Raw genomic sequence first — 70,111 nt, 5'->3', positions numbered from 1 at the left:
AAGAAGAAGACACAACATCTTAATAACGAGATTGAGACTACGGTGGAATGTCATACTGTGGGAAGAGAATGGAAATTAGTTATAAATAGAAAATAAGTACATGAGTCAATCTTTTAGAAATTAAACTTACATCGTCATCAGATGTCAATTCGAGAGGCGATATGTAGCAAGTTGTACAACTAATGTGCCATTACATATATGACATGATGTCATGCAAATGGCCATTACTCGTGAATAAAATACTTTGAATGAACCAAGTGTGTTGGTCATTCTAATCAACTATCCACCCCTAATGATACTCTATCCATAGGAGTCCATAGGAATTGTAATAAATTTCATAAATATTAAAGGAAAATATTCTTAAAAAATTACAAGAAAAATTTGATTGAGAATCTCTTTAGACTTTAAGTCGTCTAACAACTTTCTTATGACTAGAACTATGTTGGTAGGGTGATTTTTTTAGAGTGTATGTGCAAAACCCCACCTCTTAACAAGTGGAAAGTCAACTCTTATCGCAATATCTTCGGTTGTTAAAGGGTTAATTGATGGAGAAATTGTCTTAATGTATTCCTATGACCAACACTACAATAGAAGGATGCACCCTCCAATGTTTTTCTGGGCAGTTCTAACTCTAAGATCTAAAGCACAATATAATCATTCCAAGACCATTGAACCCCAACTTAAATTTCAAACAACCCACTTTACACATAAATTTGATGGCTATAAGACCAAAATTTTGCCAATCAATGTCTTGGATTGATCAAATCTCACTAGAAAAATGGACATAAGCATATGACAACGGTAAGAGGCATGATCACATGACAACAAAACTAGCGGAATGCATAAATTCAACATTAAATGTCCCACAATCTTTACCAATTTGTGCTTTAGTAAAGAAGACATTTGAAATAAGAATATCCTAGTTTGTTGAACGAGAAACAAAGATCGAATGCATGCTATGGGGAGGACATCAATATCCTAAAGATATTGTTGCTATTTTGAGAAAAAATGAAATGCAATCTGCAATGTGTCATATGCAAAGATTTGATCGCCAAAATTTAGAATTTAATATTTAAAAGATCATCACTCTGCAACTAGAACGTCACCCTATGTCATACACTATTAAATTAAAGGAAAGATGGTGTGATTGTGGTGAGTTTCAAGCTCTTTGATTGTTTTATCCCCATGTATTTGTAGTCTATTCTTTTTATCATTTACAAATATTGACATGTGTTGCCCATGTGTACTTTTACAATATCTTAAAGGCTTATGAGTTCTAATATCATCCAATTTAAATTGAAATTGGTCTACCTATAACAGACCACATTTCATACCTAACCCTACTATGAGACGTCATCAATCAATATGACCAACAATTAACCGTATTCATAATTAAATGGATGAGCAAACTCCTAACATACCTAAAAAATGTTCTTATTTTCGAGATGAAAGACACAATAGAAGCAATTGTCTATATAAATCCTAATAGTATATGTTTCACTTGAAATTTCAATCATTAATAAATGTTTTACTTTTCTATTCATCTTTTGTCTAAATTTTATTCTAAATTAACAAACCTAAAGTTATCCAAAACATACACCAAGATTTACAGATCTAAAATTATCCAAAAAGGTAAAAAATAACGAAGTCAATTTGCAAAAATAAATTATAAAACCAATAATAAAATTAAAACGGCGTAAACTGAAGTCATCACAAAATATACGATTTTAACTCTTTTACACAAGTTAAAGTCACCAACCTTAGACATAACTGGTGTAAAATGGATTTGTGCTGAAATCGTCATTCCTATACGTGACTTTAGTTAAAAATGGTTTGAGGTTGGAGCCATCAACCCTAAGCACCACTTCATTGAAATTAAAGTCGTCATATGTACAATTTTATTTAAGATTGAAGTTGTTAATCATGTATACAACTTTAGTTAATGATATTAGTTAATTAAATTTTAATTCACCAAAATCGTTAAATAGTAAGACGACTACAAAATCGCACATGCATCCATTTTACAACTTTTTCGCCACATATGTGAATTTTAAAATAAATCAATCCAAATATGTAAAATAAACCTATAACTAAAAGTAACACAATAACTGAAGGTAAAATATTTTAAGAAAATATTGTATTATTAAATGACTTAAAAGTTGTTGAAATTTAGTAATATTTCAAGAAGAAAAATGTGATTTTTTATTATAAAATAAAATAGATGTAGCACTTATCCGTGCTTAGTAGTTCTTTTTAAATATCATAAATTTGAAATATTTTTGTTTCTACTTAACTTTCATTTTCAAAGTTTAGAAAATAACATTCATTATTTTCATATATTTATAAGATTACCTTTCATCTAATTTTTAAGTAGTTTACGCATTTATTATGACAGAAAAAAAAAGATAAAATATAATACCTTATAAGTATTTTCTTAAAATAACCTTAAACGACACCTTAAAAAAATAATGAAGCACCAGTATTTAAAAGTATATGTAAACGAATAGATATAAGTAGAATAAACTAAAACATCTCATCTCTTTGAAAAGTCTGGTAATTAATTTGAACTAAAATGCAGCAATCCGTGAAATTGAGATAATAATTTGAACTAAAATGTCCTACAAAGCAAATTTAAAAAGGTGAAGTCAATGAAAAGCAATATAAACCTTTTTATAGTTAAATAGTTTTTTTATGCCCAAATTTATAGTTAAACAGGACATAAAAGTTTATCATAACTTAATCGATTTATGTATTTGTGTAGTTTTACGTCATTTAGATCCCAGAATTTTGAAATAGCTTAATTTAGATTCTTGAATTTTGAAGTAGCTTAATTTGATGTTTATTTATGAAAACTTGAAATAATTTAGTAGCGACAAAATTTAACGGCAGAGACAGTATTATTTCAATTTTTTATTAATAAGAATCAAATTGATCAACTTCAAAATACAAAATCCTAAGTAACGCAAAAGTGCAAAAATACAAACCTCCAAATAAATTAAACCTCAATTTATCATGGAAGAAAATTCAGAAACAGTGTACAGATAAAACTACATGATAATAAGTGTACAGATAAAACTACATGATAATAGTGTTATTAATCAAATCGCAGAATGCAACACAAACAAACATCACACTGTATCACATTCACAAAAGAATAAAAAAATTGCACCTAACAAACCAGTCCTCAATTGAATCTTGCCTTAACCTACATGAGTAACAACCTTGTCTCATATTCACTCTCTAACTTTCACATCAATTGTATTGTACCCTTCTTGAAGTCACTCGATTTGCTGAGCCAGAATCCTGAGCATAGCTCCCACAATTCCAGTAGCTACCAACACTGCCTATGATGGCAATCTCATCTCTTTGTGATTTTCTTGGTGAACAAGAAGCTGAAAACTGCTTAAGCTCTTCAACTGATAATGCACCTAAAATAGGCCTATCTTCATGGCTCACCACAGTATTGGAGCCATGTGAGCTATTTCTCTCTGCATACGAACTCTTGCTAACAGGTGTAGTTTCTGATGAACCTAACCAATTTGAAAGGCTAGCATCAACTGCGATTTCCCGGTTCAACTTCTTGGGTGATTCAGCACCAAATGCAGGTCGGGACTCTTGCTTCAAAACCAAATTCTCCTTCTGAGACACCAATGGTGGTCCTCTTTTAGCCTTAACTGCTTTCCATTGAGTGAGGTTCTCCACAGGGTTTAGCACAGAATGAACATACACACTCCTATCTCGAACATTGGGGTTCAACCCAATTGACTTCACATCCTTATCGTACACTGGAATTGGACTTTCCACCTCTGCAACAACCTCTTGATTATCACCATTTCTTGAACTTGAGTACACTATTCCATCTTCAAAGTCTTCCCCCATTTCATCATATTCTTCTCCCATGTCACTATCACCATCATCATCCTCATCCTCATCAGTCAAATCACTATCCCAATACTCCATTGCTGCATCTTCATCATCACTACATGTGCAATTGTGGTACCTATGATCTGTTGGGTAAGACCCAGTTGAAGTAACCGAACTTTCTTCAGACTTTGTTTGGCTTAACGTTTCAACCGAAGGTCTTTCCTCTTCACTCTTCTCTGTTTGGAAATCAAAAACTTCATCTGGCTCGTACGTTTTCACATTGACATCAAAAGTCACTTTCTTTTTGGGGCTTGCGTTTAGCTTCTCCAGAGGTTTAGCCCTGCATCCCATACCCATTTATCTAAATCACAAACTTCAATTCCAAAACCAAGCATGCTTTCTTGTGAACTAAAGTAGAACATTACAAACTCAGTTAGTCAATTACTTACTGTACTTCTTGTGATGCAGTGCTATGTACCACCATTTGAGAGTAGTCCGGCACAGAACACACATTTGGTCGCTCCAACCTGTCTTTGGCATTTCGCTGCAACAACATTGAAAAGACTCAATGAGGTTAGAGAAACCTTCATCTATTAAGCTAGTTAGACCGAAGAATAAAAAGACAAAACCCACATATAATAGGAGGTGCAAGTGTAAAACTTAAAAAATAAAGTCTTTTCCGGGCAGTTTATGAGAAACCAAAGAAAAGGGTAACTAAATTAGATGAAAAAGATAGAAGCTTGAAGAAGAGAAGGTGAAGGGTTGGTTACATGTTGACGATGAGCCTTGCGCCTGGGTTTGGTGCTTGTGGAGGAACCAAAGCAATGAAGAAAGCAACCCATTGTGACGACAGATCTGTGTTCTTACTTTCTGAGGTTCACAACAACAATGCTAAGGCAAAGGGTTTGGTCTTCATGCCATGCCACCTTCCACTGTCCACAGACAATAGCAGAGGGAGTGGACAGTGTAACGCTCTCTCCATAAATATGTAGTAATAATAATTTGTTTTATTTGTTTATTATCAAAAAGAAAAAGTAGGAAGTGACCGTTGTGATGACAGGCTGTAATGTCTTAAGTACCACATCGAATGCAGTTTTATTTTGTTGTTTTCTGTGAACTGCCTCAGAGACACAGAAGTTGATCGTTTGGCTCAAGAATGTTGGAAAGTTAAAAAAGTAGTGATATGGTATTTATGATTAATAATCGTTAGACGCAATCTTTTCATTTTCGGGAATTTATTAGGTGATTTTGTACTAGATTTGGATTCTACTTAATGTAACCGCTATTCTTACTAACTGCAACTGTACTAGTAATGTAGAAGACTAAAATATCCTTTTTCATTATTGTGACACATTACCATTGTTCTCACCTCTGCTGCCGCCATTACAGAGGAAGAAGAGAAGAGAAAAAAAATCATTTGTGAAGGAAAACCTTATTTCAAAATGTATTTTATGTGTTTCAGACTCATTTAAGAAAATTTATTTTAAAAAAATTATTCCAGAAACTTTATTCTATAAAATTTAATTTGTTCCAACAATTCATTTCAGAATGCACTGCTTTAGTTTCGGAAAGCTTGTTGAAAAAAATTCTTTTCTGAAAATCCTTATCAAAGTTATGTTATAGAAAATTTTAAAAGCTTGTTTTTCGTAACTGGTAATCCAAGTCACTTTTATAAAGGATAAAAGTATGAGATGTTTTTTTTTTTATATATATATATAATCATATTATTAATACATACATATTCATTATCGGAATCCGTGATTAATATTGTTATGAATCTATATATGTATATATTTAATTATTCTCTCTTAAAATGTATAGATTAATATTATTCTTAACTGACCAAGTCGTCTAAATATAACCATTTATAAAAAAAAATAATTAATCATAATCCTAATCAACTGCTTAATTGAAAATTATTATAAACATTAACCCATGTGAATAGTAATCATTATAGTCAAACTATAACAATTTATCATGGCATGTTTTATTTTTTTTTAAAGCTAGTTAAATAACGGAATATATATATATATATATATATATATATATATATATATATATATATATATATCCAAAATTGGTTGTATAACCGGGTATAATTAAAATTAGGTAAACAAATGATTAGTTAATCGATTTTAACTAAACGACATTAGTAGAAACAAAGGTGTGATAGTGGCGGTTATGTTTATTAAATTTAGCTTTATTAACTTATTAAGCATAATTTTATATAATTTATAATAATATTTATTATTATGCAGTAAAATATGTTAATTTGAAAAACAAAAAATAATAAAAGTAGTGTACAAATAAAGATTGATATAATCAATTTAAAAGTTGCAACCACTGTGCTGTTTCTCTCAAAAATATCTGAGTTTTTTTTTTTTTAACTTATGAATTTTACTAAAACCTAGATTATATAATAAACAGTTATAATCTGACATCTTTATTATATGATCCTAAACGTATAACGTAAGAATTGTTCCTTAAATAATTCTTTTTGTGATAATACTTCTAACAAGATGCAGCTGCAATATGACATCTTTAGCATTTTTTATTTCTATATATTTTTCCTTAATAAGAAAATATGAACAAGTAGTGTTGATCTTCAACTCCAAACTATTTATTATTCATCTTAATATTGGATATAATGAACCCTCTAATGATATTTTATTTTATTTTATTATTATTAACTATGCATGCTTTTAGCCTTTGACGCCATGTACGTGGATGTATCCACAAAGAATAAATGCTTTCGGAAATTTCAATTTTCTTATTTCCGTCTCTAACTCGTTATTTTTTTTTTTATAATACAACTCGTTAAATTAAATAAAAAAAACTAATTATTTTACAAACAGGAAGGACCTACCTAAATTAAGAAGGAAGCATATTATTAGTAGAATTAGTAACTAATGACGGAAAGAGGACAAAATTAACATATGAAATGAAGAAGTTTTTATGATAGTTGATTTGTTTGACTTTTTGTATGATTAATTGATATAATTCAAAGTGCATGACAAAAAGAAGGCAACAAATATATGTGTTTCATATTTTGGATTTTAGCTAAGCAATTTTATGGTATATGAGTTTAAAATTGTAATAAAATTTAAATATTCCATCTTAAGTATATAAAATGGTGTTGATGAAAAGCTAAAAAGTTAACATACAGCATGATGGGAGTGGAAGAAGAAGAAAAAGGGTTTGCAGGTAGTAGAAGAGAGAAGGATTACACCCAAGATGGCACAGTGGACCTCAATGGTAAACCAGTTTTAAGATCAAATACTGGAAGCTGGAGAGCTTCTTCCTTCATTGTAGGTAAATGCAACCAATTTTTATTTTTAGACCCTTTTTCTACTCATTCCTTTACTTTACCATATTGTTACATTAATTTTAAAAATAATTTTAAACAACTCTTTAAAACCATAAATTCTTTCATTAAAGTCTGTAAACCTATTGACTTATTGTTGTTTAGTGTTTTAAACAATAACAAGTCCTACGTTTTTTAAATTAATATAACTGTGACCTTTTTTAAGAAAATTAGTATCTTATATTAATTTTTTTAACATCCAAAAAAAACATGACAATGTTCATACACTTTCAAAAACAAAATGACTATTATATGTTTGAAACAAGATGTGTTAAAAAGAGAGATTTTTTTTAAGAGTTTGTTTGTACAAATTGTTTTAGGATGATGAAGAGAGAAGTGAATGAGTTGTTGTGACAATGTGCTTACACCATTATGTTTGATAATCAATTGTAGGGTATGAAATGATTGAAAGAATGGCATACTATGGGATAGCATCAAACCTAGTATTGTATCTAACAAAGAAGCTTCATGAGGGCACTGTCAAATCTTCAAATCACGTGACCAACTGGGCTGGTGCAGTTTGGATCATGCCAGCTGCCGGAGCTTACATAGCCGATGCCTATCTTGGCCGATATTGGACTTTCGTTATAGCATCAGCCATTTACCTTCTGGTATATTGTCTTAAGATCTTGGATTGAAACTAATATCAATCCCTTATATGGGACTCACGTTGTCTTGTTAGTGTTATGAGTGTTATGAGTTTTAGATTATAACATATGTTGCATTTTAACATTATAAAGGGAAATGGTCTTGTATTTTTGGTTGCAGGGGATGTGTTTGTTGACGCTAGCAGTGTCACTACCAGGATTGAGACCACCAGCATGTGCTCCAGGAGTTGCAGACCAAGATTGCCCACAAGCATCCTCATTGCAAGTGGGAATTTTCTTCTTTGCCTTGTACATCATTGCAGCAGGCACAGGGGGGACCAAGCCCAACATTTCTACAATGGGAGCAGACCAATTTGACGAGTTTGAACCAAAAGAGAGGTCCCAAAAGCTTTCCTTCTACAATTGGTGGGTGTTCTATATTCTAATTGGAACCATTTCAGCCCAAACTCTCTTGGTTTACATACAAGACAGAGTTGGTTTTGGCCTTGGTTATGGGATCCCAACCATTGCTCTAGCCGTTTCAATATTCATGTTTCTGCTAGGAACTCCTCTTTATAGGCATAGATTACCCTCTGGCAGCCCTTTAACCAGAATGGTCCAGGTACTTGTGTCTGCACTGAGGAAGTGGAAGGTTCATGTCCCGGATGATTTAAATCAGCTACATGAGCTCAGCATGGAAGAGTATTATGCAAGTAAAGGGAGAACAAGAATTTATCACAGTTCTTCATTAAGGCTAGTAATCAAATTCCTCTTCAAATTGTATATTTCTTTTGTTTATTGTAACTTTTTTGACAAATGTGTGCAGATTCCTAGACAAAGCTGCAGTGAAGACAGGAGAAACATCACCATGGATGCTTTGTACTGTGACTCAAATTGAGGAAACCAAGCAAATGATGAAAATGGTTCCTATTTTGATCACTACGTGCATTCCAAGCACCATAATAGCTCAAACCACCACACTCTTCATCAGACAAGGCACCACACTAGACAGGAGAATGGGACCCCATTTTGAAATCCCTCCAGCATGTCTTATAGCTTTTGTGAACATCTTCATGCTGATAAGCGTTGTGATCTATGACCGTCTTTTCGTTCCTGCAATCCGGCACTACACCAAGAACCCCAGAGGGATCTCCTTGCTGCAGAGACTTGGAATTGGACTTGTGCTACATGTTATCATTATGCTCACTGCATGCTTTGTTGAGAGGAAGAGACTCAGTGTGGCAAGAGAAAATAACCTTTTAGGCCAGCTTGATAAAATTCCTCTAACCATTTTCATCCTCCTCCCTCAGTTTGCTTTTACAGGAATTGCCGACACCTTTGTTGATGTTGCCAAGTTGGAGTTCTTCTATGATCAAGCACCAGAAGCCATGAAAAGTTTGGGAACCTCATATTTCACAACCACCTTGAGCATTGGAAATTTTCTTAATAGTTTTCTGCTTTCAACTGTCGCTGATCTCACCCGCAAACATGGTCACAAGAGTTGGATTTTGGATAATCTAAATGCTTCCCGCTTAGATTATTATTATGCATTCTTGGCTCTTCTCAGTGCTATCAATTTCTTTTGCTTTGTGGCTGTTGCCAAATTTTACGTCTATAATGTTGATCAAACACAAATCAACAAGGACTTGGATATGAACACTACTTCACCTGAAGACAATACTGAAATAAGCCAAAGTACCACAACCAGATAACTGAAGGAATAAGGTGAGGAAACAAAGTGCGTGGTAGACTTGTATTTGTTATCAGTTACTTTCATTAATGGAAGAAGGACAAAGACAAATTCTTGAATATTTTGATACAGATCATCAATGAGAGATGGAGGAGAGAGTTAACTATCTATCTAAAATGGAACCCTTAAGTTAATTACATTTACAAAAGAGTTGTTTCTAATTACCATAATTTGTATTGTCATTACAAATCCTAAATTATAATGAATAACTTCAACAAAATAACTATTATATTAAAGAATAATTATAAGAAAAATTACTCTTGTGGACATAATATTGGTCACTAAAATTTGTTCCAAAGTAACAGGTATTATAAGGTTCATATCCATCAGATGTGACTCCCTTTTATCTGTTTATCATATCCTAGCTTATTTAACATTTCTGTTAATCATTTTGTTAGTTCGCATGTAGAAAACTATATAGCCGACAAATTTTCCTTTCAATCATCGAAAAAAATTACTATTTTAAGAACTCTGCCGTCAAACTTGTCTCCTTTTTTGCTTGAACTTGTGCAGTCTAAAACCAATCACATTGTTTTCCTGTATGAGAACATAATATTTATACCCTCATACATATAGATATATTTTATTTGATTATTACTAATAAACCTATAATCTAACATCATTGTTTAAAGCCGTGTAAACATATATATCTGGATGTATTTGCACAAAGAAAATGCTTTCGGCACCTAAATTTTTCTCAGTGTAGTTTCAGAGTCAAGTTGATAATATGAATGGCTCTAAGGAAATAAGAAGCATAAGACAGAGACACATAGGACATAATAATGCAATTGATTGGTGACTGAAAAGGGAGGAAAGCATATAAATACATTCAGTGAGAGCCACTTTAATGAACAGAATTTTTTTATGACATATGTAGCTCGTGGCTTTTGTGGCATGTCAATCTCGCGTTTACTTCTAAGATCCAACTGTACTAGATCGATAATTCAAAGGTGAAAAAAAAAACCATTAGAAAAGAAAGATAAGGAAAGTGTGAAAACAAGCGACAGTGAGTACAAACCAAATACATGTCGATTCCTTATTTTGGACTAAAGATTTCATTGTTAGTTAGCTCATGCAATTGGACAGTGTATAAAAGTTTGTTGAGAAAGCTAGAATTCTAAGATCAGATTCCCCGCCTCTGCTATATAAAAGGCTCGCGAGAGAGGCTCAAAGCCTTCCACACAAAGAGACAGAGGTGTAGTCCAAACTCATGGCAGTGATAGAAGAAAAAGGCCCTGCAAATGGGAACGAAGATTACACTCAAGATGGCACAGTAGACCTAAAGGGTAGACCCGTTTTGAGAACAGAGACGGGAAAATGGAAAGCTTGTTCCTTTATAGTTGGTAAATGATCCCAGTAGTGGCCTTAACATATCCATTCCTCTCTTTTTTTCGTATGATGAATTTTTATCACTTGTGAGCATGGGATATACCTGTTTTTTAATTTACAGGGTATGAAGTGTTTGAGAGGATGGCTTTCTACGGGATACAATCAAACCTAGTGATATATCTAACAAGGAAGCTCCATGAAGGCACTGTGAAATCTTCGAACGATGTTAGCAACTGGGTGGGTTCAGTGTGGATGATGCCACTGGCAGGAGCTTACATAGCAGATGCTTATCTTGGCAGATATAAAACTTTTATAATTGCCTCGTGTATTTATGTTGTGGTATGATATCTGACATTTATCTTACCTGTTAATGTAACATAGTAAACAAGAGTAGGAGTTGATAAACAATATTGGATCAACTTTGTGGTTTTGCATACATTATTGTGATTATGTTTACCTGTTTTTCCATATTCTTTGGCCATAGGGAATGTGTCTGTTGACACTGGCAGTTTCAGTACCAGCACTGAGGCCACCACAATGTGATGAAGGCGAGAATTGCCCAGAGGCATCGTCATTGCAATATGGTGTTTTCTTCTTGGCCCTTTATATCATTGCAGTAGGCACAGGAGGGACGAAGCCTAACATTTCGACCATGGGAGCAGACCAATTTGACGAGTTTGAACCCAAAGAGAGAAGATATAAGCTCTCCTTCTTCAATTGGTGGTTTTTTAGCATTTTCTTTGGCACCCTTTTCGCCAACACTTTCTTGGTTTTCATACAAGAACGTGTGGGTTGGACCATTGGATATGGCCTTCCCACCCTTGGCCTTGCTGTTTCAGTATTGGTGTTTCTGGGAGGAACTCCATTTTACAGACACAAACTGCCTTCAGGTAGCCCAATAACAAGGATGCTTCAGGTCTATGTTGCTGCTGTGAAAAAGTGGAAGCTACGTGTCCCAGATGATCCAAAAGAGCTACATGAACTGAGCATTGAACAGTATGCAAGTAGTGGGAGAAACAGAATTGATCGGAGCTCTTCATTGAGGTTAAAAAACCCATCTTTTTATCCTTTCAAAATTCAGTGTATTTTTCCATGTCACGTGAATCATTTGCACAATTCTCCCCGTTCTCTGCTTGCAGTTTTCTTGACAAGGCCTCTATAAAGAATGGTCAAACATCATCATGGAGACTTTGTACTGTGACACAAGTAGAGGAAACCAAGCAAATGACAAAACTGATTCCTGTTTTGCTGACAACGATTATCCCAAGCACCTTGATAGTTCAAGCGAGCACTCTCTTTGTCAAACAAGGCACCACTCTAGACAGGAGAATGGGACCCCATTTTCATATTCCCCCGGCATGCCTAAATGCATTTGTAACTATCGCCATGCTGATAACCGTTGTTCTATATGACCGTGTTTTTGTTCCTGTAATTCGGCGCTACACAAAGAACCCAAGGGGGATCACAATGCTGCAGAGACTTGGTATTGGGCTTGTGCTACATTGCATCATAATGGTGATTGCATGCTTTATTGAAAGAAAGAGACTGAGGGTGGCAAGAGAAAACCACCTCTTTCACGCGAAAGATACGATTCCTCTCACTATTTTCATTCTACTCCCTCAGTATGCTTTGGGAGGGGTTGCTGATAACTTTGTGGAAGTAGCCAAGATGGAGTTATTCTATGATCAAGCACCAGATGGCATGAAAAGTCTCGCAACATCATATTTCACAACCACCATAGGTATCGGAAGCTTTCTCAGCAGTTTTCTTCTGTCAACTGTTGCTGATATCACAAAGAGAAATGGCCACAGAGGTTGGATTTTGGACAATCTAAACATCTCCCGTTTAGATTACTATTATGCATTCATGGCCGTACTCAGCTTCCTCAACTTGCTCTGCTTTTTGGTTGTTGCCAAGTTCTTTGTCTATAATGTCGATGTAACACAAACCAAACCGAGCTTCGAGATGAACTCTGCATCGCCGCAGCCACAGAACAGTACTGGAGTAAACCAAAGTACCCCACAAACAGATGGCAAATTCTAGGGTGCTTTAGATTTAATCATTCAGATCTATCTTCCCGTGCTCTTTCTTCACTTAGCTTGTTCTTTGATGGTTTAAGAACATTAAAAAATAATGGGCATTTACACATCCATTATCACCGCTTAGAAAACTTGAGCATAAAGTAATAGGTAGGTATCTTAAAACAAAGCTTATTTGCTTCCTAGATAGGAAATGCAAGATATTTTTTGAGTTATGAAAAAATCTTTATAAAACACCAGGATGTGAGTCAAAGTATTGATCTTGAAAAAGTCTAAATGGTACCCAAAGTCGTAAAGATAAATCTTGGTGTTGGAAAGATCTAAGAAAATGGCTTTACAGAAAAAGTTGGTTTGATAATAATGTGCAATGGAAAATTGGTTCAAGAACTAGGATAATATTTTGGAAAGATAAATGGCTTGGTGATATGTCACTCATGCATTCGTACCCTAGACACTTTGCTTGGAAAGTAATGCTAAATAGAAAAAGGGGTTGTAATTTGGGAAATGATTTGTGTTATGTATGGAGAAAGTGTGAAAATAACTAGTCACTTTATTTTTTGAGTGTAAAATAGCAAGCATAATATGGAATATGTGTGATGTTTGGGTAGGATTCAGTACTGTCTACCATCATCAAGTAAGGACATACTTCAAATAATTCTACCTAATGAAATGAAGTAAAAAAGGAAACATGATTTGGAGGAGGATGTGGATAGTCATTATATGGTGCAATGGAATAATAGAAATGACATTATATTTAGAAATAGGAGGACTGATGTAGAGGAAATATTCTGTATGACCCAAATCAAATTATGAGGATGGATAAGGAGTAAAAATTAAAAAATTATATTCTCATACTTCGATTAATACTTTGACCTTGTATAATACATCAAAACACTAGTGTGAATCCCAAGATTATAGTAGTCACAAAGAGAAAAACACTATACATATACATATACATAAATAGGGACATTTATATATGGTTTTCAGGTAGGTACTTTGTCTTTATTTTGGATACAATATAATGAACATCACATGTAAGACAAAGCCACTAAATAGAAGATAAAGTGATCAACAGTTAACCCCTGACTCGGGCTATTTAGTCTGGAGGTTTTTTCTTTTCTTTTCTTTTTTGCAGATGAAACTTGATTGTGAGGAAAAAGGGATGAAGAAAGGATCTTAAAAAAGCAAAGCTGCTGATCACTAACATAAAACAGAACTAAAGGAAATATAATGTTGCAATAAACTTTAGCTACAACTAACAATAGGATGTTGGAGTGTACAACTCAGTGGCCTTTAATGGAATTCACTTTCTCTAAAGTTGTCACCCATTTTTTTATGTTGGGTTAATTTTTAATATGTTCATATGCACAAAAAAAAGCTAATAAAATAAGGTTATCAAACTCGATTATTTACATAAACTCGTGAGAGTAGAGTAAATCTGACTCCTAAATTTATAGGAGTTTATTTCAGATAAAAAAAATTATATAAATAATATTTTAATTTAAATACGTCTATAAAATTATATAACTTTAAATAATTAAAATTTATAAATATATTGTTCATAAAAATAAATATTGTAAAACATAAATATTTGGATTATTGTCATTAATTTTGATATATTTCATTAAATATATAATAAAAAAAAATTGTAGCAATGCCAAGGACTTAGGATTTATTGTTTAGAAAAACATTAGGTTTTATTATTTAGAAAAACAATTTCTTTTACCTATTAAAAACCAAAAGAGTGTTCAGCTCACCACTTTGTTAGAAAAAATAACTTCACTCAACAGTGAGTGTCAAAGTTGGATGGAGGCGAGATTAGTATACACGGCGATGAAGGTGACGGTAGACTCAACGGCAAGCACAAAACAGATATAACGACAACAATGAACAAAGTACGGTTGAAGCATGAACGGAATGCGATCGAGCACACATGACATCAACTTAAACGAGGCGAGGAGATGGCAATGGCCATGGAGAGAGACAGAGGGGCATAAGAGATAGTGACAATCAGGTCAGAAAACCCTAAACCCCAAATGACCTCATTTTTCTTAATTTTTTATCCCTTTTAAACTCGCAGAATTGTTCCAAACTTGCGATTCTACAAAATTCTATTGATTTTACATTCTATTCTACCGGCTTTAGCAGAAAACGAGTTTACTTCCGAGTTAACTCGGAAGCCATGTATGGAAACTTAAATTCGTATGAATTTAGAGTTAATTCGAAAGTTTGATAATCATATCTACATTAATATTTTATCCCTTTTAAACTCGCAGAATTGTTCTAAACTTGCGATTCTACAAGATTCTATTGATTTTACATTCTATTCTACCAGCTTTAGCAGAAAACGAGTTTACTTCCGAGTTAACTCAGAAGCCATGTATGGAAACTTAAATTCGTATGAATTTAGAGTTAATTCGAAAGTTTAATAATCATATCTAATTAATCATTTGATTCAATATTTTGTATTCTCGTCTTTTATTTAATGTATGTATCAAAAATAGACTAAAAGAATATAAGAGAAAAGGATATTTTGATATTAAATATAGAAGTTTTAATCATACTTATAAATACTTAAAACCAAAACAATATAAATATGTATGAAGATTAGAGCATTCTGAACACTTCAAAATATGTGTGTATGCTATTAAGTCTAAAACAGAGAGTAGTATGTTAGAAAACCTCTTTCAACTGTACCTAGGTTTGTATCTAACAGCTCTCTTATGTAGAAAACCATAATAAAAAAATACTTTAAGCCCTTCAAATTATATTTTTTTTGTGTTAATCTTAAACATATATATAAAATATATAAGTAATTAAAATAAAAGTTGTTTCATATATCATACTTCTTATATATCTTTTATATTTCCAAAACCTCTAAAAATTCGACTATATATAAAATGTTTCCAAACCGAGTGATAAAACCATGTTAAACATGTTTATAAAGGCAGTTCGTTTTTGTCCTTATTCACTTCTACATTAGTTTGGGTCATTGCAGATGAAAAACACGTCAATTTAGATTGATTTGACACACGACTACTTAAAACACAATACATTATTATTCATCTAGACTGAGGTACCAATTAATTATAAAAATAATAATGCAAAAGCATAGGAAACCAAATTAGGAAATAACTAGTTGATGTTAAATATCCAAAACAATCTAACTACCTGACACCCAATACAAAAAATTCAAACTATACATGATCGATCTCTTTTAGGCACTCTTTTAGGCAGTGAACTCCTATTAGCTACCTTACATTTTAGTTAACAAAAGGCTGCAATTTACATGCAGCAATTGATTCAAGAATCCATGTGTGACCAATCACTTGTAAAGTATTGGCAGCTAAGTCCTCTGCATCGTTGAGTCTTTGCCAGAGAATTGATACTTCTTCCCCTAACTTGCATCCTTGTGGGGGATCAAGGTTGTAAACAACAAGAAACTTTGGAGAATTCACTTTGCATTCATGTCTTTGAGCTTCTAATTCTTCCTTGCTTCTCAAAACAGTACCTCCACCCACTTCAATTAACTCTTCAAGATCTTCCTTATAAGTTGACACATAATCCCCAGAAAAATAAAACTTTAAGCCACTGAATAGCTTTGGCTCCTGTCATCACAATTAGAATATTAGAACAATAGAACTCGAGATTTAGCAAGTAATTTAACAACAAATTTCAACGGGTTTTAGAAGCCTTAAAACACCAAGAAATATAAATGTTGAAAGCCAACAAGTCATTACTATGCTAAACATATCATATAACCTTACCATATCCATCTAGATGCTTCAGTAGTTGAAAAGGAAAATAAGAGGCATTCTACAAGTTATTTGATATTATAATCTTTGACAGTCCAAGAAAAACAATATATGCCATTACAGTTTACATGAACATAAGATGCAATTAGAATACTTACATTGGCCAATGCCTTAAGTCTGCCCGCTCTTGGGCCACCTTGACACCCTTGGTTGTCAACACTAATTTCATAAGGTTCTTCTTCTACGGGATTTTTCTCTTCCATGCATGCTTTTATCCCTACAGAACAAAATACACTGTATCTTCATGACTATAAAAAATAAGAATAAGCATTAAAAGTATGTTTATCATGCACATATGAAAAGTATGTATGACAAATATACATGATTTAAATAGAAAAATTACACATATTCATAAGAGTATTACAAATATGTGTACAACATTGAAATAAAATCATTAAACTTACAATCTAGTTTTAGTACCCATTGTCCATTTAGAATAGCCATGAGAACTTTCAATGTCCTGGAGCATGCTCCATTAGCATCAGTTGACGCTATTACATGTGTAACATTTGAGGTCCAGAATTTCGTCACTGTTGCACCAACCTTACTTGCATAATTGAGCAAAAGTACCTGCACCACCAATAAGCGAAAAAAAAAAGTTCATATACTAATTGATTAAATCATGATATACAAGGCACATAACAATGCAGTATGGCAAAAACACAACACAAGTAAACCTTTCTATTGATATCAGATTGTTCAACATATCAAAAGATATAATAGTATCCATTATTCACATTTTGCAATTTGGTAGAGGTCCCAATAAAAAAAAACATTAGAAACATGAAGATAGCTAATAAACTCAATCACAGCCCGTAAACAACTTTGATACTAACCTTTTCCTCATTTGATAAAGCAGATCCACAGAAAACCATATTTTTACCCTCATCCTGTGAAGCTTCAAGAGTATTTGAGTGGTGTGATGGCCTGTGTACAGGAGTTACTCAGTAATAGTATCTAGCCTTGATGAGAAAATTACAAATATTTACAAGGGTATTATGACAACAAAAATAGCAGTAAATATAAAACCCAGAAATCCACCATGTAATAAATGGTTGAGTATGACATTTGAGCACAATATCAATTATGAAAATTTATCTACTTTAGATTACAACAGTAGCATGCTTTGTATTTTAATTTGTAGCTCAAACTGTTGACATTAAAAGTTGAAAGTTAAACAAACAAAACAATTTGAAACCCTGGAAAATTCATCACAGCATAGGAAGAGGGCACAATATGAGATGCTAAAAATAGCACGAGACAAGGAAGAAAGCATACAAATGAGGCAAATTGGGATGCTTCCGCACTGCCTGCTTCTTAGACCTGGATTTCTCACATGGAAATTTGACGTTTGAATGGAAGGGGCAGAGCAAAAGAAAATCCTCCTGGACCAGTGAATGTCCCAAAGAACTTTAGAGAAATGCAAAGAAGCACAAGTATTTTTTAAGTAAATTCTACAATAATAGATTTTAAATGGAAAGGAAATTACATGATCCCAACGACATGTTGGGATGTCAAGTGCACAAGGAACATGATAAGTTCTTCTGCATGATTTGACATAGCAACCAAGAGCGGCTCCCTTTAGATTACATTTACTGCATTTAAGTTTTGCTCCCCTTGCCAATTCCGCCTTGAGATTCTTAACCACTTCATCAACAAAGTACACTTGTGGTGCCCTGGATTCCAAAAGTTTACATCACATCTATCAGAAAAATGTAAAAAGGAAAACAAAAGATACTAAAAATGCAACCTGGTTGCAAGGTAAATGGTTTTGAGCAAACATGGTCAATTAAGACTCAGTGCTGTTTTCAGCTGGCTCCACAAATCAAACAATCAAAATATAGACTAGAATGCTTTAGTAATGAACCATGCATAGAAATATCAAGTTAGCATACCAGTCAATGCAAACTCTATGCACAGGTATAACATTTGGCTTAATTGCTGCATCTCCAGTAACTAAGTTTCCATTAGCATAATGCAGCATTGGTCCAGTAGCCTACAAAAATTCACCATAAAGACCAAGAAATAGTTTCATCCATTTGCCCATAAGCATATGCAGCATGAGGGGAAAAGGGAATTGAAAAACAATGTGTAGGATTGGTGCAAGCAAATATTACCTCAGAGGTTTTGGAAGATTGGCAAAATGAACAGATACTTCCAGTTGGAGTAAAGTCATTTGGAGCATCTGTAGGCTGAACTTTCTGTCTTTTGGGATCCCTTTCAAGACCCTCAGTTTCCGAGGCTGAACTTTCTGACCTTAGTTGTCCCATTTTCTCATTCAAATTTCCATTTCCTGTACTAGCTCTCTTTAAGGAAGAGTTTCCCAATCTATCAGGTAGTGGCTGAAATTAAGAGTTTGAGAATGAGAAACCAAGTTGATAAAGGATTGGACATCCAGAAGATTTAACTGTGTATAAACAGGAAACTATAAACCAGAGTGTGCTTTTCTTACATGCTCACTGTCTTGATCGCTGCAGTCATTATCTGAACCTTTGGTATCACAAAAAGGAGGGCTATCTGGGGCTGATTGTGTCACTTGATTCACATCCATTTCCATCTGGGAAGATTGCATCAGATTAGGCTTCCCTCTTCCATGAGACAACTCAAGCTCCTCAGCTTTATCATGCACTGCAATCTTGGATTTGAGATTCTTGACAACCCCAACCTTGTTCAAATTAGGCAAATTCAGAGGAAGCTTGCCAGCTTGTATACTGCTAGAAGTTGAATTAAGAATTGCCTGGCATGGCTCCAAAACCCTCTCATCACCTACATCAACGTTTTTAAATATATATAAATTCAGCGTCAACCAATCCATAGTTTCTTTTTTCAATCAATTGGAAAAGCTCTCCAAAAGTAAAATGACTTCACCAGAAGAATGTTTATGAAACAAACTTGCACAAAAGGTGGCCTCCAAGCTTTTATATATTGCTACCACATTTTCCACAAAAGGCACGTGTCTTACATCTGCCTCCCACAATCATCACATAAAAAATTATAAGTATAGATATCAATACAAAACATTGGGAACATAGTTTAGACCATAACATAAACAGTCGCAAAGAAAAGTACGAGGAAATCATAAAAATTCTATCCTTCAAATTCTACACTCTCTCTAAAATCATCTTAAAGGATAAATAAATTATACAAGTATCCTTCGTATATTATAAATCAATCAATTTAGTCCATGTATTAACATACTTTACTGACTACCGAGGACTGATTTGAAGGATTTTCCAATACTTGAAAAAACTCTTCAGCATCATTTCTAATACTACAGGGTTTACTTACATAACTTGTAAGTTTCAGAACTGTAGTAATTGCCTAGGAGTGAAATTGATAACCTAATTGAAAGAAGAAAAAAATAAAGCAACAAAACACACCCCGGCACTTGATCATGCAGCACACATGCGAAACTTAGCAGCAAATTAATTACCTGTTTGAGGGTACTTTGCATTACAAGCAGCACATTCAGAACCAGCCCCAGCTGTTACACAATCAGCTAAGCATGAACTGCCAAACATAAAATGTCCAAATATTTAAATCATTCTCATTAATGAGGAAAGTCGTGCAACAAAATAACCAGAATATACGATACAACAAAGATAAAGAAGTAACGAACTCGCAGAAAAGGTGGTTGCAAGGAAGTAACACAGGCTTCTTGAACAAACTCAAACTGTAAGATCCAGCGCCGCCACAGACAAAAACAAAAACAAAAACAGCAGAAATTAATTTAAATTTAAAATATACAATAGAGTGAAATAAAAATCTGCACATGCAAAGGTTTAAAGCGGTTTGGGGAGTTTATAGTATAGAAAGAGAGAGAGATTCACGAACCAGAGAGGACACTTGAGTTCAAGAGCGAGTTTCTGGAAGTGAAGCATCCATGGATTGAGAAGTTTGGGTTTGCCTGCGTTAGGTTTTGTGGAATCGTCCATTTTGTTTTTATTTGAAAAAAAATAAAAAAGGAAGAGATGAGAAGAAGAAGATGGCGTGGAAGAGTAGTGAAATGAGATTGGAGATTTTATTTAGTTTTCATGGGAGGCGGTCTTTTCAGAAATGATGTATGAGATGCAACGTGGACGGCTGAGATTTCTTTACTAGAAGCTAGGGCGCGACCTTAGATTTCATTGCCGCCTCCCAAAGATGACGTTTTCATTTGAAGCGCTCGCGCCACTTTTCTTTTTCGCTCTTTACTTTCTTTCAAGTTTTCGATTTTGCCTTTCCACCACATCCAATTCCCAGTGACCCCTCATCTTTTGAGATGATTTTGATGGATACAACTTGCTTTTTTAGATAACATATATATACATATAGACCTGCATTAAACTAAATATAGTAAATGTAATTAATTACACTTTATTTATTTGATAGTTTTCTTTAACAACTTTTTGATAAATTGATTTGAGTGTTTGTCAAATAAATATGATGAATTTCAACACTTTTGTTCTTAATTAATTTATTTATAGAATTTGTATAAAAACAAATATTATGAATTCTATGGGTGGGTCAATTTAATATCAATTCTATCATTCAATGTGTGATATGGCAGTATTAATTTCTTGAAAAATAAAAAGAAAAAACAGTGACTTACAAAAGTACACATTTGTGTCATAGGTGTGCCACTGGTTCTAACCATATGCAAATCTAGATGCATGGGTTTTAGTCAAGGAACTAACAGACCCAACAGACAAACATACAGAATCACGTACATAAGTTAGATCTTGTCCTAAGTGTAAATTCTATCACAGAGTTGTATGATTTTTGTAGTTGTGTTTTATCATTGTTGGGCTTTTGGTGAATTTACCCTAATATTAAGGTTTAATATTGATAAATAAAATTAAGTAAAATAGATCGGTTGGATTTTTATCCATCTAACCCCATTTATGTTTTGATGTTTATAATTTTATAAATACATTTTAAATTTTAAATTTTAAATTTTATTTTTAATAAGATACTATTTTTGTTAAAATTTAATAATAAAATATATAAAATTATAGTCCAATATGATATTCATTATTAAAATTATACATATAACTTTTTAAGTTAAAAATTAAGTATATTTGTGTTATTTATTTAAAAAATGGTATTTTGTTACATTAAAAAGATTAATTTACTATAGATATGCAATCTAAAAAATCTGACCAAATTAATTCATAATTTGAAATTTTCAAATTTGAATAGATTATATAATTCACTGTTCAAAATTAGATTTTTTTTTAATAATACTATTTATTTAAATGATTGATTTTTTATTACGATATATTAGGAAAATAATAGTAGATCTGATATATGCTTCAAAAGTACCGTCTATAGAAGAAATAAGAAAAGGTTACGAATATACTCATTTTTATCTCATGTTTGATTACTTAATAGTGTGATTTTTTTTTATTAATTTTATATTTTATATAATTTTATATTTATGTAAAACAAAAATTAATTAATAATTTGATTTTTATATTTACTTTGACACATGTCTTATATATATTTCAAACAACAAACGGTAGTATTCATTTAATAAAAAAATTAAAATAAATAATTTCAATGAGTTTTTTTAAAAATAAAGATGCTTGAGCAAAAAATAAACATAAAAGAAATTTTATACTATATTTCACTGTGTCTATATACAACTGAGCTAATTAATAGTCTTAATGATAAGGTTTGACGGAATTAGTTCTACATAAAACCAATTAATTAAATCTAGGATAGGTAACTCTAATTATAACTGTAGACATTTAAACATGAAAAGTGAAATCTTGAATATTTATAAAAGTTTGTCAAAATCATAAAAACTAAAACAATAAGTTAAAGAAAATTGAAGATGTACTTTTGAGATATTTTATCTATACATCAAGATATTATTTTGTATTGAAGATTTGAAGTGAGTGAAGGAGTATGAAAAACTTGCAACCACTTCTTTTATGTTATTAACTGGCAATATCAGTTGCCTGAAAACCTTATCCTTGCAAACTGTCGGTATAAAATTTCTCATTTTTTTATATTATGATTGAATAAAAAATTATGTTAACTTCGTTTTCTCATTAGTTTCTCTTTAGAAATTTAATTAAGAAAAGGCTAATTTTTTTTCTCAAAATTTTGTTTAAATTATTTATTTTGTTTCTTTTGTTTTTTTAATTTTTAAAATGATTTAATTGGACTATAAAAGATGTTAACATCGTATTTGTATATATTATACGGTACTTCGTAGCATTTTTACTTTTTTTTTTTTTATATTTTGTGAAGTATAATGTAAGAAAAATAATAAGAGATAATAAAAAAATCATATTTTCTATTTAAAAACCTTCTGAATAATTCCAAATTATAGTCATCATATTAGCATGAATGTCTTCTCTCACCCAAGAGTACTTTTATAGTCTAACCAAAATTTGTGTTTTTTCTTCTTGAAAATAAAATATCCACTACTTTTATTCTGTATTCCACAATATAATACATATTAAATATTAAGTTAAAGATAATTTTAAGAGCATGTTATACTTCAAAGTTGATACATATGGTTAGACTTGTGTCCAAACATTTTTTAAATCTCATTTAAATCTACGGTCAATTGGAAGAAAAAAATAATGAGATGATTAGGAAATAAAAATGAAAATAAAGAAATAATAGTCAAACCATGCATTTATAAGGATTAAGACATTATGACAGCACATTTACACAAAAGTTAAAACTTTCAGAACTCAATGAAACTAAAATATATTGTAAAAATATTCAAATTTATAAACTACTTTAAATTTAATCAATCCAATTAATTATGAGCCGAGATTAATATATGTGAGTTTTTTTTACTTTTGAACTAATTCTATTGATAAATTACATCATTATTTAAAATTTCTCAATTCCAATATTAAGTAAATACTTCATACATTTTCTTGTGCAGAACTGTACAATATAGACACATATGCAATTTAGAAAACAATGGTTAATTTTGTAACCAATAAAAACTAATCTCAATTTACTCTTTTTTGACAATAACTTTGGAGAAAAAATGGTAACAGTCACAGACCCTTAAAAAGGGCCATAATCTGGGATCAATTCAACTTTGAATTCCGCAAAAGGCTAAAAAGCCAATTTTCCAATTGGAATTTTCTTTTATTGCAAAACTTCCCAACTGCTGAAGGCTAGAGTCAAATTTTTTTTTTTTTTTTTCATTCTTCCCTCCCGCTATCTCACACACAATGGCGAAAAAACCGTTACTCTGCTTCTTGCTTCTCCTCCTTGCCTTTGTCGCCGCGGCCGGAGCCACCTCCTCCGGCGCTGAGCTTGACTACTCCAAGCTCTCGGGCATTATAATCCCTGGTTTCGCTTCCACTCAGCTCCGAGCATGGTCCATTCTTGACTGTCCGTATTCTCCGCTTGATTTCAACCCTCTCGATTTGGTCTGGCTCGACACAACCAAAGTAAGTATCTCTCACTCTCTTTTTTTTTTTTTTTTACATCACCCCACTGCATGAGGATCGAATCTTACCTTTTCTTGCTCCCAAGAAAAGAAAATAGGAGTAGATTTCCTTTCCTGGTTATTTTCTTTTTACTCTTAATTTGGAAGGTTGGATCAATTTTTATCAATTCTATATACTCCTGTCTATGCTGTCTTACATTCTAGAGAATTGCATCTGAAAGAGTATCTGCAGTCAGAGAGTTTGAGTTTATGTATTTCATCGTCTTAGAAGGTAGTTTTCAGCACTGTCACTTGTATGTCAGCTTGCACCTAAAATAGAAAGACATTGAAAAGAGACAAGTATAGGTACGACTATAGAAAGACGATTTTTTTTTAAGGCCATCGGTGGCGGCAACAACAAAGATAGAATACGAAGAGACCAGAAAACCTGCTCTTGTACCAATTTGAGATTGAGACTGATACTGTAAAATAATCTTTGAGGACTATATAAGAAAATTTAATACAAAGTACCTTATAAAAAGATAACTCTAAACACAATATAATAAATGAGGTAATCCTAAACATAATACAATGACAATAAATATTCTACCAGATATAAGTAACTTCACATGACAAAAGCTTCAATGAGGTGTTTGTACTATTGAATTGTCCATTGCCAAGCATAGTTTGCCTCTTGCGTTTTACTGTATATGAAATTAGCACCAAAGAGCTAGAATTCATTTGTATCACAGCTTCTTTCGGCTGTCAATTGCTGGCTTAAGTGCATGGTACTGGATCCGTACAACCAGACTGACCATCCAGATTGCAAGTCCCGCCCTGATAGTGGTCTTTCTGGGATTACTGAACTTGATCCAGGTTATATAACAGGTGCGTTTTGAGTGTTTCTCTTTCATTTGTCAACTTGTTCTAATTTTTGTACTTTATGGTTTGGTGATGTGTCATGTACCTGTAATGGCAGGACCTCTTTCATCGGTTTGGAAAGAGTGGATTAAGTGGTGTATTGAATTTGGCATCGAAGCTAATGCAATAATTGCTGTTCCATATGACTGGAGATTGTCGCCTGCCATGCTCGAAGAGAGGGACCTTTATTTTCATAAGCTAAAGTATGTCTTGATCTTTGCATATGGCTTGCTGTAATCTGGGAAGTTATACTGCATATGATTTGGATGAAAAAGTGTGCTAGATACAACTATGTTTTCCTTTAGGCAGATTTGTTTCTGCTAACTAATTATTTTTTAAGTGCTTAAACTATTCCTAAAATGTACATAGCAGTGATAATCTCATCACATTTTCTGCAAAACTATATGTTTGCATCTGTGCAAAGTTCATTAGCAAATGGTAAGGCCATTTTACCTGCAGTCTACATTTGGAAGTCTGGATGAAATGGAAGGGAAGAGATGAAATTTAAAATACCTTTCCCATGTTAATGATATGACTGATGAGGGAAGAAAGGAACACATAAAAAGGTTGAAATTGCAAAGTTTTAATATAATCAAATCTATTGGGTAAAAGTACTAAATAATTGATAGGGATTTGAATATAATGGAGTGTGTACATCCTCATTGACTATTGTAGAATGTTCGGTAGAATGTCTGAGGGACTCCCCCCTTAATATAACTAGATTTTTAGGGTTATTACTGACAAGTTTATTTTTTGTAAATAAAATTAAAACTCATTAGCTCCTTAACATGGAGGGAAATGGAAGGAAGATTAGTTCTCCCCACATTCCAGTCCCTTCCTCTTCATCAATTTTAAACTCCCTAAAAGGTAGTTGCTACTGCTCCATCATTACCCGTCCTCTAAACAAATTCACAGAGTTCAACTTCTTCAAACCAAAAAATAATTGCAAGACTTCTATAATAAATTACTCGTAATATATGTATTTGGGAATTGCAGTGCAAGGCTAAGAATAAGAATATTCTACTATTGTTAGTAACTTTAGTCTCTTCTTTATGTATGTTTGTCAAACCTCAGTGCCTGGATTCTAATAATTCAGGTATATGCTGCACAGTTACAGATATATGTACACAAATTTGAAATGTTCTAGTAAGATATTTTGATTAATATTTTTAAAACTAAAAGCATTGTTTCTAATAGTATTTGTACACCTGATTGTGGGTTATTTATTCATTTCTTCCAAATATAGGCAATAAGATGAAATTGGTTTGCTAGTTACTGTGATGATATTTACATATAATTGTATTTCTCTTTGCAGGTTAACATTTGAAACTGCTTATAAACTTCGTGGTGGCCCCTCTTTAGTTTTTGCCCATTCATTGGGTAATCATGTTTTCCGTTATTTCTTAGAGTGGTTGAAGCTAGAGATTGCACCAAAACATTATAATGAGTGGCTGGATCAACATATTCATGCCTATTTTGCTGTTGGTAAGATTGACTTATGTACATTTATTGCCTCTTTGAGGATATTACTGATATGAATGAATTGATATTCTGATTTTCCTTCTTTGATTGGTTATCTTAGGAGCTCCCCTTCTTGGTGCAATTGAAACCATTGAAGCTACTCTTTCTGGGTTCACCTTTGGTCTTCCCATATCCGAGGTTACCTTTTAATTTCTGCAAATACTGTTTTCTTTTGCATGATCAATATCATCTTTTGTAATAAGGCATTTGTTGTTGTTGTTGTATCTTCTTTTCAATTTTCTTTTTTTGTTTAAAAACTGTACAGGCTTATGCTTGTCCAATATTATATGTCTCGTTCATTTTGTTATTGCCAAATTTCCATGGCCGTTCTTTTTTGGCTTTTAATAATTTTGGCACCTTCTTCTTGGCTAGAGTTTTAGCTATAAGATAATAACCAAAGGGAAAGTATAAAGTTCTTTTTGTTATATTGATCCATGTAAGCTTGCTTGGGAGTTGTCTGAGAATTGACTAATGTATATCTTGTATTTTTCTTATTTTCCATTTTGTGTTAGTTCCCCTATTTCTTTTATTATGATTAGCCATTGAGCCTGTAAAAGACAATTAGTGCTTGTGCTACAAACTTATGGTAATATATTCAGTTCTTCCTTCTTCTTCCTCTTTTTTTTTTTTTTTTAAATTTGAAGTTGATATTAAAACTTACTCTAGTGGTTGTTTTTGGTCTATAATGCCACTTGTTAACTGGTAATGAACAAACTAGACTTGTGGATTGATTACGAGAAGACATTTGCCTCAACAATACTGATAAATATAGTGAAAATTTCCTTCTAGCCACTCACTTTGGTTGCAACCTATAACATTTTGGTGTTAAACTGTCTTCCTACATGGAGACTTAGACGACATGTATGTGAAAATTCCTCTAGGATTTGACTCTCATAATGGAAGAGTAAGACATCCAAGCTTAGGAAGGCACTGCATTATCTCAAACATGGTTTGGAAGATTCACCTAGGTTGTGATATCATTGGGGTATAGATAATAAAGTCAAGGTGAGCATACCCCTTTCTTAAAACATTTCCATGATGGCATCTCACTCTTTTTAGGTCAAGTAGATGGTATGACCATTGCATGTAATAATGAAATTGAAAATTAGGTTCTAAAGGAGAAGGCGTGACAACCCAATTTGAAATAAAGGGGTTGTGAAAGCTTAGGTATATTCTTTGGATAGAAGTTGCCTATTCTGGATGAGGTATCTTTATCTCCTAAAGGAATTATGCATTCAATCTTCTCAAAGAAATAGGAAATTTTGAGTATAGAACATTTGAAGTTCCCTTTACACAGAACCACAATATTGGAAGTGAGTAGGGAAGCCTAGAAGTGTCAGTAGTTGTTATTGGTGGGAAAGCTCATCTATTCATCCGCACTAGACTAGAAATTGCTTATGCAATGAGTTTGGTAGTAAGCCAACTCGTCCACGATCTTTGAGAGGGACACTTGCATGCAGTAGATAGAATTCCTATATAAACATCAAACTAGTATTTTTATTAATAGACGGGTTGATTTGGACTTATTCTTATGTTTGCTGTGTCATATGCAGTTTTATTCTTAATGCATGCTTATCATAATATTTTTAAGGTATCAGGGAACAGCACGGCTGATGTTCAACTCCTTTGGTTCAGCACTATGGATGATGCCTTTTTCCAAGTACTGTAGAACAGATAATAGATATTGGAAGCATTTTTCTGGGGGAAGGCATGCTGGTCAACCAACATATAAATGTGATGAGCAGGAGTTTCAGTCAAACTTTTCTGGGTGGCCAACAAAAATAATCAACATTGAAATTCCTTCAGCACATGGTATGATTGATGACTCTTTTACTTTTTCTAGTGGGCAATCTTGCTGTGGTGCTTCTGGTGTCCGACTTCTTAATTTTAACATCTTCTCGCAGCATTTGATGCATATCCTTCATTCTCAGAAATACCGGAGTCCAACTTGTCTAGCATGGAGTGTGGACTACCGACTCAATTGTCATTCTCAGCTCGTGAAATATCAGATGGCACCTTTTTCAAGGCAATTGAAGATTATGACCCAGACAGCAAGAGGCTGTTACACCTGTTACAAAAGTTAGTGTTATCTCGATAATCATTAAAATATGTTGAATATTTTGATCATTCTACATGAAAAGCCTCAGATTGAGACTTCTAAAGCTTCATTATACATTGGATATGAAACTAAATCCCTTCTTCCCTGAAGAAAAAAATAAACTCATCAATTTTTAACATTGTTACAACGTTAAGCTTCAAGAAGGATTCGTAAATAGGGTGTTTTCATTTACAAGTGATTTGTGACTATAAATAGAAAATAAATGCTTCTCTAATATCTATTGCACTAGCTGTCTATTTTTATTTAATTTTTTGGAGATTCACTTATTATTCGGCATGTTTAAACTGTTATTTGAAGTTCCACTATTGAACAGACATGTTTTAATGCTTTAGATCATATCTTGGTGATCCTGTTCTTAATCCCCTTACACCTTGGGAGCGGCCACCAATAAAAAATGTCTTCTGCATTTATGGGTCTGATTCAAAGACAAAGGTAAATTTCCCTCCACAAATGAACACACTTTTATTTGAGTGAAGTTTGGTTTAAGGGTAAAGGGTTTTTGCAGATTGCTTGTAAAGGGTTCATTCATTTGTATGAACTTAATTTAAATGTGTTGACAGTATAATAGGTTTTTGTCATTGTCATTTAATCACAACTTTTAATTTATGATAAGTTTTTTTACTTTCTTATAACTAACTTAAAAGTCACATAACAGTTTCTGATTGGTTGTTAGTATGCAAAGTTTTGCAATGACAGTACATGAAAATCAAACTCTGCATATAGTTGTAGTTTTTTGATTGTGAACTCTATAAAATGTCTTCTAATTTTCCATATTTTGTTTTATTTAAGAAAAAAGGGACAAATATTGTGCTCATATGCAGATGAACCTAGTGAGCTTTTTTTGGTTCTGAAAGCTGTGAAGTTCTCCATTCTTTTAGTTTTATGTACATGAAAATTGAAGTCTGCATATAGTTGTAGTTTTTTTATTTGTGAACTCTATAACATGTCTTTTAATTTACCATATTTTGTTTTATTTTAGAAAAAGTGACAAATATTTGGCCCATATGCACTGCAGACGAACACAGGGAGCATTTTTTGGTTCTGAGAGCTATGAACATTCTTTTAGTTTTATGAAATATTTTCGTTCATTGAAGCCACATCACAAGTACTAGTATATTTTTTTATTGTATCATTTTACACTCGGCATCATGTTGCTTTCTACCCTTTACATCATTTCTTTCCCTCGTTATGGTTACTTGTGTTCAGCAGAGGTCACATGTAGGAGTGTCATACAGCAAAGAAACATTTCATTTTTAGTGGGAATAAATTAATAAAAGGGACTATTTTGGCCCTCCATGCGTTAAATATAGTTTGAAACATGCCATGCTTTGAACACTGCATTCTGGTCTGTCACATTGTGGACGGACTCTTTATCTGTGACATATTCTTTCTGGCCTCTTATTTTTTGGCTTATTGTTCAATCCTGAAGCTTTTTAGTGGTACAGGGGATGACACTGGTATTCTAAAACCTTGGTATCTTGCAGTTTTCACAGCTAAAATTATCTTTAGTTAATGTCAATTCTCAAAATCTTTGTATTTAACATTTTCCCTGATTCTCAGCATTCACCTATATCTTGAAATTATTTTTTATACATTAAATCTTCTGGGAATCTGTTGATCAGAAATAGTATTATTGTAAATGATAATTCTGGCTTCTTAATTTTAAAAATAGGTTGGTTACTATTTTGCTCCTAGTGGCAAGCCTTACCCCGATAACTGGATCATTACGGATGTCATTTATGAGTTTGAAGGATCTCTAATCTCAAGGTAATTCTCTATCTTTGCAGTTGTGTTGGTTTTGTAGTTGTATGTGGAATGAATTGGGAGAGGGTGGTTTTTGGTTAGAATTTTTGGCACTAACTTTGCAAACTAATATTTTTCTTTTCGTATACAATGTGTATAATTAGGAAATAGTTATTACTTTCTAGTTTTTCTGGATATTGTTTAAAATTAAATGTGTTGAAGTGTTTTAGTCTCAATTGTTAGGTCAGGGACTCTGGTTGAAGGGAAAATTGGACCTATAAGTGGCGATGAGACGGTAAACTCAAATTATTTTTTGAAATTGTGACGTGTGAGAATTACATCTACACTCAACAATTGGATTGCAATAAAATCAACCTTTACAGGTGCCATATCTCTCCCTTTCCTTGTGCAAGAACTGGCTTGGACCAAAAGTGAACATAACAAGAGCGCCTCAGGTATTGCGGACTAAACATTGGTATTTGGGTAGTGTTTAATTGTGATTATATTCTTATTTTTTCCACGTATATTTTTGGGATTTAAATAGATTTGTATAATTTTCTATTAAATTATTGGTTTACTGGTATGCATAATATTAAATTGTTGCTGCATGTCCTTATTTTAGATAGACAAGTGTGTGACCATTAGTTGTAAGCTAATAACAACATAAGAAGTTCTTAACTTTGACTGTTGTGTCGTTGTCATTTTCTTATTTTCATTTAACTTCGTTTGCATTCATAATGATATTTGTATCACAATCTTTATATTTATCTTTGTTCTAACTTTTCAGTCAGAGCATGATGGTTCAGATGTACAGATTAAATTGAATGTGGAACATCACCATGGAGAAGATCTTGTTCCAAAAATGACAAGATTGCCAAGAGTGAAGTACATAACATATTATGAAGACTCTGAAAGTCTTCCTGGAAAGAGGACGGCAATTTGGGAGCTTGATAAAGGTGCATGACTTGTCCCTGGAGTACCTGATGCTTTTATTTATGACTGAAATAACCACAACTAGATTATGAATTTTTCATGCCCACTTGGACTATGTTAATTCAGTGTAGACAAGTATCTTGTCAATTGTCTGACTGGATTTAGAAGTTGACGCTCACAAAGTTTGCTAACACTTAAAAACTCATTCATTTAGCATGAAATTTTATACAAGTTACCTCATCAGTCCTTCAAAAATTAGTAATCAAATTCTCAAATTTAATGTCAGCATATTCATTTTTTGAAATTTTGTCTCGTCACCAAATTTGTTTTTCAAAGATCTGAATTATCACTGTATTGATTATCTACTAAGGAATAAAGAGGTGAAAAAGTTTAATTTGGTGGCAAATTGATGATTATGGATGACTATACATAGGGAGATCTAAAATGTCCTCGTATTGTCCATTATGGAGGGCTAGGGTGATGATAAAAAGAATCTTTGAGGAACTAATTTGTGATAAAAAAGTATTTGACGGATTAATTTGATGGCAAAATTTTTGGAGGATTGAAGTGGTGGCAGAAAAATCCATGGGGAAAGTTGTAACCCATAATTTATTTTATGATTGATTAGTGATTACTGCTTTCATAGATGAGTAAGTATGATTTCAATATCTTCAAGGTGATTGACTACAAGGATGCATACAAGTAAACTGACATGATATTCCTGTAGCAAATCACAGGAACATAGTTAGATCACCGGTGCTAATGAGGGAACTATGGCTTGAGATGTGGCATGATATCCATCCTGATGCAAAATTAGAGTTTGTAACAAAAGGTATGTCAGACTATCTTTATAAATAATTTCAGTTAAGAATCTTCAGTTACTGACTTTGTCCCATTACAGCTAAGAGGGGTCCTTTAAGAGACGAGGACTGTTATTGGGATTATGGGAAGGCTCGTTGTGCGTGGCCTGACTACTGTGAATATAGGTTTTTTTTTTCTTCTTTATTTAATATTTGATTATTATTTGAAATTATGAAATCTCTGAAAACATTTCAAATTGAGAAAGAAATTAACCAAAAGTAAATATTATATTCCATACTGAACCTACAGGTTAATTTTTCTTAATTGGAGATTTGTATAACAAAGCCTTCTAAGTTGTAAACACCATTCCTTTGATTTTTAATTCTTTTTTAATTGGTGATTTGTATAACAAAACCTTCTATTGACCATTATATCGTTTGATTTTTAATTCTTTAAACATGTGCGGTGTATCATAATGCAGATATGTTTTTGGGGATGTTCACTTGGGACAAAGCTGTAGGTTGAGATATACTACTGCTGAAGTGTTGTCACATTATTTGTAAATAACAAGGTACTTCTTTATACTTGTCTTTTATCTTGTCCTGTGATAATTTTGATTAGGGGTTAACCTTGAGAATAAGTTAGTTTCGTATTTTTTAATTGTTGACACTCTAGATTTGCAGAATCCTTGCCTTAAACCTCCAATTACTACTTCAGTCATTCTATCATCATTAACTCTCTTACCTATCAAATATCTTTCCCTGCCCAATCTGAAGTTGGTAGATTTTACACAACTTGAGCTATATGCACACAACGTGCTGAAATAATTAAATTTAACTCATCAGAAACTCATATAATGTGATTAAAAGCCCAAAATATTAGTTTATATAGACTCGTTAATTTATTATATTATGCATGAATAGATGATATTTTGTTCTGTAAAATAAATATTACATGATTATAATGATGAATTCAATATACTATTCTAATTCTTTACTGTATAACCTAGACTAAAGTATTTTTTTCATATTTATTTTTTTATTGTTATTTCAAACATAGTTTTTTCAACCCAGGTGCTAATACCTTCTGGCAATTTTTTCTTCTGGATGACCCACTTGACACGAACACCATTTCTCCTTCATATTACCGTAGTTTTTGGAGTCTGGCCATTCTTTGGGGTTGTATACTTGCGGGACACTGTTTACAAGCAAACTGTCTTTACTGGTTTGGAACTTTGACTTCCAGGGCCTCATATTCAACTAGATAAAAATAAAAAAAAAAAAGCACTTGCAAGATTCTAAAAGTTTAAAGTCCCAGTTTTTTTAAATAGTTTTATTGATATAACTTATTAGAAAAATATTCATTTTCAAAATGAAAATCAGTATATTTATACCTTATATTTTTTCTTATTTTTTTAATTACTTGTTCTGGAAAATGACTGGACTGTCCATCTTCTTTCTTGTTGTCTTATCTAATTATAATTTTTAATATAATATGAATATAATTTTAATAATCTAAAATAAACACAAGGAAAATAAAGTAAATTTCATAAAATTTAAAAAGAGAATAAGATAAAATATGCATATTTTTTATAAATGAAATAATATATTATAATTCTTAAAACTTTATCTGCAAACTTGATACTGGTGGTATCTGATATGCGTCTTCATATTCTCTGCAATTAGAAATTGAGGTTTGTGTTCTATTTTGTTGAAACCCGAATTATACTGCTATTGGTTAAACTAGGTGCACATCCTTTACGGTTGGTTAGTCGAGTGACACTTTTCACTTGCCCTTCATAATAAATAGTACGTCAGAATGGTGGGGGATCTGTAGATCTATATTGTTCAACTTGTTGACAGTTTTCTTGATCTACAAAACATGACATGGAAAATGATAATACGAATAGTGTAGGTGATAGTAGTGTAGATGAAAACATTTGTTCTCTGATATACTGTAACATGGACATTCTTGTGTTACTCACAGTTCAATGTTGTATACCCTTAAGAAAGACAAATTTTATGTAATGTTTTGATAAGCTCATTTGGAATAAGATTAATTTTCCTGATCTGCATCTTTTTGGTTTTATGGGATCCTTTTTCGTCAATAGAGAGACTAGAAAGAACTAATAGGCATATGAGCATTTTCCGTTTGTATTTTATCAACATCATTGTTTTCTAAGATTTGTAAGTGTTTCCTTAGTCTAATCCTTGTTTACCGAATTGAATTTCGGATTGTAATGATATAATTCACTGCAAAGCATGTGTTTGATAATTTTTTACACCTTATGTAGTTGAATTAGATTCCAATGGGTTAAATTTGGGTTTGCACAGCTTCAGTTTAAGATGTTTCTGAAATTTCAAATTATATCTTCATTCCTTTACCAATTACATATTTATTTTGTAACTTTGACATGAACTTTTTATAAATCGTGTGTTTATAATTTTTTTATTGAAATTAAAATTATATTATAAATTTTAATCGATGTAGGTATTAAAGCAACGAATTGTTTTTAATTATAAAATAAGTTGTCGTTTTAAAAGTTTGATCAAACATGAAATTCATTTAAAAGATTGCATTCTAATAAATGTTTTAAAATAAATAAAAAATTACCTCCATCTTGATTATGAATATATATTATTGTAGTACCTTTTAAACTTCTGAACATGCTATAAAAATTTAAATGTCCAAACAATACAGCAAAAAAATAATACTCCTAATTTCACTTTATTCCTTTACAAAGTATATATTTTTAGTACTTTTCTCCAATGTATTTTTGTTAAATGCTTTTTATTATTTTAAAAATTGGACTCTGCTTGTTGGCACAAGTTAATTTTAAATCATGATTGACTTATGAAGAGTATAAAAGATAATATGACTTACATTTGTAAATCATATTTCACATACTTTAATTTCGAGAACCAAAATACACGAATCAGAAATTATAATTTTCTTTATTTTACGAACTATTAATGCGTATAAATCATTAAAGCTAATAGTTTATTACAACTTACAAGCAATGAGAGTGGGATTTGATATCTCTAGACTAAAAGGCTACATTTAAAATTTAAACTGTCAAATTGTATTCATTAATTGAAAAATGATAGAGATTGTATTCAATAAATAATTCATGCAATTATTGAAATCTGAATAGTTAAATTTCCAATCAATGGTTATAGTCATTTTCTAGTTATTAAAATAAGCCACAATTATTTTTTTTTTAAAAAAAAAAGAAAGATAGCCGTGACAATTTCATAAGAGTCCATTCCCTTTGTGTGTATTAGAAAAGAGAAATACAAAGCTGTAGCATCAATAACACATGTTCAGAAATAAAATTAAGGACTTTTAAGAGGATACATAGCATAAAAACAGTGTCAGAAAAACCGGACTAGCTGCTCTTTTTTATCTCAAACAAATATTTGAGTTCCATGTGACACCTTCTATCATCGTCTTCAAACTGTAAGACAGCAACCACACATGAACAATTTATCAATCTATATGGATCAAATGTACAAATTATATGAAGTAAATCTCAACATTTTTTCCTGTAACTTGAATAATGGAAGCTCTTCATATTTTCAAGGATTAAATATGTTTTTGGTTTCTTAACTTTCAGTGAAAATTAGAATTAGTCCCTCTTCAAAACTTTGGTCCAATTTAGTCCTTCAACTTTAGAAATGTATGAATTTAATCCTTTTAACCAAATTTTGTTAACTTTACTTGATGTTTCAAACGTGTTTCTCAGTTGACATTAAAGCAAATATGTGTCAAACAGTGTAAACAACCCAAATGCTATTATAAAACGTGCTTGAAACATCAAATAAATCTAACAAAATTTAGTTAAAAGGACTATAATTATACATTTTTAAAATTGGGGAAATAAATTGGGTCAAACTTTTGAAGAGGGACTAATTCCAACTTTCGCTGAAAGTTAAGAGACCAAAAACATATTTAACCCTATTTTCAAACATTTTGGATTTAGATTTTATAATGACTATATCAGATTGAAATATATAGTGACTGCAAAATATGTAAAGGAAAATTAAATAACCAATTCTTTTGAGGGTGCTATGTGGGAAATGCAAAGGTCGTATCTTTTGCTTATTTCAAAATTTTAACCTTTTCATTACTATCTAATAAACAAAATGAATCATAATTTGTAAAAGTCATCACAACGTGAAAGAAGTTTCGGATCATCCAATTGACAAATTCAACTGTACTTACAAATACCTTTAGTTTGGCTGAGTAAACACCCCTTGCAAGTGCACCAGAGGGAGTGGTATCCTCCTTCAAGGTATACACATATGGCTCCTTTTGAGGAGCAAAAGTACCCAACATTCCTTTGCTCTGATCAACTGAAAAATCCAAGAATAAAACCAAATTATCATTTGAAAATTTCAAAAGGAAATCATAACCATTTGGCCAATTTCTAAGAATATATGCCAATATATAAAACAGTAATTCAACTTAATTACCACCATCAATTTCTAATAAGCATTTTTTAGACATTCAATCTCAGGGTTAATCCTTTGTTTTTAATATAAAGTTCTGTGCTGCTAAAACTGAATTAAAATTCATCCCCTAGAAGGGACATTTACAGTACCTTTGTTCTCCATCATGGAGATAATAAAGCATTAAGGTAAAACAACAAAAACCTTGATCATTCAAAAGATAGTCTTTTAGACCAAACCTAAATGACCCAATACTTAGTACTATTTCAATTGCTTCTCAAACATACTGGAACTTAAGACTTTGGTTGACAAAGTTACATATTCAAGATTATCTAGCAACAGAAACAGAGTAAAGTGTTGATATTGTACCTTGAAGCCCTCCTTTCCACACAGTATTGGAGTATGTCAAGCCAGACACAATGTTGTGCAGAACACTAAATTTTAGCTTAAGCTGATAGCGAGATCCCTCTCGGAGAGTGAATAGAGTACAACCATTCCGATTTTCGGCCACAGGTAAAGGAGTAACAATTTCAGCAAAATCCTCAGAAATAATTCCTATGGAGTGGAATTTCACTTCAGGATCCAATTGACCTGTACAAGGAAACAAGTTGAGTAGAGGCAATCAAAAAGTTCTAAGAAACATAAACATGAGTACTAAACAAAACTCAAACAAACCCTCTAAACTTTCCAAGCAACCCAACAGCTTCTCCTTCCACCTCCTTAGGCTTTCATCCTCCTACACAGAAACAAGTAAGCTCAAAATCAGAAAAATACCAGTAAAAATAACTACTCTGTTAGAACATTAGTAGGAATCACTTTATTAACCAATGGTGTCATGTCATTTGCCTACGAGATAAACCCCTTGTGTTAAACAAATAAAATCCAATACAACATCAACAATTTAGCCACTCACTGCTTCCCGAAAAGCTCACATCTCAAAAGCTTCAAATAAAACGGTTTAAAAGTATTTAAAACCAGTTGAACCATTTTGTACACAGTTTACAGAGCTACATCGTTTCCCTTTGTTTGGCAGTTCCTTTTTAAACACTTAAACTACTTGAAAATGCAGCTTTACGGTTTAAGGGTGGATTCTTCACATAACCAATGACACTAAAACCCCATTCAAAACCCAGAAAACGTCAATCTTTCCGCCACCCCACAAATCAAAACATGAAAGAGGCTAGGTGGGAAATACGTGAAAGAAAAAAGAGGGTGAAGATCATAAAAACCTTGTCCAGTTCGATCTGCTCCTTGAGAGAAACAAGAGGCCCCGGAACAAAGAAACCATTTTTACTAACTCCAGTGCCTCCTTCTTCATCCTCGTCCACTTCTTCCTCCTCCGCTTTACCATCATCCAAAGCATCACTCACTTTCTCAGTCATTTCTTGTTTGGTTCCATCTGAAGGCCCTGCTTCTTCCTGTTCTCTCTTCCCATTCACACTTTCCATCTCTCTGTGTCTCTCTCCAATCAGAGAATATGAAGGTCTTGAGCTGCTCTTAGTGCTGTGTTATCTGTTACTCTTTGGTACAATGGAAAGGGTGTGTGAAAAGAAAGTAAAGCAAAGAAATGAGAAAATTTTGTTGGTTTGATTTTGATGAAAGGTGGAGAAAGAAGAGAAAATGGGTTTGTGAAGAGTTGAAATAACACTTTTGCCCTCTTTGCATCCTCCCACCACATCACAAGTCACTTTTGTTGGGAACTGTTTCTAAGCACAGCTGCTTCACACTGCTATTTAGTTTGCTCCCACTCAAGAAACTCACCACCTGATACATGATTTAACAAAATAAAAATAAAAGTAAAATAAACAGAAAAAAAAATCCAAAAGGTAAATGTGTAAATTCCTAAAAAAATTATTGTTTTCTTCTCTTTTATTATTAATCAAACACATTTGGATTTTTTTTATCCGACTTTATTTCCTTTTAGCAAAATTTACATAAAAACATTCATTAAAATTAAAAAAAAAATAATAATTCATTAAAAAATATTTTTTTAAACTAGAAATATATAGCTTTACCCTTTACACCCTTTTTTTTTCATTTGACTTCACTCAAATAATTTGATTTTGTTACATTTTTTATTTTCTATTTTATTTAGCTCTACGTTAACGAAATTTAAAAAAAAAAAAAAAAAGAGGTAACAGTGCCAAATTCAAACTGTTTTGTGTCTGTGTTTGAGTTTGAAGATAACAGACAGGAACTATTGAGGGTGCATGTGTCTGTTTCTATTTGAGCATTTTCTTTCACATTTGTACCCACTCTGTCGGTTATCCTCTCTAGGCATATGCATCCTATTCCTTTCCAATTTGAATTTTTCCTACTCCCAAATGTTCAAATTCTTATTTCATATTTCCTCCAATAAAGTTACATTTCTTTATCTATTTTAAATATTTAAATAAAGATATTTACTAAAAAAATAATGTCAAGTCTAACCAAAAGTTGGAAGAAGTAATATGTTATAGTTCTTAAATGTGAAATATGTTAAGGATTTAGAATAAAAATTAAAACCACTTAGAATTAATAAGTATTTATCATGAGAAATTAATAGGTTTGTCTGTAACCATGTGCATTTATCACGTGAAATTACGATGTTAATTACACAGAAATTCCCAATATGAAATTAGAATTAATAGGTCATACTATTTCAATTTCAAACTTCATTTCCATGTCAAACAAACATGAATCAATTGTATGTTTAAACTTTTTTGCAGTGCCCTTATTTTATTTAAACACAATTTCGTTTAGTCTGAAAAACTGCAGTACATTTATGACAGATGTGTCGCGGATCATGAACAATTGTTACGATGTTATTTTTCTCAAAAAGTCGAGTCAAATCCGACAGTGGCACATCCTTGGGTCTCCCGTTCTTTAACAGTTTTTTAGGGTACATATGTTACCTTTAGCCGTAAGCATTGATGTTATTTTCATTTATTGTAATATTTTATTGAAATAATTTTTAAAAGCTAAAATAATCTTATCGTAAATTCTAAAAACTGATATGAAAGAATTTCAGTAAAACTATTTACAAAAGAGGATTATCCAAACATATCCTTAAAAAAGATTGTATTCAATTCAAGGAAGAAGAGGAAGGGAAGAAAAAGCAGCTGATGACAACGAAGAAAAAGCAAATCATGAAGCATGCTTTTCTTATTGAACTCGGGAAGACATGGAAATCATACATGAAATGAGTGTCGGTAACACATTAACTAACAACACTCTTTTTTTAGCATTCTTCTCTTGTTTAGAATTTATGGGTATGGTATCCTTCTACTAATTTGTGAACAAGACCGGCGGCAAATAGAAAAATAAAACCAAACTCACCTCACTTTTACCTGAATAATATGACAGAGTGTGAGAGGGAGTGTTGGTACATGAATTTATGAAAAGAGTGAGACAGAATAACAATAATGTACGCTGAGTGAATCATCTGAAAGGTTCAACTGGAGCCGATTCTTCAAGAAAGTTGGCTGTCTCAAAACATTCTGCAGCTTCTAGCATTGTACCCTCGTCCTTGTGGAAAATGCCAAGATTATACCATGCAGAAGCGTTATATCTGTCATGCCGTAGTGCATCCATCAGAAAGCTTCTGATAGCAGGATTTGACCGATTACTGCACCTCCTAAGGACCACCGCAGTAGAGATCAAGCTAGGGACATGTCCGGGATCTATATTCAAAGCATCACGAAAAGCTTTTAAAGCCTCTTCGTGAACCCCCTTTGCTTCGTACATAGTACCTGCCATATCCAACAAAACCCATTAATACCAAATAAACATAACAGGTAAAAAGTTGACTTTAAACTTAATCCATCCTCAAAAAACCTGTATGTAAGATGAAATTTACATTTATATATATATATATATATATATATATATATATATATATATATATATATATATATTTTAAATTTGACGGTCGAGACATCGAAAAATTATTGTGTATTAACCATTTAGCAATTCAGCCAGCATAAAACATGGTTTTACTGTTTAAAGCACCTGTATTTTAAAGACTTTTGCTGAGGTGTAATTGTTTTTTTAATTGTTTTAGTTGTGAAATAGGCATAACCTAGTTAATCATCGCAATAATGAAAATTTTGACTGTAATTTTTTTTATAAGACATGCTTTGCCAGACACGACGACGTGATATCTTGGTACCTCAGTGCATCTAACTTATTATACAGCTAACTATAGCCAAAAGTACTATTTAGAATTTCGACAATATCTGCCATTTTCCCAAGTGATTATAAACCATTTAGGTCCTTTCCACAATTCATGAACTAAAAAATAAACCATATTAATTACCTATTGCATGACATCTAGAAGCAGAGTATAGTTTGATGGCCTTAGATTTCGAAAGACACACCTCTGCATCATGCCATCGTGACAGACTTATGTAAACATACGCAAGATCATGCCATATTTCTATTTCCATGTTCCTAGCATGATCTATGTAGTCCTGTTACAAAAAAGCATGAGAAGGAAGGGTTAAGCAGAAAGCCAAAAATAAAAAAATAAAACTCAACTGGCAATTTCAACTCTGTATTATAAACTAATCAGCATTACAGCCAACCGACCTTATATAGCGTCTTCCTTGAACCAAACGTCTTTCTCTGAACTAGGAGAATAGCAAGAAGGTGAGTATATGTTTCAATGGCAGTTTTTAACTGGCCCTGCACTATTTGTAGTTTAGCTTTTGTTCGTAGTAACTCTCCTTGATCCCATATTCCAGTCTGATCCAAGGCCTCCTTGAGGATAGATTCAGCATCTAAAAACTGTTTCTGAGCAGATAATATTCGGGCTAACAATAACCACCCTTTAACACTAGACCCAGCTTCCAAGTTTAGAAAGCATTTTGCATAATGAAGTGCCGCATCCAACTTCCTTTGCTCTGCATATTCTAAACTCAAACTGTATATTACAAGGGGGTTACTCATTCCAGTCACTTTGTGTGCAGTTTCCAGAGAATGTAGTGCCTCGGTTTGTTTCTCAACCCTCTCAGAATTAGAAATACAAAATTTTGAGTGTGTTGAAAGTGAAACACCAAGTAAGCAACTAGAAAGACCTTCCAACTGATTACATTTCCCATCCAAGTTCTCAAGCACCTTGCGAGCTAAGCTTGCCCCATCTTTTGCAAGATCAGGGTTCTCACAACAAATCTTAGAAGCAATTAACAAAGAGGGAACATGTTTTGGGTCCTCTTTACTCAACAATTTTCTAAGAAGATTCAATGCTACCAAGTCCTTACCTGCTCCATAATAACAAAGAGATAAGGCCTGGTATCTTTCTCTACGATTGACAGTCCCAGGGAGTAATTCTTCCCATTGATTGGCTAAAGCTGTCAAGTCCCCTGAAACAGATAGAGCAAATGCAAGGTGATCCAAAATTGATGGATCCCACTCAAGTTTATTTAGAGTAATTTTTCTTAGCAAAATCATTAGAAGGAGTATAGCCTCTTCTAAGTTATTTCTAGGTACAAAAGAGTTGTCCATATGGGAACGAAGATTCGAGGGGATTGCTTCCCCTCCACTATACAGAAGAAAAACAACAAATTCTTTCTGAATCCTTGCTATGGTTTTTGCATCAAGATTCCATTTGTGTAGGAGTGCACGCCGGTAAGACAAAATGACATCACGGGGAGAATCAGCAAGTTTCCACAAATCTGGAAGTAGCTCAACTACCTTACTCAAAGTCTCCTGCAATTTACCCTCGTTGCCAAAGTTTTGAGGCAAGCCTTCAGGGAATGAAGATTCAACTGTGTCCAGAATAACTATACAAGTTTGGGCAGCTTCTGCAAGAAGATAGAAAATAAATTAGATAATATTTTATCTTCCTCTACAAAAACGAAAGTTTTAACGTTCAAACTTCTTCAATGTCCCACTGCAAAACCTAAAGTTTTAACATTCCAGTTTCTGGGGTGCTTGTCCATTACTCCATTAATTATCAATTCGAGGGATGGGCAAAGGTAGATAGTGTGAAAAAATGTTTAAGTAAATCGGAAAAACCACTATATGTCCTATTGTGATGGGAATAAATTACAGGGGATCAGTATGCATAGCAGATACAAGATCAATGCTTGCACATCAAGTTAAAATCAAAAGCACGCAAAAGAAACTATGCATGACAGACATACAAGTCTTTTCAATGAGCGGAATTTCAGTTCAAAAAGAAAATATGAAAGAAAAACCACAGGTTCCTTTAAGCTATAGAACAATGAGCAGATCTATGAATAAATAAGCAGTGAGGGTACCTTTAAACCTCCCTAGAACCTGCAAGCATTTAGTTTTTAGGAAAATTGCTTCCAACAGTAATCCAGCCGTGTACATGGACATTGGGGGAGTAGCATAATAATAGGAGTGCTTTTTGGGGCGTTCTCTGCTTTTGGCAAGGGAAATTTTCATCTTGGAAGTCACAGCGCCTATATTTATTTTCTCATAAACACGTAAAGCAGCTTCTATATTCCCTTTATGATATTCATCTCTTCCTAACAGAGCACTAGCTTCCTGCAAGCATGTACAAGATCGCATCAAGTCCAATAAATTAGATCATCAAACGGCCACATATGTCAGCCATCTGAAAGAAACCTAGGGTTCTCCATAGCACACATGATAAAATGAAACAAAAAATACCGTTAGTTAAATAGACACTCAGAGCTCTCAACTATCCACAAATAAAAGTCACACAGAAAATTCTGAAAGTTGATATAATCTGTGAATAACTTAACAAAGAAGCAAAGGACTTGGATCTCTCTGGAGTAAGTAAGCAAGAGCAAAGCATAGTACATCAAAATCTAAGTTATGATTCAGGGTATCATCAAATGAAGAAAGCAAGGGATTTTTGAAGAAACCAACCTCATTGTCCAAGATGCCACTCTCACGCAAAGACAATTCAGTTTCGTCTATTTTACTAGAATCAGACCCCAACATCTCAATTTCTCCATCGAGGCCAGAACGCCCACTCGCCGTTGATGAATAAAATTCCCTGATTCCAAGAGATTCCGAGGAAGGAACCGTTTCATCCTCACCTTTCACCGGCTCCCTCACACACAGACACTTCATCATCTTCTGCAATCTCCTCCCCTGCTTAACCCTACTCCCCATGCCGCCTCAAAAACCTCTTCTCCGCAACAATACTGTCACACATTCAATTCAAACCGCAATCAACACCTTTTCCTAATTCCTAATTCCCAATTCATATTCATTTAATTCATACCGAATTTTCTGATTTCACAATCAATAGCGATAGCTTTCCTATTTTATTAGGTTCAATTCGAATCCGTTATAAAAGGAAACCAAGAGAAATTAAAAAATTAAAAAAAAAAAAATCTGACAAGGTTAGATTAGACCACGACTTTATCGGAATTAATACATCATCCGATTAGAATTTTAATTAATTAATTAATGTCACAAAATCGAACTCCACAGGCGATAATATAATACCTCGCAACTGTCAAATTAAATAAACGACCACAATTACAAAAAGAAGAAAAATCATCCTACAACAATCAACCGTGAGAGAACTCGTAAGTCGTTACAGAAATCATTAGCAATCGGAAGAAAGAAAGAAATAAGGAGTTGCCTTTTGTTTATAGTAGAAGAAAAGCAGAGTGTTGAGGAATGACTGGGGACACTAACAGTAACCGCCATTTCTGAGTTTGTTTTCTTCTTTTCTACAGTGGAAGGAACCTTTGAATGCTTTGAGTGAATAAAAGCATTGAAAGCTTTTTTCTCATCTTTTGCTTTTCCTTTTTCGCTTATTTTATTATGCTTTGGTTTGAGATGGGAACGAAACTGTTACTGTTAGCGGTGTTTGCTTGGGAGAGAAACTGGAAGCGTATGCGAGAAGACACGAATTTTCATAGTTGGAAGGCAATCGCACGTGGAAAGTTCGTTTTGTTTTACGGTGGGTCCCACTTTGGGAAGCACGAAGATAGTTGGTTGACACGTGGCGTGAATCTTCTGGGTTCTTGCGCTGGCACTTGAACGGCCATTAACTATACTTTGTCTTCTCTTAACAGCTACCAGGTAACAACCCATTCTAATTAATTTATATAATTAATTAATTGAGTTGACATATGAACGATATAAAATTTTCTTGCATTTATAATCACCATTTTTTTCACCAAACTTTTGTTTGACGAAAATAATGGATATTTTTAAATCCGTTGAATAATATAAGACAATTTTGTGATTTATGATCTATCTAATGGGTGAAAAATAAAGTGATAGACCAAAAGTAAGATTCTGGATTATCTAATAGGTGGAGAGGGTTGATTGGGTTGTGACATAAATAATATAAAATAATAATAATAATATTAATACTAATAATTATTTATTTAAACTAATTATATTTTGTTATTAAAATATGATAATTATTCAAATTTTTTAATTATTTTTTTAATTTATCAAATTTACAACATTATTATTAAATTTCATGATTTTTTTTTGTTTTTTTTTTTTATTTCTAATTATCTTTCTCTCTATACCAACAACATCACTTTTACTTTTCTTTCTTCTCAAGTCGGTTTTCTCTCTTAAAAACATACATAACCTAACTCAATCCACTAAATGGTAATAAGTGTTACGTATATAGTTCATTTTGTCTCCTTTAATATTAGATTAATTGTTTATCTTTTTATGAAGTGGTGGTTGTTATTCTCTGTTAGGCATTTTATCTCGTTTTTGTCCTTCTCATGGTTTTATGAGTATTTTAAATATTTAAGACACAAAATAATTCTTTACCTATGTTATTCAAGTAAACTTTATCGTATAACGTATTTAATATACAAGTAAACTTTATTTTTGTAATTTATTATTGTTGCACAATGCTTATTTATTCAAATAAGAGAATATTAAGTATGATATATTTTCAGAAAACATATTCTTTAAGTATGTATAACAAAATCACATCCATTTATTTTGGTACAACGTGTTATTCATTACCAAAAATGTGGTGGGATTTGTAACGCCCCGAAGGTGGAGTTCTTATGAGTTAGGCTACCGAAAAGCAAATGCATTTGTTGATATGAGTAGCCAAATCAATTCCTTTAAGTTATCCTTCAACTGTATAGTCTCATACCTATACAGTCTCTAGATCCCTCTCATTTCGGTGTATGTTCGATTCGTCCACGTGCCCCTTCCACTGGAAGTCTGCCAGGAGCCGCTCCTTGTTTATGTCTCTTGCACCGAAGATCACTCCCCGTCCTCGTCAGTGTCCGGGTGTGACATGCCCACCAGCTTTTGCATGGTTTGTCCTCGAACCACACCGTACTGGAAGAGGCTAGCCACCAATTTTTTTAATTTTGACTCGTCCTATTAATTATAAGTTGATAAGTTAGTCCACTGATTTTTTTAATTTTGTTTAAACTTTTTAATGTTTAAAATTTTTAATATATATATATATATATATATGTTTTTAATTGATTAATTAATATTTCTAATCAAATAAATTAAAATTATTATTATATTTACTTGTTAATTTAGTCTATTATGATTAATAGTTGAAACTTAATTTGTAAGTATTAATGATTTAAATTATAATGATATTACATCTTTGCATTCTTGAAGTAATAATATATAAAAAAAAAGGTTTAATTGCTTATTTCATCCTTAAGTTAGTGGGTTTTTTCAGTTTATTACCCGGTTTTAAAAGTATATATATTGAATTCCAAAGTTGTAAAAATTGTATCAATTTAGTCATCTCCGTTAAATGGATAGTAACATAGTTAAATCCAAACTGATGTGGAAAAAAACTCTGCAGTTTTTCTTCTCTCTCCTCAACTTTTTCTTCCATCCCTCACCTTGTTCTCTCTCCTCAACTTCAACTTTTGTACATTCCAATCTTTTAAGTTTTTTCTTCTCTCTCTCCTCTGTTTCTCCTCTCTCTTATGTTTCTTTAACATGTATTTTTTTCTCTCTCTTCTTGTTGAAGACTTACCACCCTCTTTCATAATTCTTTCCTCTCCCACTATAACACCTCCTTTCTTTCTCTTTCGCTATCGATGAGAAGACAACCTTATTTGGAAAGATGCAAGAATCATAATAATGTCACTAAATTTTTTATGTGGAAGTTTTACTATTAATAAGATCTCATTCTTTAACTTAACCATAAGGTAATTTCTGTAGTATCCTCTCTCTGAAATTGATGAAGATTAGTATGTTGCGGTTACATGAATCCAATTCACGAACAGTAGTCAATTTTTCATGTTGATGAAGAGCGATTTCAATTTCCTTCTGTCGAGTTCATCCAACGCACTACCAGTGACATCTTCTCTTTTTCATATTTGGTTTCTCTCTGTCACCCTCAGTGTTACTGACGCCTCCAACACCGCCCTCATCATCGCTGGAAACTTTACTTATCCAATATTTGCCGCCACCGCCATCTTCAACAACACAACTTCCTCTGGTGGTGGAAATGATTATGTCTCTGTCGTCAGAATCTCTACACGTCCATTTCCATTGTTCGGTTTTTTACTATCACCTCCAGTTCCCAAAGTGGCATCTCAGTCACCGTCGTTTCCATTTGCAACTGTGCCTGGAGCGACGCCATTTTTGTCGTTTACAAGCGACAATGACGAGTACGATGGAGATGAGGGACATCGTTATAGTGCCTCAACGAGCGAAGAAGTTAGGAAGGAGAGACATTGTTATCATTATCTTCTGCTTTTGATGAAATCCAATTTTGTGCTTTCCTCTACCACCATAGACAGTACCAGTGATGACGACGATTGTTCGTCTCTACATCTTTCCCTCACAACAGAACCAACAGTGGATGAACTTGAAGGAAGGGGAAGTTTGAGGTAGTTGTTGATCGATTTAAAAATTTGGAAATTAGGGTTTGATAATTCCAAACTAGTGGAATGAGCAGCATCATACAATGAGATGGAAAAACAAAAAACAAAATAGACAAATCCCAAGTATAAAGTAAATTAATTAAAAAAAACATTTCTGAGGTAATGAAATTAAATGAAATAGACAAATCCCATTTCTAATTCCACGGGTATAATGAAATTAAATGAAATTAAATGAAATAAAAAAAAATTGTTGTTTATACTATAGGTGCGAGTAGAGCCCTCGCGCCCTATTTATACTATAGGTGCAATCATTATTTTTACACCTCAACAAAATGTTTCTTGTGAATATAATCAAATTTATCTCCTCCTTACTTAAGTTTTACTCACTTAAACATTGAGCATTTTCATAATGCTTAAATGACATATATTACATTTATTTTAATAAGTTAGAGAAATCCAATTATCAGTACAATAAACTCTTAAGCAATCATTTCACCCTTAAGTGTCTTAACATATATATAGTTCCATGATTTTCCTAAACTCCATGATATATGTTACATTGCCATCATCTTCACTTAATCAAACACCATGTCAATAAGTGATATCACTTATTTTTAATTAAAACTCATATCTCAAAACTTGTACTAACTACTAGATATAATATTGTGTTAAAATGAACCAATGTGAGTGTATTGTAGTTTTTTTCTCAATAATATCTCAAAATAGTTAATTGATCTAATGTATCTACGATAATCTTGTTAGTTTAACTCTTTAAAATAGAGATATAGAGAATTTTATTTTAAAAAAAATTAAAAGGATTTGGTTTTTAAAATCACCATTTAACTCTTTTTGTTATGCTTTACTCGAAAATTAAGCTACCATGGTGGTTATTAGTATAATTCTTCGTACCTCCTTTTAGAAACTTGAATTTTTATTTATAAAGATATTATATGCTTTTTCTCAAGTGGAATGAAGAGATAGAAATTGTGAAAATCATTTCTCTACTCGTAAATAGATTATGTTTCAAGTTTTAGGAGATTTTAGAAACTTGAAATTTTATTAAATTAATTTTAAAATTATTTCTTTTCCTCTTGTAATCCTAATAGAAAAATGGTCACTCCCTCTCCTTTATTAAATTTATTTTATTTCATTCTTTCAATTAAACAAGGTGTATATGATTTTCCCTTTTATATCCTTTATAATTCGTTTCTTTAAACCAAATAGTATAATTATAATTTTTCCATTGTCCTCTTTGAACCAAATAGTTGCTTGAATCTAATACCTTACTTAAAGAAATCCCTCTTCTGTATAAATTGTTTCATTCATAAAACTTAGATTTAAGATGTTAATTAAAGAATCTAATCCATCTTTATAAAGCTTAAATTTAAGATGTCGTTTAAAGAATCTTCGCTGGAACTAACACTTTATTTATTATATCAGCATGTTAGATGTACTAAAATTTCCGCAACAGAAATGAAAATATTTTTCTAATGTAATCCCTTTTAGTTAAAAAGCATGTAGATTAAAAAATAAAAACTTCACATGTTTAATATTTTAAAAATATGTATTAATAATTGTTTTCCATTCATAATACCAAATTAAGTAAGGATACACTAGTGGGTAATATCATAAAACATTCATTACTTCAAACAATATTACCTATAAAGTTTTTAAATGAATATATGTAATAGTTTATTTATAAATTATTTACATTTTTAATTAATCTCAATTTATTATTTTAAGGTGGTTCACACATTTATAAATTATTTAAATTTTATTATTTTGAAAAGCCATACAAACCAGTGGAAGTAATACCCGTGAACACTTTATTACTTTGCATCATCTCCACTTTCTTATCTTTTATTTTTATATCATTTCTTTTTTTTTTTGGGTTAAATATGTTTTTGATTATTTAACTTTGAGTAAAAATTAGAATTAGTCCATCTTCAAAACATTAGACTAATTTAGTTCTCAAACTTTAAAAATGTATGAATTTAGTCCTTTTAACCAAATTTTGTTAACTTTATTTGCTGTTTCAAACACGTTTCTAAGTTAACATTAAAGCAAATATGTGTCAAACAGTGTAAACAACTCAAATGCTATCATGAAACGTACTTGAAACATCAAATAAATATAACAAAAATTAGTTAAAAGGATTAAATTCATATATTTCTAAAGTTTGAGGACTAAATTAGACTAAAGTTTTGAAGAGGAACTAATTTCAATTTTCACTTAAGGTTAAAGGACTAAAAATATGTTTAACCTTTTTTCTTTGCCCAAATAGAGTGTGTAAATTAATGTAGCATTCTAAATAAATAAATGTTATAGCCAAAACTTGTGACTCTGCCCGAGAAGGAATGGGCCTGTATCAAATTCATAATCAAGCCCATAATCACTCCACTTCAATATAATCTCACATTCCACAGTTCTTACTCTCTCAATTCTCTTTCATTCTCCAAAAACATTCTTTACAATTTCTCTTTATCTTTTTTTCACGATGATCAGTGACCATTGTTGAGATCACACGGAGAACTCTTCAATTCCAACATATAAAAACCTTCTATGTAAAATTTTTGTGGGATTGAGTGTTGGAGCCAAGTTGAGAAAATAGGATATGTCTATCACAAAAGGAAAGTTAATTCTATTAATTTTTAAGTTTTTAAATTGATAAATTAAACTTTGATAACATGGTTTCATGAATTGTTTGATTTTAGTTGGATGAGTTGATATGTGGGATTTTGGTTTTCTTGTTTATAGTTTTTCTATTCTGTTTTTCTAGTTATCTTAATAAAATCTTAATGTTTAATTAACTAACAATCAGATTAATCTAAGATATATTGATATATTTTCACCATTAGGATTATCAATTAAATAACTGTGTTTAGAGAATTACTATCGCATTTTTTAAGGAACTCAACACTATTTTATTTTTGTTTCTGAGTCATCTCGAAAAAAAATATTAAAATTCATGTTTTATTAACTGTGGGATCAAACTAAATTTTTTTTCAAATGGGTCCTAGATATATCGTGATTTACTTTGACCGATCAAATCTTTAATTAGAGGTCTATAATTAGATCATTTTTTCATGTAATATTCTTGTAGTTCAAGTTGTTGACAACTTTAACCTTTGTTATTTGTTTGGTACATAACGTTTTTCATAGTTATCTAATTGAGTTGATTCATTTTGCATTGTGTGACTCATTCAATTATATTTAATTTAAAGGCAAAAACATACTTATTTTTAGTTTTGCAAAAGTTGCAATTTCTTTTTTCTTTTTGTTAAATTCTGAATAGTTCATACATATGTTAAGTTGTTATGCAATATACCTAAGAAAGTGGTATGAGAATTTATGATGAACGAACTTTATTGTAGGAGTAATATGGATTGTAAACTTGGTGAAACAAAGATATGACGTATGTATATTTATATATTGAGATTGATAAGTATGATGCGATATGAAACTTTATGTTGGTCGTAATTGATCATGAACATGATATTACTAAGTATGAATGAATACAAATATGAGTGATTGTTTGGTATTAGGATCTTGTTGTGGAATCATGTTTATGAAGAAAAGTATGTGTTTGGCATAATTCTAGGAAGCTTGTAGAAAGATTCTACAATGATGTTCCTTTAATGTATACATTGATGTAAGGATTCATGTGAAGAGATATCTTGATACACTAATAATCATTCACACTCATGTATAGTAAAATGAGTTATGTGATGAGAGTAGTAAAAGATCGTAGGTTGAAGGTTGTATAATGGCCTCAAATGCAAAACACATTAATCTTGTAATTGGTATAGTGAAACCCTCTCATAGTGTCTCTGCCCAACAATAAAGGTTACCAAAAGTGTATGTTTCCAATGATTTTAACATCATTAATTATATATATCTAGATAATTAAGTCTAGTTTTACTTTGTTTGTAAAATATATTTTCTGAATGTTTAGTGATTAGTTTATGTTGAATTGAGATAATAATATAACAATTCATTAATATATGATATTTCTTCTTAAATTTAGCTTATTTTTACAAATTTTGTAGTTTGTATTGTTTGTATATTTGCAATTATTATAATTTATTAGTGTGAACACGTAAAAATACAGAACTTAAACTACCAACAAAAAAGTGATGCAATCACGTAGATATAAAATCATGAATAATATTTGTTTTAATCTTTTGTAAAACTATATAGCCTTGTTATCAATTTTAAGTTCCTCGAATTGGAAATGTAAAATATTTTATTTCATATACTAGTATGTAATGTATAATTAATAGTTTTGAATGTTACAGAGGAGGATTGTATAATTTGTTTCTATTTATAATTTGATAAAATATTTCACATTCTTATGTAATTATGTAATGTAATGATATGATTGAATAGATTATGTCTTATTAATTAATTGGATAGTTACTGTAATAAAAAACCAACTAGGATAAATTAGTTAATTCTATTAATATTAATTACCCATTAGTAAATTCTTATAAATTCTCACTTAATTTGATGTTAGTAAATATGTTAAGGAAACTGAAGAAAAGAATCTTCTTAGTAAAAATGAATATAGTGAAGATATATTATATTTTAATGAATAAATTTATTTATCGTATTTAATTTTTCCCCTTTTTTTATATATAGGTAGACTTATATATTTATTCTTTTTTATATTTATTTGTTCTTTATGTATTGTTATTTAATATTTAATATTGATATTTGTATAAATATATATTTTTAACATTTGAGATTAAAAATATCTTTTTTACAATGAATTATCCATAATATTAGAATTTTTACTTTTTATAAAATATTATTTAATTAATATTTGTACACATATAATATGAGTATATCTACTTACAAATATAAATGAAAATAGGCATGAAGATAATTTAACTTGCTTGTCTTATTATCCTGTCATTCCTAATGTTATGGCTGTAGTAGCATCAAATTTTGTTAACTTTTAATATTTTTAATACAGTAATATCTTTATTTCATATAACACAAATATTCATATTATTATGCACCATAGTACTTCAAATAAGACTATTTCTTAAAACCAATGTGAGAAATAAAATAAAATAAAAAGTGTCTTCCTTCTAATATATTTTAGAACATCCATTTATAGATTTTAATCAAGGACTAACCAACCTTAACTTATATTATGAATAACCTTTTTCTTCTATGGTGTATTAATCATGACACTTACTAATAATTAAGAATCCAATTAAATTCTGGCTTGCATTTTTATATATTGTCTGTAAATTTATTATCATCATTAATTATAATTTATATTTTTTAAATCGTTATAATAAATAAACATCCACAGTACTATAATGTCTGTGGATGAAAGTTTTTTTAAAGTATTTACCAATCATATACAATTTATTCAATCTTACATTTTTTTTTCTAACTTACTTTTTCTATTAACCCATAATAAAGGTTAAAAACAAAATTGTGTACATTGGAAAAACGTTACACCTTCCGTCTTGCATATTAAGATTATTTTATAAAATAGTCATATTCTTTCAATAATTGCATCACTTCTCCTTTGAGATAGAAATTAAGAAATCTCAGTTTAACTCAATTTTTTTAACCACTAAAGTAGTAATCATCATAGGTGGACAAGATTATACATAAAAAAAAAGTACAAAATTCAACCAATGCTTATTTTTCTTTAAAACAGATTAAAATATTAAGAAAAGTTAATCATGTAATTATGTGTCATTTCATTTTCATCTCTGACTTTTTTTTACTAAATAATCCTTTTAACACTTATGCAATCAATTTATTTTGCTCAATTATTTTATTCCGTATTCAGTTCTTTTAATAACACTATTTTTTAAAATATTAAAAAAATTATTTAATCAATGAATTAATTTTAGGAGTTAGAATTTCAAATTTAATTGAATATGTAACTTTTATTGTTTATTTCAAATAAAATAGTATTTCTTTAAATTTACATATTTTACATTCACATTTTCAATGAAATTTTAGAATGACAAGAAATTTATACCAATCTTATGTTTGGTACTTTATATTTTGTATTTTTTGCATTAAAATAATTCTTTTTAATTAAATATTTGTTTTTATAAAAAGGAGGTACATATATAATTTTTCTAAGAGAATATTCATAATTGTTTTTAAAAATAATATAAGAACATGTTAATTTAAATATTAAAGCATTTAATTTTCACACAAAATTTTATTATATCTATCTATATGAGATACATCATTGATTCAGTGATAACACATGGCCAATTTTTAACCACTAAATAATTAAACCATTTATTTACTTTAAGACTCAAAATTATTTATATTTCAGTAATAATTTTCAATAAAACAATAATCAACAAACACACAAGAAGAAGGAATTAAAACAGAAAAGATAATTTTATAGAAAAAATTGAAAAAAAAAAAAGAAGAATGGGGATCCATACAAAGGTATCAGAAGTGACATGTGAATGGACTCATCACACATGATCTTCATCATGATGATCTTAGATATAAAAGTGGTTGCATGCATGTATGGATGGTCAGATGTCATAGACAAATGCAGATTCATCTTCCTCACTACTTTTTCCATTGATGGTAGTTCCTAGGAAGTCTACGTTAGCCATTTTTTTCTTTGCCCAGGCCTTATGTGTTAGTATTAACAAGAAAACAGTCTAATCATAGCTTTAAGAATTGGGCCAATTGGTTTGGGTTTACAATGTCAAAGAGGTGGGCCCCCTCCTTCTTCAACAAGAGGGTTAGCTCGACATACCTCTCGTATTTCTGCTGCTGTGACTCCTCTTGCAGGCTTGGCGATTGGCCCATTCTGCGGCCCAACAGAGTTCCTTTGCTGAGAAATTCATGGGCCAAGTACCCAGCCAGGAGCATGTTGGTTGAGACTGGGTCAGGATCAGGGCCCTCAAGCTTGGGCAATTTGGTAATTGTGGGCGAGGATATGGGTTTTTGGGAACCCTGATGCCTCTCCTTCCGCTTACCGCCACCGTTCAGTGGCAGTGGTACACGGCGAGAGGGAGGACGCATTGTTTTGGTACTCATTTTTTCTTCTACACTGCACACATCACCATCATCAGACAGAAAAAAAAAAATGAAAAATGAAAAATGAAAAAGGAATCTGAGTGTGGATGAACAGTGGAGTGAAATAAATGTAAATTGGAGAGAAGAAAAGCGATGATAACGAGGAAGAGGTAACGTTAGAATAATGAAGAAGTTATGGAGTGTGGTATTTATATTTGCTGACGCAACTAAATGGCCTTGATTACTAGCAGATATTACATTAATGCCAAGCGGTGCCAGTGAGTCATTTTTTCTGCCTTTTATATTTTGTCGTTCTTGTTTTTTATTTTTATTTTTTTAAAAATTATTTATTTATGTAATTTGAGATAACGATTTGAAACATTTTTTACATTCAATTTGGATAGAATTCTGTAACTTTAGGAAATTAAGATATATTAAAATTGAATTGTTTTTATCTTGAATTTCTTAAGTTTTAATTTCTCTGTTTAGATCATATATTTCAGTCATACCAAATACAGAAGATATTGTTTCAATCTAACTAATTTATCAATCGCACACATTTTGTAAAAAAGTTAACTGAGAAAAGAATTTAAGCTAAAAAAAATTTATAAAAATAGTATAATTTTGAAGTTGTGTGAGTTTGATATAATTTTATTTTAAAGAAATTATTCAGTTTATTATGATTTTAATATTTTGTATTTATTTTTAATTTCAATTGAAATTGTATCATTTTAATACTGTTTTAATGTATTGTGGGATAAACTAAAATCATATAAATTTGATACGATACTATAATATAAACCGTTGTTGTATCAAACTTACATAACTTCAACATTATATTGACATTTATAAAATAAATGGATCCACCTATATTAATTCAAATGTTTTTGATAGATGTAAAATAATAAATAATCTTCACCTAAATAGATAATATCGACATTACTAATTAGACAAATAATTCATATTAATTTAATTATATTTTTTACTTATATAAGTTTAAAAATAGTTTGATAAATTGAGATAAAAAGTTTCAAATCAAAAAGTTATTTTTTTCATAATTATTGTAGAATTTTTTTTAATATTGGCTGCGAAAATTAAAATTTAACTTATTAAAAAAATAAGATGAATTATATTATGATGAATAATGATTGAAAATAACGTAGTTCGTATCAATTGAAAGTAATATATTATTTTATGTTAACTGAAAATTCGTTTTTAATGTTAATAAAAATATATATAACTTTAGGCAGTCATAGTTATTTTTATACATTCATATAATTTAATCTTAAAAATATTAAAAAAACATACTTTTACTATAAACATTTCAATCTTTTATAAAACTGAATTACATTCTAAATAAAAAAGGAAATAAACAATAGATGAAAATATAGATAAAAATAATTCTGTTTTTGAATGGTCAAACTTTTAGAAAATTTTATCTAAATTTATTGTTCATCTTCAAAATGACATCAATTATTATTTTTATCTCTCTTTTTTCACTAAATCTTAAAGAATTTACATACATTTATAATGGTATAAAAACAAATATAGGAAATACATAACTATTTTGTTAAGATAAAAATGCTTCAGAGGAATTAAAGCCAAACGTCTTGATTTTATAAAAAATAAAAAAATAATTTAATTATCTTATTCATACATTTAATTTTTCTTGTAGACTTTCAATTTTTTTAATATTTATTATTACTTGGACATTTTTTTCCATCAAATCATTTATTATTATATCCATCAACTTAGTCTATCTCTCTCTCTCTTACTTCATTCAAGCCATTCATCCCAAAAGTCAATTGTACATTTAACACTTTTCCTTTTATGTAACTACCGGCTTAGATTATTTAATGAAAATAATTATATGTTCTTATTCATATTAAATCAAATTAAAGACTTCTACTAAAAGTACACGCAAGAGAGTTTTTTTTTTTTTTATCATATAATCTTATTATTGTGAAAAATAAATAATGTTTAAAACAAAAACAAAAAAACTAATTTTATACAGAAAAATCATAACAAATTGTAAACCTTTGCCCCTTATTCTTTCCTTCTTTTTTCTTAATATCTTCCAAGAGTCTTCCTTTCATTTATCTTTGGTATTCTTCTTCTATATTTTATATCTTTTGATCTCATCTCAAAGTAAATGAAAGACCGGATGATATTTTACTCAAATAGATTTTTAACTAAAATAAGTTTTTATTTATTTTAAATATTTTATATCTTTTATTATGATTTTATCATAATGGTGAATTAGATGAAAAAATAATTATTTGAACTTATTTAATTAAATAATAAATTTTGTCATGTTGGGGTTTAGGGTTTAGGATTTAGGGTTATAGATTTTGTCATGTTGGAGTATTTTGTTATAGATTTTTAGATTTTGAAAAATATTTGATTTTGTTAAAAATATTAATATATTATAAATAAAACACCTTATTAGAATATTCAATACAAAAGGAGATTAATTTCATACACGACCTTTTCTTTATTATATTGAACATGGTATTTATAGTTTAATGTTTTTTGGAAAATTTTTTGGATGCCCTTTCCTGTTACAACCACGGTTAGTGTCGTCATCATTGTCATAACATCATCACTAGAGTCTAGTTGCGCTTTCACGAGCCAATCACAATCAAGTGTTGTGGTTATTTTCAACTGCACATGGCGGCACGTGCATTGTCGTCTTCGACACCGATCACCTTTGTTGGACTTGCCGCAACCTCTTCTCTCTAAATCTGACCTTGTTATGTTGATTGAGCCTTTTTCGATTCTTAGTTTCTTTCTCTCTCTTGCCTTTCAATGGCTTTTCCCGTGCTATCCCTTCTAACCTATCTTTTGTCACCAACATTCCTGACATGTCTATATATTACTAACTATATCAATGTACATTTATCTATTGATAAATTAAACGACATTAATTACGCGACTTGAGCATCATATGTTAAAATTTGGCTTAAGAGTTAGAGATATGTTGATTATACTATTCAAAATGTAATGGCTATTGATTTCGCTATATAGTTACTCGCTGGTTGAAAATTGATGTTCAATTATGCATTATTCTCAAGGGTATCATTCACTCTTCTTAAAAACAACTTTTTTGTTCCTATGAAACATATGTTTTGAAATTTGAGAACATGCCAAATTATTATACACCAATGATAATCAACATATTTATAATTTTTGTCATGATGTTTTCAATGTTGTTGCTCCTCAACATCAGGATTTTATGACTGATTATATGGAAAAAAATTCATGTTCTTTTTCATGAATTTAATGAGTTATTACCTCCTGCCTCTACTCCTGCTCAAGAAATAAAGCAATGGTTAAAGTTTTTCATGATATTGGCATTATACAACCTTGCTGATATATATATATATATATATATATATATATATATATATATATATATATATATATATATATATATATATATATTCATGATCAAATTTTGGGTTCACTTATTGTACCCACATTAACTTCTATTTGTTTTTCTTTTTTGCATGTACATAGTAAACCCATCAATGATACCTATATTTATGTTGATGATTCCTTTATCATCATCTCAACATGATGATCATCACCCTCGTAAGTCAGGAAAAAGGCGTCACAAGTGTGACCATTGTGGTAGGCTAGGCCACAAGATTGACAAATGTTATACATTACATGATCATATTTCACAATCACCTACTAGAATCCTCCTTCATTTGATATTATTGATGACTATGTTATTCTCATTAAATTTCTCATATGGGTATAAGGATCAACAACCTTCTAGTTCTATTACATCTATACAGATAATACATATTTTGTTGGTCTAACTGAATTTTCTTCTTTTGATCCTTGGGTTCCTGACTCAAGAGTCACAAATCAATTATTAGTAACAAATCTTTGTTTTCTACTTTATCCTCTCCAGATCCTTTACCTTTTGTTATAATGATCAATAGATCTAGAATTTTAGCTCATGGTATTAAGAGTGTTAACCTTTTTTCTTTTTTATCCATTGATATTGTTCTTTATGTCCATATGTTTCCTTTTAACTTATTATTCATTAGTTGTCTAACTCATTCTCTTAATCATGTTATCTATTTTAACAAATATTCTGTTCTTTAGAGGAGGTTTGATATACTTATATATAACAATTAGACTCTTTTTCATATTCGATCTAATCATGTCTTTCATAAAGAAGTTATTTGAATTGTGTAGAGATTATATAACTAAAATTCTTTTAATTTAAAAAGAAAAATTAATTTCCTGCTTAGTAAGATTGATTATCTGATATATTTTTTTTTTCAAATGAATATCTAATATATATTTTTAAATAAATATGAATGTAACATGTTTTTGGTGTAAGGAAAAATTAGGTCCAACTTTTTCATGACAAATTGGTCAATAAACAAGTTGTGAATAAGACAGTAACAAAGGCATTGCATAGAGTAGCATGGACAAGTCTACACTCAGTCTTTTTACAGTTATTAATTTGTTAATAATCTTTATTTGGTGTTTTCTTTAACACTTTCTATGGTGATTCATAAAGTTCAAGTAATATGAATAGGATTATTAAAATATGTAATTATATTAAACACATTCTAAGGATGTTGAATGACATTACACTAGTGCAAACGTCACTCCTTAGACGTCGGTTATGAAGTGGCAAGACGTATATGGCTGACCGATGACATTTTCGTAAATAAGTTGGCCATATAGATGTCGGTCGACCTGCAAACCGACGTCTACGATAGTATAGACATCCGTTTCACCCTAAACAGACGTCCATGGGCCTGAAAGGTAGGTGAGGAATCAGTTTATTTCAACTATATAGACGTCGGTTACGGGAGGCTCGACGTCTATCTTACTGCAATTAATGTGATTCAACTACCTCGCAGGCACGTAAACGTCACTCGATACAGGACCGACGTCTATATGACTGCAATAATGTGATTCACCTACCCCGCAGGAAAATAGACGTCCCTTTGTTCAAGATCGACGTACATAGACGTCGACTCCCCAAGTCCCCGTCGTCTACTGGACTGAACGGTTACTGAAAAGTCACTTCGTTCAGTGCTTTAGACATCAACTCCTCCTACATCCGACGTCTAAATGGCCTGAAAAAGGTAGGTGAAAAGTCTCTTGGATGTCAGATTAGTGATGTAGCCAACGTCTATAGACGTCGGTTGGTACGACGACCGACACATAAATTCAACTTAAATAAACCGCGAACTCACAATTACTCGCACATCATCTTCTTCCTCATCTCCTTTTTTGTCTCTCGTAGTCACTCTTCTTCCTCCTCTCCTTTTCTCTCTCTCTCTCTCTCTCTCGCGGTATTGCATTGCAAGTGTGTTTTTTTTTTTTTTTTTTTTTTTTCAACCCTTTAAACTTTGTTTTAGTCCGATTAAAATGGTGTCTTGATTGTTTATCATCTAATAACTGATTAAAATGTGTTTTCGTTGTGTTTTAGTGCAGTTTTGATCCTCTCTTTGGGTATCGTAGTACCACATTCTCTCATTGCTAGCTTCCTCACAAGAAAAGCAGTGTCTTTTGGATGTTTTATGGCGTTTCGACCCAAATTGGAACTTGGGTCCTTGTCTAGTTCGTGTCACCGTAATATTTTTCCTTTTGCGGTTGAATGGGAACTAGGCATGGACCCAGGTTATGTTTGGGGTTGAAATGTCATAAGAGATGCAAAAGATGCAAGCTTTTTTGGTGAGGAAGCTAGCGAAAGGAGAGTGTGGTACTAGGCTATCGAAAGACATGATCAAAACTATACTAAAACACAACCGCTATATTAGATGTCGGTTAGTGCTATGTCGGATGTCTATATGTTCCCATAGATGTTGATTATTGACATGTTCGACCTCCATATGTTCCCGTAGACGTCAGTTAAGGCATAGGCAGACATCTATATATTACAATTAGACGTCAGTTAAGGCCTAGTCTGACGTCTATATAGTGGCCTTAGACGTCGGGGATGGAACGAACTAACCTTTATTTATTTGGATTTTCGACGTCCTATTAACGTCACCCATATAGATGTCACTTGTGGAAATGACGATAAAAGCCAAAAATAACATACGTCTAAAGCCCTTTCTGCACTAGTGTTATCAATGTCTCACATTGCTTTTAAAATGTTGTTCTTTTTAAAATTTAAAATTAAGTCACGGTTTGATTTTTAAAAAATGCTTCAACATTAAATATTTGAAAATATTATTCTTTTTTAATCTGAAATTCAGCCATGGTTTTACTTTTAAAAAATACGTATTTTTATTTCAAAGGAGCACCTTTTATGTAAAATAGAAGCAAACTTATGTAGAAGACCTTAATTTCATGAACATTATTCATGGAAGACTCTTCTATGCATATCACGCTTAAAACGTGAAGGGAATCTAGTAGTCACGTTCATGTATCTACCTATTTGTCGACTCTTCGTCATTGATTTCTCACGTAAATTAAACATTTGAAAATGTTAAAAAATTTACAATAAAAATTATTTACATTTGTTATATTTTAATAATTTTTATATTCTTTTTATTCACATGATAGTTACGTGTTCAAATTAAAAATTTTAAGAAATAATTTTTTAATGGAGAATTTAAACTATTTTACGATATTATGTGTTATTTGAGTATACAAGAAAAATAAATTAAAAAATTTAAAAGAGAAACTCGATTATCTAAGATTAAAGTATTTCAAAATTTATTTAATGAATAAAAAATTAAAATTATTATTATTCTTAAGTTTATAATTCTTACTCTTAAAATTATGTTTTTCTTAATATTTTTTAATTCCATTTTAAATAAAGCATTATCAAGTGATATCAATAAAAGTTTTTTTTTTAAAAAAAAAATACTGAAGTTAATCAAAATTATTTTCCGTTAATATCGCTGAATTTACTTTATCATTTGTGTAGGCTAGTATTACTTATTTTTACAAATACTAATACAATTCTTTCTGGTCCATATATAAACAGTATTTTTCATATATGTTAAACATAATTTTATTGTTTACTTTAATTCAATTAGAGTTATTTTATTGTAGTATGCTTATATTTTTTTAACAAATATTAAGAGGACTATTTTGTTTTTTATTAATGTTGATTAAAATTTATTAATTTACATGGTAGGGTTTTTGTTCGAAATTGTTGAGATTAGTTTTTGATGGATGATACCAATATTATTTACTTTTGGTCAACTTTAACTAAGATTACATTTTACCAATATCAAGTGTGACAATTTTTCATCAAACAATTCGAATTTCCGCAAAACTCATTGTTATTAATATGAGAATAATCTTATCAATATCACTCCAAAAAGATGTTTTCAATTAATATTTTAAAAACTAAATACTGTTTGATATTAAAATAATTTTTTTATTTGATAGCAATTAAAATACTTTGTAAATAAATAAATAAAATAAATTTATATCACTTTATTAAAATACAATATTTAAAAAACAGTATGTTAAATTTAATATATTTAAATATGAGAATGACAATAATTGAAACCTCTTCGTCTCGAAAGATTTTTGTTCATTCGACTTGTGGACCTCATCATTTTTCCTTTTGCCATCCAATAATTAGGGTATGAGGTTCGTGTTCAGACAAAGATGCATGTTACCGATACGACACTGTTGCTGTCGTTGTGCTTGTGAATTATAGAAGACACTGGTGCATAGGATGAAGACAAAGGAGAGAAAAAAAAAAGTCGATGTAAAAGAAATAAATTAAGTTTTTTATATCTCTGTTAGAAATCTAAATATAAATTCTAATAAAAGTAGGAAAAAGTCTCTTTAAAACTCTTTTTTAACAATTTTTCACATACATAGCAGTCTATGATTGGTCCATTTCAAATATGTTTTTAAAGATAAATGCAAACATACCAATAAAATAATGACACGTGTCTTGTTGTCAAAAAGTTGTTAAAAAAAAAGTTGTCAAAGTATCATTGTCCATTCTAATAAAAATAGAAAGAATCTTAGCTATTTCTTTTTTATCAATTTTCAAAATTTAAGATAACATTAATTATTTTTTATTATTTATGCACTTATTCCTCTCTTCATATTTAAGTAATTTATTCTGGTGGAAAAATAAAAATACGAAATAGTAAAATCAAGAAAATGTAATAACCTTAAACAGTGATAGTATATAAATTTGATAATGAAGTCCTCCATAGCATGCGTTGACACTGTAAGTAAGAATGCGGGTGTAATAAATTATGCATTGAAATAATACAACTTAACTAAAAACTTGCGTGGGAATAATACAGTTTGACTAAAAAGATGCAATGAAATAACAAAATTAAGCAATTATGGTAAGAGATTCTGCAATTTTGTTGGCAATGCAGTATGCTGTTGACTGAATGGTTACCATGGGATTGACACCAACTGCAGTGGGCAAAACACTTCCATCACACACATACAAGCCTTTTGCTTCCCAACTCTCACCATTTTCATCAACTGCACCTTCTTCTTCAGTAGCACCCATTCTACAACTTGTCATCTGATGTGCAGATGTAAACACTGTCCAGAGTTCATTCCTGGACCTTGGACCCCCAACTATTGTCACAGTGTCAAGAAACTCCTCTAAATCTTCCTCCTTCATCCCCTTACATTTCAGTCTTTGCCCATCACTCCTGAATGTGCCAACTTCCATAGCACCTGCTGCAACCAAAATCCTCAAGGCCTTCCTTAGTCCAATTCTAAGGTTTTCTTTGTCCTCTTGCTCAAGTCTGTAAGTTATTCTCCCTTCAGCCTTCACTTCTCCTGAACCACGGTCTCTAATCAAGGCAAAAATGTTAGCAGTTCTTCCATACTTTTCCATCCTGTCTTTCATGTCATGCCCTGAAAGCCAGGGAGCCAATGCTGAAAATGATCCTGGTCCTACCGCAGGTGTTTCTATGATGAATCTTGGGGTGGAATCTTCTGCAAATACCTTGTGGATCGAAGTTATGATCCCACCCTCGTAGTTATTGCCACTGAAGTTTGTCATGTCTTCTGGGAAGTATCCCCATGCAAATAGAACTGGGTGGAGATGGAGATTCCTTCCAATGTTTGGATTTTTCAGTCCACTGGAAATCATTAGAGGAGGAGTGGACAGACTGCCACATGCTGAAATAGTTACCTTGGATTCGATTAGGAGTTTCTTTGTTACCTTACTCCTCCATGTTGCTGCTGCAATAACTCCTGAACATTTCATTTTCTTCATTCCACCATTCCCATCTTCAAGTATGAATCTTTCAGCTTTACATCCTGAGAGGATCACTGCACCATTTCCTACAGCGTCAACCAACCAAGTAGACTCAGTGCCCTTCTTATCTCCTCTTCTACAACCATAACAGCATGAACCACAATAATGATCTTCTGAGGAATTTGTAGCCACTGACTCTACTTTCAAGCCCATTTTCTCACATCCTTGTATGAGAATTTGATTCTGAAACCCATGTTTCTTGCACTTCTCTGTCACACCAATCCTTCTGCATACCGTGTCCATGGCAGATTGATAATCAGAGCTTGCAAAAAGTGGAATTTTATTTTTTTTCGACCATTCCCTCAGAACAGAATCGGGTGTTCTGATGCATGCAGACCAGTTTACAGCAGAGCCTCCACCCACAGTTGAGCCAGCTAGGATCATCATCTTCCCATCAAGACTTGGCAGAATGCCACCTGATTCGTATAGCTCGTTCATGGATGGTCCTTCCAGGGAAGAATAATCATGGGAAACAAAATACTCTCCTTTCTCTAGGACGATTACTTTCTGACCAGAGTTTGCAAGAACTGCAGCTGCAACTCCACCACCACAACCAGATCCTACAATGACAACATCACATTTGACCTTGTATAGGTTCTGCAGTTTATCTTCAGTAACTTCAAGGCCTTTTTCAGTGAGGGATTGCATCAAAGTAGAATCAGTTTCATACATAGTCTCTATTAATCCCCTTTGCAGAGGCCTCTCCTTCTGTACCAACTTTTCCTTCGTGTCCACCTCGTATCCAATTGCTTCCCATGCGGGATTATGTCCATTTTCATCAGCCTGCATTGTTTGGGGAAACATATAAAAAGGCCAAAAATATATAAACATTAAACAAGTAAATAATTTGAAAGGGAGATAGATACATGAGAAATTCAATATATATGTTTCACATCATGACATGCTAAACGAGAATTTAAAATCAGATTCACCATTGGATTAATGAAAATATTAATTACCACTACACTAATCTAGTTGCTGTCCAAGTGATCCTCGGTCCATTTTAAAACAACAGCCTTTAAAGATTGTGACACACTCATGAAGAAATATTTAATTAGTTAGGAAATTTATCTAAAATTATTTTCAACCTTTTCTAAACTGTTTTTTTATTGTTTACATTCAATATAAATGATTCTGTATTGATTATTCTCAATTATATACAAATGTATTGCTGGAAAATATAGTTAAAAAAAAAAAAAACTATTTTACAATACAAATGAAAAGCTAAAAACACTATTATTCTGAAATTCTGAAATGGGACAAGTATTCATTAATAATCATATCATCTAATATTCCATCCGTGCTTTTTAATTGGCGATTTTTTTATCTGCAATTTTTTTAAAATTTCAAGATAATATAACCTTTTTTAAAATATACCCTTAATTTAATTAATATGATGGGAGAAAAATTACTTATCATAATCTAGAGAGATAAAAAAAATATATAACAAATGTATAATGAAGTAAAAAATTGAAAAGGACAAAATAGATAATTCACTTAAAATGTTTTGAAAACAAAGAATAAAAGAAATTGTGGAATATTTACCGAGAAACGTGTTGGTTAATGAAATATCGATATTTTAGTGGTAAGTTTTGCAAATAACTCATCTATTGAAGTGATTTGTCAAACTTAACATCATTATCTCATACATTAAAGCCATGAGTCAAACTTTTGAAAATGTGTGTCTGTTTGTGAAGTGTATAGAGATGGTTTTTCAAGTAACTAGGAAATCCTTTTTTAACCAATTTATGATAATTAAAAACGAATGACAACTTGATGCAAGAAATCGTGATCTGCAATTGAAAATTTCAATCTTAAAACTTACCCTTGAGAAGAAAGTGTAGAAGAAAGCAAGTTTGATGAGCAAAAAGACTATCCGCAGGGGCACCCAACGCTTCTCCCTGGACCAGTTCCTGAGAATCTCTTCTCTCTTATCCAAGGTGATCTCAGAGAAGTTGTGGATGAAAGGCCACTTCCAGTTGAAGCAAAGTCTTCCACAGATAAAGAGTGTCCCCAATCTGAAGGACAGTATCCAGAGAACCCAACTCACGAGGGAGAATGCTTCTGGCACAACCCTCTTGCGCAAAAGCTCTGCAGCCTGATTTTCATCGATTAAGCAGAAAGAAGTGATAAAGTGAATTATGCATCGATTACGTTAAAGAAGTAAAAATTACCTCATGAGGAAAAGGGAGATGAGAAGTTCCCTGGAATGGCAAAGAAGGAAAGAGGGCGTGACATATAGAAGACATGACATGCATCTGAGAAGAGGATAATCCATGGCTGTAACCTTTCTCTCTTCTACCTCCTCTCAGCAATGGGTGACAATTCACACTCCCTTCCATTCTCTCTCTTTTCTTTCTCTTATTTTGTAATATTTATGTTGCACAAGTTGTTACAAAATGTGTTTTTTATTTTTTATTTTTTATTTTTATAGATAGACACTAGAAGAGTAGAAGAAGGGAAAACAAAGGAAGTTGGGCCTTTGGCCCAATTTCCATAATTTGAATTTTTATTTTCCTTTAAAATATATGTTGTGATATTAATGTTATATGTTTTAAAATATATTGTATATATTAATATTTATATATTTGAAAAGTTTAAAATATAAAAATATTAACGGAAAATGTGAACTTGACTTGCAGGAGAAGACAGAAAAGTAGAGTGTGTTTGATGGGTGATGGATTGCATGGAGGCGACATATGGGAGAATGCGTTAATGAATGGAATTCAATTTAAAGTGAGATGGTATCGAGCTACATCACCCATAGGAGTTATTTATAACATTCAGTTGTTTTAATTTTTTTCTCAACTAAATTCATTTTCGGTAAAAGAATATCTCCTTAAAATATTATATCTATTATAATGAATTTTTATATAATATTATAATCAGAAATGATAAAAACTAACTTCTTCTATATATGTATAGAGAGAGAGAAACATTTTTAGTTATATAAATATTTTAAAAAAATTATATTCATTAATTAATATCTTTAATTAAATAGAAATTTAAATACGTTTTTTATTTCCAAATAATTATAAAAAATTGTGTTTTTTATATTAAATTATAAAGTATTTATAAAATATTATTTCTAAAATGTAACATAATTGTATTACGTGTGTAAAATGTAAAGACTTCAAAAATAATTTTAGAAGTGATAATAATTTACAAATGGTGAGACTCTATTATTTTAATATTAAATTTTTTAATATAAATAATTTTGTTATGAATGAGTTTTATTATTTAAAAATATATAATTTTTTTGAAAATCACTTTTCTACTTTAATTTCTGCAAAATAGTAAGTTAGTTTATGTTATTTTTTTTGTTTAAGTGTTCTTCGATGCACGTGAGTTGTTCTAGTTTACATGTGTCATTTGAGTCTTCTATAAGACTCTTTGTTGATCAATGGTTCTAATCTATAGCTTGTAAGAGTAGATAATTCCTTGAGTTGTCAGAGTTGTTCTAGAATCCTTACAACAGTTTTATCCTCTAAAAGGTAAGGGAAGCTAAATATCTTGTTTTTAAGGTTTTAGTAATTTGATGATTTGAGTTAGTATGTTTAAATTGTGAAAACTATGTTATTTGCTAAAATTGGTAGTTTGGCATGTAGAAATTCTATTGTGTTTGATTGTTGAATGTTGCTTGTGTTTGGTTGAATTGGTGTTGAGTTGAGGGCTTAAGAATCTAACCATTTAAGAAAATTGATATTCATTCTGATATTGAAACCTATGTTTGAACCATGCACTGAGTCAAGAATATCAATTCAATCATCTAAATAGGTCTCTCACTCCCAAAATCATAGTGTTTAAGTTGTTGGTTTCTGATATGATTCTAAGCAGTGCTAGTGTGGTGTTGACTTTAGCTTCGCTATGCAAGTCTGGAAGCAGTTGTGCTCCAGATCACTAAGCGACGAGTTAGTCTGTAACCAATTTAATCCTTTTTTGCTAGTGATAGATTGGTCTCACCGAGTGAGACGATTTGCGAGAGCTTTGCATTAAGCGCTCTCTTTTGCAAGAGCTTTTACGTTGAACGTTAGTCTAAGTACCACTGTGATTTTCTATTTCTTTTAAATTGTTTGAAGTGATTTACCATGGTTTCTATGCATGATTATTATGGATTGTGATGTTTCATGGATTGATAACATGATTGTGAGTATGTAGGATGTTTACTCATGTATGATATTATGATGATGATGAGTCTCTTATTGGTTATGTGCATGGTATATGTCTTTGACATAATTCCATGAATATCGTGGAAAGATTATATCGTGACATTTTAGTAGTGTAAGCATTGATGTGGAAGTCCAAACATTGAAAATTATCCTGACACTCTAATTATCCATTCAATCTCAAGTAGAGAAAGATAAAGAATGTAGTTATACGAGTAAAAACTCATAATCTAAAAGCTTTAATTCAGATTAGAGGCAATCTAACATTTTCTAATCGGTTTAAAAGATTATTATCTTTATATGTTATTATAATTAGTAGTTAAAACTTAATTTATATATAATTAATAATTTAAATCATCACAATATTCTAAATTTATATCTTTTAAAAAGTATAATATAAAAAATCTAAATTATTTTCATTTTCATTTTTAATTTTCTTTTTATTTAAAAAAAAAAGATTGATAGGCTAATCCGCACCCACCTTTGATCCTCTAGGTGGGTGAGATAGCCACAAATCAATTAAAACACGCACTAAAAATATAATATTTAATGATAGTTTAACCTATAAATCTAACTTGCTTTATTATTCATAATAATATTATTGATTTAGTACGAAAAGTAATATATTTCCTTTTTAGTATAATAAAAGATAAAAAATTTAATTCTTCGAGATTTGTTTTAACTTTTTTAATTAACGTAAATAAATATGTGTTTGTGTTTTGTTTTCATTAATTGTTAAAACAAAAAATAATATTAATATGCAAAACATTTATATTTTGTTTTCTATTGTAACCATGTGATTAATTTTAATATAATACTAACCACATTGATTTTAAAGACAATGGCTGCCTAAAGCCTTCTAAAAAAGTAAAATAAAAATTATAATGATAATTTTGAAATTTTGTTTAATATTTTGGTCTCAGTTTTTTAAAACCTAAAAAACTATGGTATCGGTTCCAAATCAATCGAGGTCTAAAACCTAAAAAAATTAAATATTTAAAATTTAAAGTTGTAATTTTCAAAAGAATGTTATTTTGTAGTAATGTCTATTATCTTGTTTCATATAGAATTGTGACTTAAAAGGGTCTAATGATCTCTGTTCTGTAAATAACCGAAACGGTAAACTTTTTTAAACTATATATTTTATTAATTAAAATCTACAATTTCCCACAATTTATAAAAGTGTCACTATATCGTATTATGCTTCGATTTCTTGAAAATTAGAACTCACCATATGCGTTAAAAAGTTCATCTTTTACTAGTGTATTGTAATTTTTTTTATTAAGGAAAAGAAATATGTAAATAATTACTACTGAAACCAATTATTTACCTTAATATTTATTCTGTCTTTTTTTTAAATAATATATTAATTATTTAAATTAAAAACATTATCAAACACAGATAAAAAAACCGTTAGTATATAGGACAACTTATATTAATGTCTTTAGTGGGAATTTTGGACTTCTTTCAATTAACCTTTCCACCATAACAACTACCATGTGATACCTTTTCTAACGTCTCATTTCAAAACCAAACAAACAACGTGATTTTCCAAATAAATATATTAACTTTACATTAACTTTTATAAATATTAAATTAAATATATTTTTTGAATTTATATTTACATTAATTTATAAAACGTTATAATTTTTTAATAAAAATAATTTATTATAAATAAGTATACAAATTTATAAAACTAAAAAAATATTGCTAAAAATTTGTTGATAAAAAAAACATAATTTCAGCAACAAATAACATGCAAAATTAAAAAAAAAATAATGATAATTTTGTTCGCTATGGATAGATGTTGTGGGTTGTGGATGGTTGGTTATGAGAAATGAAGAGTTAGGTTGAAGTCACAGTTGAAGAATAAGACAGATTCATGTGTGGGTGTGTTTGAGTCACTTCATAAGCCAAATGAAAATGAGAGTTTGTCGGTGTTTTGTAAGGAAGTTGGGTGTTACAAATTATTTTTTGTGGGTCTACATATTTTATGTTATATAAACCTTTTCTATTGTTAAATATTTCAATTCATCGTTAACTTAAAATTAATTTTTAATTTATGATAAATAGTTCAATCATGATATTAAGTATTAATATATTTTATGTTTAATATAATACAAAAATAAATTACATTTTAATAATTCCTTTTGTGTATTTTGTTTTTGCAATATTTAGTGTAAATAAAAAAAGTTTGATTTTTCATATTTTAAAATTATTATAATTTGTTCAATATTAATTTTTTATATTAATTTTTG

The 70,111-nt window shown here is 31.1% G+C and overlaps 9 protein-coding genes across 15 annotated transcripts; 3 read left to right on the top strand and 6 right to left on the bottom strand.

Annotated features, from left to right (window-relative positions):
• Positions 1-2,991: 2,991 nt before the first annotated feature.
• LOC106757165 lies at positions 2,992-4,835 on the bottom strand. The gene is made up of 3 exons (XM_014639774.2): positions 4,635-4,835; positions 4,314-4,408; positions 2,992-4,204 (listed from the first exon to the last, which is right to left on the bottom strand). Exons 1-3 carry the CDS (start codon positions 4,704-4,706, stop codon positions 3,253-3,255), a joined length of 1,119 nt encoding a protein of 372 aa, XP_014495260.1. The 5' UTR covers positions 4,707-4,835; the 3' UTR covers positions 2,992-3,252.
• A 2,196-nt stretch (positions 4,836-7,031) lies between these two features.
• On the top strand, positions 7,032-9,594 carry LOC106757529 (protein NRT1/ PTR FAMILY 5.2-like). Its single transcript, XM_014640199.2, has 4 exons — positions 7,032-7,176; positions 7,622-7,839; positions 7,997-8,568; positions 8,642-9,594. The coding sequence occupies exons 1-4, from the start codon at positions 7,032-7,034 to the stop codon at positions 9,525-9,527; spliced, it is 1,821 nt and encodes a 606-aa protein (XP_014495685.1). The 3' UTR covers positions 9,528-9,594.
• Positions 9,595-10,762: 1,168 nt separating this feature from the next.
• Positions 10,763-13,010, top strand: LOC106756881 (protein NRT1/ PTR FAMILY 5.2-like). Its single transcript, XM_014639481.2, has 4 exons — positions 10,763-10,908; positions 11,016-11,233; positions 11,379-11,938; positions 12,034-13,010. The coding sequence occupies exons 1-4, from the start codon at positions 10,776-10,778 to the stop codon at positions 12,935-12,937; spliced, it is 1,815 nt and encodes a 604-aa protein (XP_014494967.1). The 5' UTR covers positions 10,763-10,775; the 3' UTR covers positions 12,938-13,010.
• Positions 13,011-16,005: 2,995 nt separating this feature from the next.
• Positions 16,006-20,760, bottom strand: LOC106757946 (BRCA1-associated RING domain protein 1). 4 transcript variants are annotated; one of them, XM_014640809.2, is made up of 13 exons: positions 20,583-20,758; positions 20,368-20,421; positions 20,182-20,258; positions 19,617-19,712; positions 19,201-19,514; positions 18,866-19,090; positions 18,644-18,744; positions 18,238-18,424; positions 18,027-18,133; positions 17,585-17,675; positions 17,153-17,318; positions 16,847-16,965; positions 16,006-16,541 (listed from the first exon to the last, which is right to left on the bottom strand). In XM_014640809.2, exons 1-13 carry the CDS (start codon positions 20,681-20,683, stop codon positions 16,197-16,199), a joined length of 1,983 nt encoding a protein of 660 aa, XP_014496295.1. In that variant the 5' UTR covers positions 20,684-20,758; the 3' UTR covers positions 16,006-16,196. The 4 variants fall into 4 exon arrangements, with proteins under 4 accessions (XP_014496295.1, XP_014496296.1, XP_022634839.1 ...); XM_014640810.2 differs by having other exon boundaries at positions 19,641-19,712; XM_022779118.1 differs by lacking the exon at positions 19,617-19,712.
• Positions 20,761-23,766: 3,006 nt separating this feature from the next.
• LOC106756814 (phospholipid--sterol O-acyltransferase) lies at positions 23,767-34,481 on the top strand. Of its 3 annotated transcripts, none has more exons than XM_022779117.1 (16): positions 23,767-24,160; positions 24,891-25,026; positions 25,118-25,262; positions 26,375-26,544; positions 26,642-26,718; positions 28,179-28,392; positions 28,512-28,659; positions 29,032-29,131; positions 30,372-30,466; positions 30,686-30,737; positions 30,826-30,897; positions 31,230-31,398; positions 32,103-32,207; positions 32,277-32,361; positions 32,658-32,747; positions 33,250-33,627. In XM_022779117.1, exons 1-15 carry the CDS (start codon positions 23,939-23,941, stop codon positions 32,737-32,739), a joined length of 1,872 nt encoding a protein of 623 aa, XP_022634838.1. In that variant the 5' UTR covers positions 23,767-23,938; the 3' UTR covers positions 32,740-32,747; positions 33,250-33,627. The 3 variants fall into 3 exon arrangements, with proteins under 3 accessions (XP_022634838.1, XP_014494895.1, XP_014494896.1); XM_014639409.2 differs by lacking the exon at positions 33,250-33,627 and adding an exon at positions 33,923-34,481 and having other exon boundaries at positions 23,768-24,160; positions 28,485-28,659; XM_014639410.2 differs by having other exon boundaries at positions 23,768-24,160; positions 28,485-28,659; positions 33,250-33,626.
• A 933-nt stretch (positions 34,482-35,414) lies between these two features.
• Positions 35,415-38,330, bottom strand: LOC106757195 (rho GDP-dissociation inhibitor 1). The gene is made up of 5 exons (XM_014639812.2): positions 37,857-38,330; positions 37,303-37,363; positions 36,997-37,218; positions 36,407-36,531; positions 35,415-35,633 (listed from the first exon to the last, which is right to left on the bottom strand). Exons 1-5 carry the CDS (start codon positions 38,073-38,075, stop codon positions 35,565-35,567), a joined length of 696 nt encoding a protein of 231 aa, XP_014495298.1. The 5' UTR covers positions 38,076-38,330; the 3' UTR covers positions 35,415-35,564.
• Positions 38,331-39,744: 1,414 nt separating this feature from the next.
• Positions 39,745-44,466, bottom strand: LOC106758016 (protein NPGR2-like). 2 transcript variants are annotated; one of them, XM_014640900.2, is made up of 6 exons: positions 44,198-44,465; positions 43,471-43,751; positions 42,870-43,122; positions 41,197-42,410; positions 40,925-41,078; positions 39,745-40,358 (listed from the first exon to the last, which is right to left on the bottom strand). In XM_014640900.2, the coding sequence occupies exons 2-6, from the start codon at positions 43,717-43,719 to the stop codon at positions 40,048-40,050; spliced, it is 2,181 nt and encodes a 726-aa protein (XP_014496386.1). In that variant the 5' UTR covers positions 43,720-43,751; positions 44,198-44,465; the 3' UTR covers positions 39,745-40,047. The 2 variants fall into 2 exon arrangements, with proteins under 2 accessions (XP_014496386.1, XP_014496387.1); XM_014640901.2 differs by having other exon boundaries at positions 40,166-40,358; positions 40,986-41,078; positions 44,198-44,466.
• A 9,614-nt stretch (positions 44,467-54,080) lies between these two features.
• Positions 54,081-54,443, bottom strand: LOC106757502. Its single transcript, XM_014640174.2, has one exon. It carries the CDS (start codon positions 54,441-54,443, stop codon positions 54,081-54,083), a length of 363 nt encoding a protein of 120 aa, XP_014495660.2.
• Positions 54,444-62,564: 8,121 nt separating this feature from the next.
• Positions 62,565-66,048, bottom strand: LOC106757899 (long-chain-alcohol oxidase FAO2). The gene is made up of 3 exons (XM_014640752.2): positions 65,862-66,048; positions 65,513-65,785; positions 62,565-64,470 (listed from the first exon to the last, which is right to left on the bottom strand). Exons 1-3 carry the CDS (start codon positions 66,027-66,029, stop codon positions 62,740-62,742), a joined length of 2,172 nt encoding a protein of 723 aa, XP_014496238.1. The 5' UTR covers positions 66,030-66,048; the 3' UTR covers positions 62,565-62,739.
• Positions 66,049-70,111: the final 4,063 nt, after the last annotated feature.

This window comes from Vigna radiata, chromosome 3, assembly GCF_000741045.1.
Source record: "Vigna radiata var. radiata cultivar VC1973A chromosome 3, Vradiata_ver6, whole genome shotgun sequence".
Taxonomy (NCBI): Eukaryota; Viridiplantae; Streptophyta; class Magnoliopsida; order Fabales; family Fabaceae; genus Vigna; species Vigna radiata.
The sequence above is the reverse complement of the archived record's forward strand: the minus strand, read 5'-3'. Positions and strand labels throughout refer to the sequence as shown.

Bases quoted from the DNA above. Each gene is read 5' to 3' on its own strand.
- LOC106757502 (XM_014640174.2), bottom strand. From the start codon at position 54,443: ATGCGTCCTCCCTCTCGCCGTGTACCACTGCCACTGAACGGTGGCGGT.
- LOC106757946 (XM_014640809.2), bottom strand. From the start codon at position 20,683: ATGGACGATTCCACAAAACCTAACGCAGGCAAACCCAAACTTCTCAAT. The intron at 19,091-19,200 runs GTAAGAAAAGCA...TCTTAATTTCAG, and splicing joins GCGATCAAGACAGTGAGCAT to CCACTACCTGATAGATTGGG. The intron at 18,425-18,643 runs GTATGCTAACTT...TTTGGAATCCAG, and splicing joins CATAGAGTTTGCATTGACTG to GGCACCACAAGTGTACTTTG.
- LOC106758016 (XM_014640900.2), bottom strand. From the start codon at position 43,719: ATGGGGAGTAGGGTTAAGCAGGGGAGGAGATTGCAGAAGATGATGAAG. The intron at 42,411-42,869 runs GTACCCTCACTG...ATCTTCTTGCAG, and splicing joins GGTTCTAGGGAGGTTTAAAG to AAGCTGCCCAAACTTGTATA. The intron at 41,079-41,196 runs GTCGGTTGGCTG...TTTTTGTAACAG, and splicing joins CAAGGAAGACGCTATATAAG to GACTACATAGATCATGCTAG.
- LOC106757529 (XM_014640199.2), top strand. From the start codon at position 7,032: ATGATGGGAGTGGAAGAAGAAGAAAAAGGGTTTGCAGGTAGTAGAAGA. The intron at 7,177-7,621 runs GTAAATGCAACC...AATCAATTGTAG, and splicing joins AGCTTCTTCCTTCATTGTAG to GGTATGAAATGATTGAAAGA. The intron at 7,840-7,996 runs GTATATTGTCTT...TTTTGGTTGCAG, and splicing joins CATCAGCCATTTACCTTCTG to GGGATGTGTTTGTTGACGCT.
- LOC106756881 (XM_014639481.2), top strand. From the start codon at position 10,776: ATGGCAGTGATAGAAGAAAAAGGCCCTGCAAATGGGAACGAAGATTAC. The intron at 11,234-11,378 runs GTATGATATCTG...CTTTGGCCATAG, and splicing joins CCTCGTGTATTTATGTTGTG to GGAATGTGTCTGTTGACACT. The intron at 11,939-12,033 runs GTTAAAAAACCC...CTCTGCTTGCAG, and splicing joins GATCGGAGCTCTTCATTGAG to TTTTCTTGACAAGGCCTCTA.
- LOC106757899 (XM_014640752.2), bottom strand. From the start codon at position 66,029: ATGGAAGGGAGTGTGAATTGTCACCCATTGCTGAGAGGAGGTAGAAGA. The intron at 65,786-65,861 runs GTAATTTTTACT...GATGAAAATCAG, and splicing joins ATCTCCCTTTTCCTCATGAG to GCTGCAGAGCTTTTGCGCAA. The intron at 64,471-65,512 runs GTAAGTTTTAAG...CAAACAATGCAG, and splicing joins TCTACACTTTCTTCTCAAGG to GCTGATGAAAATGGACATAA.
- LOC106757195 (XM_014639812.2), bottom strand. From the start codon at position 38,075: ATGGAAAGTGTGAATGGGAAGAGAGAACAGGAAGAAGCAGGGCCTTCA. The intron at 36,532-36,996 runs GTACAATATCAA...TGGATTTTTCAG, and splicing joins GTGGAAAGGAGGGCTTCAAG to TTGATCAGAGCAAAGGAATG. The intron at 35,634-36,406 runs GTATTTGTAAGT...GCTGTCTTACAG, and splicing joins TTTACTCAGCCAAACTAAAG to TTTGAAGACGATGATAGAAG.
- LOC106757165 (XM_014639774.2), bottom strand. From the start codon at position 4,706: ATGGGTTGCTTTCTTCATTGCTTTGGTTCCTCCACAAGCACCAAACCC. The intron at 4,409-4,634 runs GTAACCAACCCT...ATGTTGTTGCAG, and splicing joins GCAAGGCTCATCGTCAACAT to CGAAATGCCAAAGACAGGTT. The intron at 4,205-4,313 runs GTAAGTAATTGA...TATGGGATGCAG, and splicing joins ACTGCATCACAAGAAGTACA to GGCTAAACCTCTGGAGAAGC.
- LOC106756814 (XM_014639409.2), top strand. From the start codon at position 23,939: ATGGCGAAAAAACCGTTACTCTGCTTCTTGCTTCTCCTCCTTGCCTTT. The intron at 25,027-25,117 runs GTGCGTTTTGAG...CTGTAATGGCAG, and splicing joins TGATCCAGGTTATATAACAG to GACCTCTTTCATCGGTTTGG. The intron at 30,467-30,685 runs GTAATTCTCTAT...CTCAATTGTTAG, and splicing joins GAAGGATCTCTAATCTCAAG to GTCAGGGACTCTGGTTGAAG.